Genomic DNA, 72,089 nt, shown 5'->3' with positions numbered 1-72,089 from the left:
TGACAAAAATAGTAGGGGTTTTGCGACAAAAGAAGCACGAGAAGAGACTAGAAGACCTCAATATGTATACTCTGGAGGAGAGGAGGGACAGAGGTGATATGATTCAGTCATATAAATATTTGAAAGTATATTTAAATATTTGAATTTCAAACTCACATTGCTTCAACGTTACCTTCTACTGCCCTGATTTGCTCTGCTGCGTCTCTGATGATGTCATCAGGGACGTGCCAGAGTAAATCAGGGCAGTAGAAGGCCCCAAAGCAGCGGGTGTAGAGTGCTGCAGACGCTGCTGAAATCGACAGATTTGTAGTCGGGACCACGGGAAGGGAGGGGGGGGCAAAGGACTAAGTGAGCCGGTCAGACGTCGGGAAGGGATGGGAGGGTCAGACCGCAAAAAAAAGTTACCAAGTGAATGGGGAGCCGGCAAAGGAATGTTTGTGGTCAGCGCTTCTCTTCCCGGGCAGCTATTTGGGATCTGCTGCCGCGAGCATGGGGTTGTGGACGTGCCAGAGTAAATCAGGGCAGTAGAAGGCCCCGAAGCAGCGTGTGTAGAGTGCTGCAGATGCTGCTGGAATTGGCAGGTTTGTCAGGACCGCGGGAAGGGAAGGGGGGGGGGCGGTAAGGGTCTAAGGGAGCCGCCAGACCGCGGAAAGGGAAAGAGGGGTAGGGGAAACGTTGCTGCTGCACAGGGAAGTGGTGTGGGGGGAGGGAAATGGAGGAGGAGTGAATGCTGCTGCTGTGGCTGCTGATAAAGATTTATGCCAAGATCACAGCAGAGAGACTGAGTGGAACTTTGGGACAGTTGGTACACAAATAACAAGCAGGTTTTATAGATGATATTTAGCAAGATTCAAATGTTGGATTTTATTTGTTAAATAGAGGCCTACAATTCAAATTGTAAATTAAACCCTATATGGACATAATTTTACTTAGAGGAGCTTGGCTAATATAACAAAAGAAGTATGTCTCATACATAGACTTCAGAGTACAGGTTCACATCCTTTATCCAAAACGCTCGGAATCAAAGACATTTTGAATTTTAGAATTTTTTGGTTTTTGGAATGATATGTCACCAATGGCCATAGATTCATATTCGTTACCTACTGCAGCCCTGCAGGCTTCTCTCTGCTGTCTCCTGCCTTGCTGAAATCATTTCCTATTTCCTTCCTGGCTGGATGTGACAGAGAGAAGTGTGCGGAGCCACAGCAGAAAGAAAGACAGACAGCAGGAGGAAGGGAGACAGAAAGAAAAGAAGAAAGACACAGGGGCAGGGAGAGACACAGAAAAACAGACAGACAAAGGGGGTCAGGGAAAGAGACAGACAGAAAGAAAGACAGCGGGAGGGAGAGAGAGACAGAAATAAAGACAGACAGATATATATTCTAGCACCCGTTAATGTAATGGGCTAGTTTAGTATATTTAGTCTATGGGGAGTGTGTGGCGCAGTTGTTAAAGCTACAGCCTTCGCACCCTAGGGTTGTGGGTTCAAACCCATGCTGCTCCTTTTGACTCTGGGCAAGTCACTTAATCCCCCCATTGTCCCAGGTACATTAGAAAGATTGTGAGCCCGCCGGGACAGACAGGGAAAAATGCTTGAGTACCTGAATAAACTCATGTAAACCGTTCTGAGCTCTCCTGGGAGAATGGTATAGAAAATTGAATAAATAAAGTATATATCTGTGGTTGAATATATCTGTCCTAGTTTTCATTGTTAGTCCCTTTGGCTTTTGTATTCTTGCCTGTTATTATTGTTTTGTTTTGTTTTCTTTGCCAATATTCTTGTTGGTTTGCTAGTTTTTTTACTTTGTGATATTAACCCGTGCTTTCCTTTTAATTTACAGGGTTTCACTGTTTTTTTGCTCTCTCTGCCGCCACAAAGCGACAGCAGGTTGTTAACCCCGCCCACAACTCATCAGCTGGTATATGACCTTTAAAGTTCCCCTCCCTGCCGTGCATAAGCAAGTTATGCTCCTTATTGCGCTCCTTTGTGCGCATCCTAAGTGCATGTCCATAATGATTTTTTAGTTTTCAGTTTTCGATCTATTACAACTGTGCTTAATGACCCTCTTTTCCTCAGTTTTCAGTTTATTTTTACTGCTTCATTCCTCTACTTTGCCTTATTGCCATCTAATCACCATTCCTGAGGTGCATCTAAATTCTACAGTCTCAACGGGCACCCATACCGCGAATCCCATGGCCCATGATTCATTCGAGATTCCAGTGAATTGGGGAAGGCATAACATCACACATCACTGCTCTTCCAAAGCTTACCCTTCGGTTCCCAACCATATTCAGGTAAAGACTACTTCCTCACATGACTACCTTCAAACCTAACCTTTTCAACTTTGGTCTAACTAATTCACAATCACTCAAATCCAGATACCATTTACTTAACGATGTAATTGTTCAACATAACCTTGACCTTCTTTGTATAACCAAAACTTGGTTTTCAGATGGAGAGGTGGCATATCTAGCATTCACCTATCCTCCCGGTTTTACTTTTCATTGCTCTGGCAAAAGGGGTGGTGGGGTAGCCATAGTCCATCAAAAAAATCTGGCATTAGACCATAAATTCTCTTCTAATAAAAGTCCTCTAGAATTTATTCAATTTAAACTCAAAACTAAGGTGATCCAAGATTGTCTACTTTTATAACTTCCTCCACCTGTCTTCCAAGACAGGTTTTTACTATTACAATCTACATAATTTGACTTTTGCACTACCACTAACAGTCCCCTTATTCTTGGAGACTTCAATGTTGTCACAAACCTGACTCTCATTACGGCCTTGTGCCAGTTAAGAGCCCCATAAACTGCCAGATAAAAATGGTTAGAGCTGACCATTATGTCCCTGCTGGGCAGAAACACGACCAGGAAGTGCAGGCTGAGTTTAGGTAGGACTCGGTACATAGCCCTGGGAAAAACAGTTTGGCCCCTTTAAATCCTCCATCTTGGAAACTGCTAACCAAGCAGGGTAGAAGGCAGATTCAGGTGGAGAAAGCCCTTCCCCGCATAGGGCTAGGCAAGGCACAGCAGCTCTGGCGCACTTAGAGAGCTGGCTGTCTAGGAGGAGAGGGCAGTCAAAGGAGGCTCTCATGCTGGAAGAGCCTACACCTCGTCCAGAGTCCACTGATGTGGAAATGTTGAACCCAGAGTCAGAAGAAGCAGCCCTGATAAACCAGGAACATGAGGAAATGGACTGGAGTGCTTTGCCAGGATTGGTGATCAGCTTCTTTGACTGGGTGACGGGGAAGCTAGATATTGGGGAGTCCCTGGACATCGTGTACCTGGACTTTAGCAAAGCATTCGATAGCGTACCACACCGCAGGTTGCTGAGCAAGATGAGTTCTATAGGATTAGGTGACACATTGACGAAATGGGTTGGGAACTGGCTTGGAGGTAGGCTTCAAACTAAGTAATGTAGTGGGCAAATGCACAATAGATGATGTTTCAATGCCCGACAACATGATGCACGACCCACTCCTACTGGAGCGCTGGTCTAGGTCCTGGCAACTCAACTTCAATGCCAAAAAATGCAAAGTTATGCACCTGGGCAACCAAAATCCATGCAAGACTTACACCCTAAATGGAGAGATCCTAACAAGAACTGAAGCAGAACGTGACCTAGGGGTGATCGTCAGTGAGGACATGAAGGCTGCCAATCAAGTGGAGCAAGCTTCATCCAAAGCAAGACAAGTCATAGGTTGCATACGCAGGGGTTTCGTCAGCCGAAAGCCGGAAGTCATTATGCCGCTGTATAGATCCATGGTGAGGCCCCATCTGGAATACTGTGTGCAATTCTGGAGGCCGCATTATCGCAAGGATGTGCTGAGACTGGAGTCGGTTCAGAGAATGGCCACCCGGATGGTCTCGGGACTCAAGGATCTCCCATACGAGGAACGGCTAAACAAATTGCAGCTATTCTCACTCGAGGAGCGCAGAGAGAGGGGGGACATGATCGAGACGTTCAAGTATCTCTCGGGCCGCATAGAGACGGAGGAAGATATCTTCCTTTTCAAGGGTCCCACGACAACAAGAGGGCATCCGTGGAAAATTAGGGGAGGGAAACTACGAGCTGACACCAGGAAATTCTTTTTCACAGAAAGGGTGGTTGATCGCTGGAATAGTCTTCCAATGCATGTGATTGAGGCCAGCAGCGTGCCTGATTTTAAGGCCAAATGGGATTGTCACATGGGATCTATTCACAGGGCGAAGGTAGGGGAGGGATCTATTCATAGGGCGAAGGTAGGGGAGGGACATTAAGGTGGGCAGACTAGATGGGCCTTGGCCCTTAGCTGCCGTCTATTTCTATGTTTCTATGTTTCTATGGTACTTGCTGAAGAGATGGCAGTAAGCTGATTGGATTGTGGGCTTGTGCTTTTGAAAAGTTTTCCTTTTGTGAATTTTTGGGGGGTTTTGGATGTTTGACTGCTGGGACAATAATTTAACTACGGTGATGTTTTGAGGGAAGTCACTGCTGTATAAGTGAATTCTCTGTGTATGATAGCAGAGGGAAGTGTGCTGGAAATTTACTCTGCTTGTTTGGAAGTTGTTGTTTTTTTTTTTTTAAAGCCAAAATGGCTACTGCAAGCTGAAGCTTGGCTGCAGTGAGGAGCTACTTGCAGTGTTCTTCCTAGAGTGGGAAAACCCCGAAGGCTGGGGCAGGGTCTGCCCAACATCTGTGTGGAGGGATTTGAGGGTTCATTTTGCTCCTTGTCCTGATAAGGAGCCATTCTTGGCAAATCCGCCAACCTTCTACTCTGGAACTCTAAGGAGAAGGGAAGAACTATGTCATTGCAATATGATAAGTTTTTTTTTTGTTTGCATTGAGGACTATAAGAGACTGAATTAAGTTTTATAGCAGTACTACTATAAGGAAATAAGACTTACCTGGGACATAAGGTGAACTGTTTTGAGTTCTAATCAGATCAGGCTGATGAGCGCAGCTTTATTGAACTGTCAATTAATGTTACTGTTGTTTTGCACTTTTGTTTTTTTCTTGCATTCTTTTGATCCTGACTGGATAACAACTAAACCTAAGTTTATCCTTTTGATACTTAACTGTGAGAGGCCATTCTGTTCAGTGTGCACAGTGTAAGCTATATACCACAGGACTTCCTCCCGTTTGAGGAAGCATGCTGGGGCTGTTTTGTGGTTGTGTGCCGGTCCCTGCCTTACCTTAAGGGACGGCCACGCTACAACGTGCACTTTGAAGATTGCAATAACACTTATGCTTCAGAACTGTTGTCACTATTTCATGATCTAAATCTTCTCCCTCTAATTTCCTCTCCAACTTATAAAGCAGGATATGTACTGGATATGGTCACAGTCTCTAAAACTGCAGCTCCATCCTTTTCAATGAGTTCAAATATTACCGTACGCTGGTCGGACCATTCATTACTTACTTATCTTACTACTAGTCACCAACAACCTGCCACTCAGGCACACATCAAATTAGTTTCTGTGACTATTCAAAATTAGACTCCTCCACCATCTCTTCTTCCTTTAACTATATGTGTGACTCTACTTCTGAAGTAACATTAGACGAACTTGTTGCAAAATAGAACTCTTTAGCTACTCTGTTAGATGAATTAGCACCACTTCAAACTAAATCTGTATCTGCTTGTCGACTAAAAAAACCCGTGGTACTCATCTGAACTCCGTTTGATCAAAAAACAGTTACGCTCTTTGGATAGGAAGTGAAGGCGCAATAAATCCCTACACAACTATCGGTGCTATATAGAACATGTGGCCTACTACAAAACAAAAATAGTACAAGCAAAAACACAAATTTCAAAAACAAGAATACAGCGGCCCTTTATAGAATCGACCGTTCTTTGACTACTAATTGTTTCCAAGTTTATCCAAGTTTATTAAATAGTTTGATTAATCGCCATATCAAAATTCAAGGCGATGTACAAAATAAAATAAAACACATTGTCAAAAACAGTGTGATTCACTACATCTACCTACCACTTAATCTCTTGGCTGATTATTTCACTGATAAAATTAAGAACATTAGAGCTACATTTCAAACTCAATCAAACCTTAACATCACTTCTGTCATAGATCCGCAGAATTCTGACCTGCAGCATTCTGACCTATTTCAATCTAAATGTTCTTATTTTAAAATTCCTCCTCATCTGGAGATTCAAAAGACCATCAATACTCTGAACATAAAGGACTCTAGTTCTGAGGCTATTCCTCCACTCATATTGAAACAGTATTTTTCAATATTCAGTCCACATATACTTGATTTCATATCCACTAGCCTTACATTTAGTTCAGTTCCAAAACTCTGGAAAGAGGCAATAATTTACCCTTCAATTAAATATATCAAAACTACTGCCTCCGAAATATCTAACTACTGTCCCATTTCAAATATTCCGTTCCTAGCCAAAGTCACCGAAAAGAGCGTGTTTTCCCAAATTTCTGACAATGTACTTCACCTTAACCAAACTGGCTTTAGAAAACACCACTCCACTGAATTATCACTCATCGGACTGGTTACCAACATCATATATCACTTGGACCATCATAATTCAGTAGTTCTAGTTTCACTGGACTTGTCCTCAGCATTTGACTGCTTATCAACTGTTTACAAGTAATAGGTATAACAGAACAAGTACTGGATTGGTTTATATCAGTGTTCTTCAACCTTTTTACACCCGTGGACCGGCAGAAATAAAAGAATTATTTTGTGGACCGGCAAACTACTAGGACTAAAATTTAAAAACCCCGTTTACGCCCCATCTCCGCGAGCTCGGTCCCCGCAAACCATCTGATCCCATCTGCACAAGCCGCAATTATGATTTTATATTGAACGTATTTTATTAAAGTATAAAAAGAAACAATATTCTGAACAATTGTGATTTTATAAATGCAAATATACAGAGCACGGACCAATAAAACCCCTGTCTCCCCTCCCCTTCACATATATCCCCTCTACTACCAAGAAAACTGAACAAGCCAAGTTAATATAGAATGCTACATAGAAATATCATGCTAACAGAATACTGCAGTCCCCAGTTATGTCTCTAGCAGGATATATAATTCAAATCTGATATATTCTAATGACAAAATAGAAATAAAATTATTTTTTTCTACCTTTTGTTGTCTTTGGTTTCTGCTTTCATCTTCTTTTCACTCTTTTCCTTCCTGCATCTGCCCATTCCATCCAATGTCTGCCCTCTCCCCCTTCCATATGTATCTGACTTCTTTCTATGCCCCTCTTCCTTGTCCATCCTCCTCTCTCCTTTTTACATCATTCATTCCAGCTTCACTGCCTTCTTCATTTTTATCTCTCCTACACCAGATCTAGCATCTTTATCCCTCTCTCATTTCTCTGCTGACCCCCTTTCCAGCATCAATGTCTCTCTACTTTCTCATTCCTCTCTCTCCCCTTTCTCTCATCTGATCTCTCCATTCCACCCTGACCCCCTTCCCCTCCTGTAATCTCCCTGCCAGCTGTTTCCTTCCTTTTTTCTTTCTCCCTACCCTCCTTCCTTTTTTTTTCCTTCTCCCTTCCCTCCTCCCTCTATCCAACATTAACTCTCTTCCCATCCCTTTCCCTCCTCCCTCCCAGCAGCATCTCTCCTTCTTCTCCCTTCCCTCCTCCCTCTATCCAACATTAACTCTCTTCCCATCCCTTTCCCTCCTCCCTCCCAGCAGCATCTCTCCTTCTTCTCCCTTCCCTCCTCCCTCTATCCAACATTAACTCTCTTCCCATCCCTTTCCCTCCTCCCCTCCCAGCAGCATCTCTCCTTCTTCTCCCTTCCCTCCTCCCTCTATCCAACAGTAACTCTCTTCCCATCCCTTTCCCTCCTCCCCTCCCAGCAGCATCTCTTCTTCTTCTCCCTTCCCTCCTCCCTCTATCCAACATTAACTCTCTTCCCATCCCTTTCCCTCCTCCCCTCCCAGCAGCATCTCTCCTTCTAACTCCCTTCAAGTCCAGTAACAGCTCTCCCTTTTCCAGACCTTCCCAGCCTCCTACAGTGGCTTCCTCCTCTTCCAGAAGCTCTCAGTATTTGCCTGCAGGAAGTTGCCATTAAATCACTTCCCTGGCAAATTGGAGAGCTGGTGGGAGGGGAGACAGCCACTGTGAAGGCTCCCCATGATCTTGTTCGCACACGCTGACCATCTCCCTCCACCTGCACCTGAATCTGCAGCTCTCTCCGGTCTAATCGCAACTTCCCCGCGGCCCTCTTCAGCAACTCGGCAGGGGTGGCGATCAAGACACGCTGCCGATGTCAGGACCTTTACTCTCTGAGTCCTGCCTATTTTGTTTCAACTTCTTGTTTCCGAACAGGCGAGACTCACAGAGGGAAAGCCCCGATGTTGGCAGCCTATCTTGATTGCCTGAGGCTGGGAGGAACATTAATCAGCAGGAACCGCAGTCGGCAGGAAATTTAACTGCCGACTTGATCTCGCCGGCCCTGCGCAGACCGGCAGAAATTTTCTGCGGACCGACACTGGTCTGTGGACCGGCGGTTGAAGAACTGTGGTTTATATCATACTTCAATGATCGCACATCTACTGTACAGTTTCATTCAATGGTTCTTCTTCAGGCAGGTTTCCTAATCATTTTGGTATTCCCCAAGGGTCTATCTTATCTCCTCTACTCTTTAATATCTTCCTTGCTCCTCTGATTACTCTTGGACAATCGATTGGCTTTACTGTCTTTGCCAATGCTGATGATATACAGCTAATACATCCTATTGATTTGAATAACCCCGATGACATATCAGCTATCAACCAAAAGTTGGAAAAAATAAGTAGGTGACTTAATTCCAACATGCTTTCACTTAATATATAAAAAACCCAAATCAAATGGTCTTTCTACTCAAAAAGGGTCAAGCATTGCTTTCATCTATAGAATTTAGATCCACACGCATCCAATCTGTAAGAATTATTAAACTTCTAGGAATTATCCTAGATGATACACTCTCGTTTCATGATCAAATCAGTTCAGTGGTACAAAAACGCTTTTTCCGTCTACAAATGATATGTTTACTCGCTTAATTTCTAGATCAATCATCTCTCAACATCCTTATTCACTCACTAATCATCTCCTGTCTGAACTACGGCAATGCACTTTACATCAGAATTACAAAAAATGAAGTCAGACGCTTACAATTAATACAGAACACAGCCATCAAAATAATCTATAATGCAAAAAAATTTGATCTTGTAACACCTTTACTGATTAATTCCCATTGGCGCCCAATCTCACATCATATCACTTATAAAATATTATTGTTGACATTTAAAACCAGACAAACTGGACAGCCAGAATTAATTAATAGATTTCTTATACCCCACTCCATCCAACGTACACTCCATTCAATCTACCATAATTTACTCGTAATCCCATCATTAAGGGTTATTAATACTATGAGAAATTACATTTTCTCTGTCTCTGCCCCCCCACACTATGGAACTCAGAGCCAGCTTATATTCGAGAAATTAATTCATTAGACAAATTTAAATCCAGTTTAAAAACTATGCTTTTGAAGATGCTTTTACAGTGCAACCGTCCTTTTAAGGATGCTTTCTTTTAACCAAATATTTGAATTTTCTTCTGACCCGCCTTTATGCTCAAGAAAAACTGCAGTGTCCACCCTCCTTTTTGTTTTTTCCATTTTTGTTCTTTCCATACAAAAATATTGTAGTTCTTCCCCCTTCCTTTTTGTGCCAGTATATTCGTCTGTTTTACAGTCTAGTTTTGTGTTGTTGTTGGGTTTTTGTTGTTTGTTTTAAATTTGATGTTTTTAAAATATTTGATGTACTTTTGTCCTTTTGTATTAATTATCTTTACCCTACTCAAATGTATTATGAATGTTAGCTGCTTTGAATCTTTGAAGAGGCGGGATAACAAAATTTAAATAAACTTGAAAGGTATTAATATAGGACCAAATCTTTTCCAGAAAAGTGTAATTGGTAAAGCTAGAGGACATAAATTGAGATTGAAGGGTGATAGACTTAAGAGTAATGTTAGGAAATTCTTTTTAGGCCTCTGAATCCCGCTGTGTGCCCAGAGCTGAAAGGGGCATTTTTGGAGAAGTGGTTAGGGCAGGATGTGGGCCAACCTAGACTTAGGGCTCCTTTTACAAAGGCGCGCTAGCGGTTTAATGAGCGTAATACTGCATCCTAAACCGCCGGCCACGCTAGCCGCTACCGCCTCTTCTTGAGCAGGCGGTAGTTTTTAGGCCAGCGCAGGGATTAGCGCGTGATGAAAAGACATGCGCATTAACCCCGCTAGCGCAGCTTAATAAAAGGAGCCCTTAGTCGTCCAGCAGGGATAATCGAAGGTTTGACGAGACTGACTAGACGGAATTTATACATTGTGATTTAGATCAGTGATTCCCAACCCTGTCCTGGAGGAACACCAGGCCAATCGGGTTTTCAGGCTAGCCCTAATGAATATGCATGAGAGAGATTTGCATATGATGGAAGTGATAGGCATGCAAATTTGCTTCATGCATATTCATTAGGGCTAGCCTGAAAACCCAATTGGCCTGGTGTTCCTCCAGGACAGGGTTGGGAACCACTGATTTAGATGATGTAAAGACACATATAAGTGCCCAAAAGGTATCCAAAGTGACCAGATAACCACTGCAGGGACATAGCAAAGACCCCCCCCCCCTCACACATACACACTTTGTCTGCACTGATTCCGTTGTACCCCCACAAAGTTCAAAATTAAAACTTACATATCTGCCTCCGGATCATCAGCACCTGACATAGGAAAGCCTATTAGAGCTGCACAGAGGTGGCTTAAGTAGTCTGGGGGTGAGGAGAACCCAGGCCTATATGTCAATATAACCACTACATTAATGTATAAAATGTGAGACCACCCAAAAAAAAAACCCCAAACCCTAATCTACTGCCATATAGGTGCCACCTGCAGCCATAAGGGCTATTAGGGTTGTAAGCAATGTTCCCTCTAAGGATTGATGGGGTGTGTGCAAAAAAAAATATGCATGAGCGACAAATTACATACTCCACAAATTTATGAGCAGGTGCGGAGGACGCATTTTTTTTTTTTTTTTTAATTCTTTATTTGGTTATTTGTTACAATACATTAATAACAAATATTCATGAATGACCACAACAAACTCAATATAGAGAACATAAAAAACTTAGGCAATTATCAACCGTGTCTTAGTCCACATTATCATGGTCGCCAGTACCTTTTTTTAAAAAAAAAGGAAAGGAAAGAAAAAAGAATCAATTCCATCAATCTACCATCTAAAGACAGGCAAAATGGCATTTATATTTATATACATCGTCCTCCAAAAATAAAATCAGTAATAGTAACTAAACTTTCAACAAAGGTTTCTGTTTAACAAAGTCTTCTAACTGGACTGGATCATAAAACACATATTTATCACTTTCATACGATATGAGGCATTTGCATGGAAATTTCAAAAAGAAAGTAGCTCCAACTGCCAAAACCTTAGGCTTTAGCTGAAGGAACTGCTTCCTTTTAAACTGAGTTTGTCTAGCGACGTCAGGAAAAATTATCACCCGTTGGCCACAAAACATTTCCTGTTTTTTCGCAAAATACAATTTTAAAATAGCATGTTTTTCCAACTCTGTCTTAAAAGTCACAAGAAGAGTTGCACGTTTATCTATTATATCTTTAGATGATTCTAGAAACTGCGAAACATTCAAACTATCAGGTGACACCATTTTGTCCATTTCACCTTCATTTGCCATAACCTTGGAATCTCTCGAGATGTAGTACAAATTATCAACTTCAAAAGCTTCCACATTATTATATTGTAATATCTCTTTCAAATACATTCTCAAGAGTTCCATTGGAGACAGATAATGTGTGATTGGAAAATTTAAAATACGAAGATTTTTAACCTTGATAGAATTTTCCATTTTTTCTAATTTAGAATGCATCACCATACTATCCTTAATATTAGAAACAGCACTAGCTTGTAAAGTACTTACTACTTGATCCAATTTTTCAAACTTAACAGCTGTTTCACCAATTTTACCTTCTTGCTCTTTAATTTTCATTGTTATATCAGTTGAAAATTGACACAAATCCGAAACAGTTTTTTGCAATGATGTCTCTATTCTATTAATGCTAAGCCAAATATCATTTAGAGTGATCACTTTGTCCTTAGGGATAACAACTGAGCCTAGCCCAGTACTCATCTGTACTGGAATTAGTTCTTTAGCTTGCCCCAAGGATTGTCCTGAAACCTCCAGTTCAGATAATAAAGATAATTGTGGGGAAGAAGTTACTCCCTCTTTAAAAGGGAGAGGAGATACTTCTAACCCTAAGGAATAAGATGGTTGAGGAGGTGGTGATGGTTCCCCTGAGGATAGGGAGACAGCTTGAGTATCTAATGTTACCTGCTCTTCAACATGTGACAAACCAGGAAGCATAAGATGACGATCCATCGGGCCCGTCATTGTAGCAGATTGATTTGCTTTAACCTTCCTCTTGCCCATATTAAGGAATTAGATACCTCTGCTCCCTAGTCCTCTGGACTCCGAAGGGGCTCAAAAGGGGCAAGCCCCTTTAGCCACGCCCCTTCGGCTCGCGACCCGAGGCTCGCGACCGCGGGCCGCGTACCGCGGCTGAACCGGCAATTAAGGCTCCTCCGAAGGACCCCCTCAGCTGGCTGGAGCGGACAGCAGCGGGACTGCCTGTCCCGATGTTGAAGGAGTGCTGGCTGCACTGACGACAGGCTCCCTCCCGGCTGAACCGGCAATTAAGGCTCCTCCGAAGGACCCCCTCAGCTGGCTGGAGCGGACAGCAGCGGGACTGCCTGTCCCGATGTTGAAGGAGTGCTGGCTGCACTGACGACAGGCTCCCTCCCGGCTGAACCGGCAATTAAGGCTCCTCCGAAGGACCCCCTCAGCTGGCTGGAGTGGACAGCAGCGGGACTGCCTGTCCCGATGTTGAAGGAGTGCTGGCTGCACTGACGACAGGCTCCCTCCCGGCTGAACCGGCAATTAAGGCTCCTCCGAAGGACCCCCTCAGCTGGCTGGAGCGGACAGCAGCGGGACTGCCTGTCCCGATGTTGAAGGAGTGCTGGCTGCACTGACGACAGGCTCCCTCCCGGCTGAACCGGCAATTAAGGCTCCTCCGAAGGACCCCCTCAGCTGGCTGGAGCGGACAGCAGCGGGACTGCCTGTCCCGATGTTGAAGGAGTGCTGGCTGCACTGACGACAGGCTCCCTCCCGGCTGAACCGGCAATTAAGGCTCCTCCGAAGGACCCCCTCAGCTGGCTGGAGCGGACAGCAGCGGGACTGCCTGTCCTGATGTTGAAGGAGTGCTGGCTGCACTGACGACAGGCTCCCTCCCGGCTGAACCGGCAATTAAGGCTCCTCCGAAGGACCCCCTCAGCTGGCTGGAGCGGACAGCAGCGGGACTGCCTGTCCCGATGTTGAAGGAGTGCTGGCTGCACTGACAACAGGCTCCCTCCCGGCTGAACCGGCAATTAAGGCTCCTCCGAAGGACCCCCTCAGCTGGCTGGAGCGGACAGCAGCGGGACTGCCTGTCCCGATGTTGAAGGAGTGCTGGCTGCACTGACGACAGGCTCCCTCCCGGCTGAACCGGCAATTAAGGCTCCTCCGAAGGACCCCCTCAGCTGGCTGGAGCGGACAGCAGCGGGACTGCCTGTCCCGATGTTGAAGGAGTGCTGGCTGCACTGACGACCGCGGAGGACGCATTTTTAAACAAATGTAGTTTATCCTTGTACTCCTTATGTATTTTTAATCATCTATGGATATGTTTGTATGTTTATTGTTCAAATGGTTTTATTTATTTCCCCAAATTTATTTTTGTTATACGCATTGAAAATATTTGATATTGCGTGTAAATCAAAATCTCAATAAACTTGAAACTTGAAACGAGTGCCCGTGAGATTGTGGGAGGGTTAAATACTCAAAACTTAGAAGAATAACAATTTACTTAAAGTTTTTGCTTCGCCAGTTTTTGCTTCTGGTATCTTTACATACAGTGGCATACCTAGCATATGTAACACCCGGGGCCCATCATTTTTTGGCACCCCCCCCATCTGTACGAAAAACATGATTTTTAGTAACAAGCCACGTCACACATGAGTACCTAGGAAAAGGCAGCATCTTACATATTGCAGTGAGCAGTACATCAATACACCCATTGTAAAACTAAACAAGCCAGACCAGCACAGATCAATTCTACACCGTCAATCCTAACAGAAAACCATGTATTTTGAACACACAGAACACAGAAAACACCTTCGCCTAGTATGGAATATGTCATCACAAACTAACCCCTCCCCCTTTTACAAAACTGTAGTGTGGATTTTAGCCATGGTGGGAACAGCTTTGACGCTCATAGAATTCTGAGCATCAGAGCTGCTACCACCACGACTGGTGCTAAAAAACTCTCCACAGTTTTGTAAAAGGGGGGATAAAATAGAAATACACAGCTTCAACGCTCTAGCTCAGGGGTGCCCAAACTTTTTGGGCTTGCGAGCTACTTTAAAATGACCAAGTCAAAATGATTTACCAACAATAAAATTAAAAAACACAAAGCACACTATACGCTGAGAAAATGTTAATTATAATTCCTATTCTGGGTTTTTTTCAAAGAGGTCAAAGCAGATGACTCTATGCATTGTCACCTCAGTAACAACCATACAAAAATAGACAAATATACCCCCCTCCCTTTTTATTAAACCACAATAGCAGTTTTTAGCGCAGGGAAATGCGCTAAATGCCCAGCGCTGCTCTCGACGCTCGGAGGCTCCCTGCGCTAAAAAACACTATTGCGGTTTAGTAAAAGGGGGCCATAGTGCAAAATATAGACAGCATATATAAATTCAGCCACATTTTGATCACTTAATTTAAAATAAAATCATTTTTCCTACCTTGTCTGGTGATTTCATGAGTCTCTGGTTGCACTTTCATCTTCTGACTGTGCATCCAATCTTTCTTCCCTTCTTTCAGCCTGTATGCTTCCTCTCCTCCAGACCTCATTCCCTCCCCCAACTTTTTCTTCCTCTCTCCTTGCCCTTTCTTTCTTTTTTTTCCTGTTGATGCCCCCTTTCTTTTTTTCTGTTTCCCTTCTGTCTCCCTGTCTGCCCCCTTTCTTGCTCCCTACCTTCCACAAAGCCACTGCTGCCACCATCGGGGGAAACAGGCCCCAAAGCCACCGCCGCAACCATCGGGGGAAACAGGCCCCAAAGCCACCGCTGCAACCATCGGGGGAAACAGGCCCCAAAACCACCGCCGCAACCATTGGGGGGAAACAGGCCCCAAAGCCACCGCCGCGGCTGCCCCAAGCTCTCTCTGCTTCCCCCGACGTCAATTCTGCCGTCGGAGAGGAAGTTCCGCCCAGCAAGGCAGCAATTGGCTGGCCAGAACTTCCTCTCCGACTGCAGCCTTAGGGGATGTGCACAGCCGGAGTGGACCGCCCCCCCCCCCTTGGTAGCCACTGAAGACGTGGCAGCAGCTCCTCTCACGAAGTCCGATGCAGTCGGGGATCTTGAGAGGAGCCGCCGCTGCATCTTTCAACTTTGGAAAATACAGGCCGCTGCCGTCGCTTCCTCTCACCTCCCTCGAGTGAGCGACAGGGGAAAGCGTATGAGCGACGCCACTGAAAATAGTGAGCGATCGCTCATGCGCTCACCTTAGAGGGAACACTGGAAGGTATAGTGGGTTTTGGGGGTGTTTAGGTGGGCTCACCATGTCCTATAAGGGAGTTGTAGTGAGATGTTTATGTGACACCATTTTTGTGAAGTTCATAGCAGTGCCCTGTAAGGTGGCCCACTGTTCTGTTGCCATGTCTGGATAGCTATTCCATCACAATGCTGGCTCCTCCCACTTCCAAATGGTCTTGTTCTGGACGTTTCAGACTTGGATGAATTTTTGGTCAAGAATGTGGTATAAAGATAGATGTAGTGGCGGTCTGGATGATCAAATAGCTGGACTTGTTTTGGATGTAGTTTTCCGCTGCCGACATTTTGCCGCTGCCGACTTTGGGCGACTAGTGCCCAGCGTTCAAATCAGACTTAGACGTTTCTTTTGATCATGCCCCTCTATGCTAATATGAGAACAATCTATATCAGTTTAAGGTGCTTTATTATGGAATAATCTAACAGGACAGCTAAGGTTGCTTTTTGATATTCCAAAATTTAAGAAACTATTGAAAACAACTTTGGGCTCCTTTTACAAAGCCACGCTAGCAAGTTTAACGCGCACGACTTTTCATCACGTGCTAACATCCGCGCTGGCCGAAAAACTACTGCCTGCTCAAGAGGAGGCGGTAGCGGCTAGCGCGGCCAGCGGTTTAGCGTGGTTTTGAAAAAGAAGCCCTTTGTTTAGGGAGGCATTCTCTTGCTTGAGCTAGGATCCTAATTGAAAAAATATTTCAGATATGTTTATTTACTCATTCGTATTTTGGTTGCATGATGATTATGTTTGTATTTTTGTAAACCGCTTAGGTCTGGGCAGGTTAGAAAAATTTTTAAATAAATAAATATTATAAACAAATTTTATCTTATGCATACTGAAACATGACTGGCTAGGAAAGCCCGAAAAGAAGCACAGCTGTACTATATTTACTGGCTTTCTAGGAGCTATCTGGAGTTGAGTTCTTTCCTTCAGATTTCAGTGCATACACCAGTGCACATCATCTAATTTCTATATATTCAGCAACAACATTCCAAGTAAATGTGTGAATGTTTTACATTTTTGTGTGTAAAATCTGGGCTATACCCTTGAAAGATGAATTTAGGTATTCAATCTTGTCAGTCTTGAAATTCTTTTTTGAAGTAATTGGTAGGTTGGGATTTGGGAATCAAGGTATTCATTAAGTATGGGCATCTTTCACTAGCAGGGTTCATCATGGAGACGGAGCACTGTGGCAGTAAATAAACAGTCATTAAATCATTGTAATGCAACCTGTGATTTGCAACCTGTGTGGCAACTTCATGCATAGACCGATTTATATGGCTAGGAACGTTCTAGAAAGCAAGTTGTAGAAACAGAAAAACTGATAGCTGATTAAAATTCTCTATAGCACAATTGCTTTCAAGGTAATAACTTCTGAAAAACAATTAAAATTATTTTTCTTTCTCCAGGAAAAGTAAGCATAATATTCGTACATGTGAGTGATGTCATCCAGACACTGCCAAGTACACTGTCACTTTAAATCTTTAGTCAGTGCCCATACTGCACACGTGCAGGTGCCTTCCCACCCAATGTCAGCTCGCAGGACCATCATAAGAACATAGAACATAAGAAGTGCCATCTCCGGATCAGACCCTAGGTCCATCAAGTCCAGCGATCCGCACACGCGGAGGCCCCGCCAGGTGTTTCCTGACATAGTTTTAGTTTCCATATCACTCTATGCTTCTCGTAAAGAGAAGTGCATCTAGCTTACCCTTACCCATGTCACTCTATGCCACTCATAAGGAGATGTACATCTAACTTACCCTTAAATCCTAGAACGGTGGATTCCACAATTACCTCTTCTGGGAGAGCATTCCAGGTATCCACCACTCGTTGCGTGAAGCGGAACTTCCTGATATTTGTCCTGAACTTGTCCCCCCTTAGCTTCAGTCCATGTCCTCTTGTCCGTGTCACATTGGACATTGTAAATAATGTTTTATCCTGCTCTATTTTGTCGATTCCTTTCAGTATTTTGAAAGTCTCAATCATATCCCCTCGCAGTCTCCTTTTCTCAAGGGAGAATAACCCCAGTCTCTTAAGTCGTTCCTCGTAATCCAGGTTCTCCATACCTTTCACCAGCTTTGTTGCTCGTCTCTGCACCCTCTCCAGCAGTTTTATATCCTTCTTTAGGTATGGAGACCAATGCTGGACACAGTATTCCAAGTGTGGTCTGACCATTGCTCTATAAAGCGGCATTATAACTTTGACTTGTGTTTCCTCGAATTATAGTCATTATAATCATATACATACATTTAAAAGTCATATTAATAACAAAACCGCTAATAAAGTATAGATATAGCATATGGGGGTCAAAATGACCCCAAAGGGACTCAGTGGTTGCAAAAATTTCTGGGCCTTCCAGGATTAAGGAATAAAGAAGAGATGAACAAGGCAATTTTGTTGATTAATTCATTAAAAAATATTCAATCTATTAGTGGTTAGCCACATTTGATGTTTTGATAGTTATACATGTGGCACATTTACATGTCAAAATTTAGCTATTTATACTTTATAGAAGCCACATAGACTTTTTAAATGCTTCCGTATTAAGCAAGGAATTTTCCCTCAGTTCACTCCATCCACAGGCCATGACTGGCAACTGGAAAGGTTTGACATCAGGTAGACAGTTCTACACATGCTCTGCTTCTTACAAAATTCCTCTAATCGTCTACCCGGCAGCTAGGCTTCAATGCTAAGAAATGTAAGGTCATGCACCTCGGAAGCGGAAATCCATGCTGGACGTACTTCTTGAACGGAGAAACTTTAACTAGGACTTCAGCAGAACGAGATTTAGGAGTAATCATCAGTGCAGACATGAAAACTGCCAATCAAGTGGAGAAGGCTTCATCTAAGGCAAGGCAGATATTGGGTTGTATCAATAGAAGTTTTGTCAGCCGAAAGCCTGAAGTCATAATGCCGTTGTACAGGGCCATGGTGAGACCTCATCTGGAGTACTGTGTGCAATTCTGGAGGCCACATTACAGTAAAGATGTGCGCAGAATTGAATCGGTTCAACGGACGGCCACCAGGATGATCTCGGGGCTCAAGGGTCTCTCGTACGAAGAGAGACTGAACAAATTGCAGCTCTACACTCTTGAGGAACGTAGGGAGAGGGGAGACATGATCGAAACATTTAAGTTCCTCACGGGACGTGTCGAAGTGGAAGATGATATTTTCTTTCTCAAGGGACCCTCGGCCACAAGAAGGCACCCGCTCAAACTCAGGGGCGGAAAATTTCATGGCGACACCAGAAAGTATTTCTTCACAGAGAGAGTGGTTGATCATTGGAACAAGTTTCCAGTGCAGGTGATCGAGGAAGACAGCGTGCCAGACTTTAAGAATAAATGGGATACCCATGTGGGATCCCTACGAGGGTCAAGATAAGGAAACTTGGTCATTAGGGCATAGACAGGGGGTGGGTAAGCAGAGTGGGCAGACTTGATGGGCTGTAGCCCTTTTCTGCCGTCATCTTCTATGTTTCTATGTTACTCGCTGAAGGGACACGTATCATGAACCTTGGTAATTTTCCTTAGGTTATGTTTTGAAGCTGTAAGAAAACCAGACCCTGTTTGTTTTTCCTTCTCTGATGTTTGATAAGATTTGTGTTATCTTGTTGTGAAGTGACTTCAATTGTTTTCATAAAGCCATATTTGCAATCAGCTTTAGATAAGCTCTGCTGACCACAGCACCCTCTGTGGACTTCAGTCTCTAGCTAGTAAAAATGCTTGTTATTTTCTTTTAAGTTTCATGTGACCTGTGTCCATATATGGTTTGTGTTTACATCACATGCTGACAACACTGATTCATTTAGAATGATATAAAAGAGATGTAAGCTGACAATAAAATTGGACATATTTGGAAGATGATTTCTGGTCTTTAAGATATGTCCCCAGGTACCTGACTTCCAAATGACAGAGACAGTGAAAGTATGGGGCAGGAATTGGGACCTAAATCCTTTTCAGTTGGGGGCACGCCCGGGATGGGCAGATGATATCACCAATATTTTGTGAGTATTTCTGAATTTTTTCTGTTCTTTAATACTCACTCATATTGGTGACCTGTACCCACCCTTTATTTTAAGTTCAAGCTTTGGGTTCTATTACAGAGTTTTTGGGGAAAAATCTCGGGGTACTTTCGATAAGCGCCCCTTGTGAATATAAGCAGCTGCCATTCTTTCGGGAAGAATGAAATTATTTATAGAACCCCCCTGCCTACTCTGTTATTTGTGAGGTTAAAAATTTTATAGAGATAAGATTTTATTGTCTCTTATTACTGTACCTCGCTTATAAGGTAAGATAAGCGAATATTTTTGCATTGTTATATTGTTTTTGTAATGAGTCATAATGGCACTTAGGATTCTCCCCCTCCTTGTACAGCTGTGTGTGTATGACATTCTTCCTTCAGCTCACATCTCTCTGTGTCACCAATCCTTTCCCGTATATGTTTGCACTGTTTATATGTTTAACACTGAGGTAGGACATGTTGTTATGTGGAATGAATTGCAAGCGCTGTTTGAATCAGTCTAAGATCTTTCCCTTGTAGTTTGTACATAAGAATTGTTTCTTGTCTCTCTTTTGAATATACAATAGTTTGATCCTGATTTATTCTGTGCGTTTCTTCTACGGCTGCTTCCTTTGTGTTCTGTGCTGGCAAAATTTTGTTTTGTTTTGTTTTTAGAAGATTAGCCGGTTGTGAATTTTCTCTGTGCTTATTTGGCTATCTAGTTACTGACCTTAAGGAATGCGATTCTGGTTTTCTCTTTCTGACTGTAAGCCTCATTTTTTCTATTTTGACAGTTTGAATTATATAATGTACAAATGCACTTTGACTGCCAGACGCTGTTCTTTGCTTTCATTATCAGGGTCCGTGCATGAATGCTTTTGCCCCTCCCCCCAGACTTCCCGGTTTTGGGCTTTCACTGACAATGTTGTATTTCATGTACCCCCTATAGTGTTTCTTTGAAGTTACTCATTCTTGTTTTTATCAAGCAGTATGGTGAGATTCCACTGCTTGTCACTTTTCTTTCCTCCGGCATTATCAAAACCACCATCTCTTCTTACAATACGCCCATCGCTCTTGTTGTCAAAGCTGATGACATCCCCCGCTTTGTCCCTGATGTTTCTTCCTCTCCTCCATTCCATCGGCAGCCATTTTTTTTTTTCTGTCATTGTCCTAAAGAAAGTTTTTTTTTTAGTCCCTGTTGGTGAGGCTTTTCAGCCCCTTTTTACCTTCACCTTTAAGCAACAGTATACCTGATGTTGACTCCCTTGTTCTCCATTGTCCTTCGGGCTATTCTACAGCCATGCTTTGCCCCTCATGGTTCTGTCCTCATTCTGTACCTCTTTTTGTGTTCCATAATTCAGGAGATCTGTCAGGCTGATAGTTTGCACTTTTTACAATGGTTGTCTGTGTGTGGTCACAAGGTGTCACGAAATAAACTGCACTGGTGTAAATCTGAAGTGAAATACCTGGGTTTTGTCCTGTCTCATGGTCAGAGGAAAATCTGCACTTTCCGCATTGCTGCTGTTCTGGGTCTGCCCCGCCCAGCTACCAAGAAAGACATGTTTACTTTTCTTGATATGATTGGTCACTGCCGCCAATGGATCTCTGATTGTTCCTTCTATGACCAGATTCTGAGACAGACCCTGGTTTCTGAAATGACTGCTCTTATCAGATGGACTCATGAAATGTTGGACATTTGAGATGTGCTTTGGTTTCTAGCTCAGGTCTGGGTCTTCCTGCTTATGCCCATATGTTTTATCTCTTTGTTTGGGACCATTGTAACACCATGAAGGGAGAACATGGCGGTAAGTTACGCTCTGTTGCCCCTTTTTTTTTTTATAGTCACTCCTGCTCAAGTTCCCTGGCTGCATGTGCTATGGTAGTAGAGATGGTTACTCCTCTGACCCTTGGTCACCCCATTATCCTTCACACTTTTCACGATGTCCAAGCCCTTCTTTTAAATGGGCTCCTGGGTCTCAAGGGTGAATAGGATTCTCTTCCTCTCTTTTTTCACAGCTTCAGTCCTTTGTTACCCCCCCCCCCCCTCTGAACTTGATGCCTGGCGTTTGGCAGGTGCCCAAAGCCGCCCTTTTGGATGGACTTTGGTGCAAAGAGGGGAAACCCTGGATACCAGCTGCTAGCTCTGCCTTATTCATTGCCCAATATCATGGTATTGGTTATCGTAGTGCTCGCTCGACATTTTAACTTCTTGCTAGTGATATTTTCATTCTTGACCTTTTGCTCCTTGATACAGATATATATAACTCGATAATTACAGCTGGCACGTTTGTGACTTGAAAACAGATTGGAAAACACAATTCCTATCTATTGCTTTAGCTGAAATTAGGATGTTGTTAATTTAAAATGTTTTTTCTTTTTCTTAGCAGAAGTTCGGATATATACATAGCCATCCCAGATCAGTTTTGGCACAGATATTTCTAATGTTTTCCAAGGGTCCTCTTTATCACTGCAGAGATAGAGACGCTCCAAAGAGACATTAGCTTTATGTCTTTTTCCAAATATGAGATGGTTATGCTATACATTATTTGTAGTTTTGGTTTTTTATATCAATGTGTTTATTTGCAGAGTTAAATTCAGCCCTGCACACTTGACAGATGGAATAATAGCTTCACGCTTAAAACTTTATGTTTTGTCTGTGTCATGTCTACTTGTTTTAGTTTAGTGGGTACCCCAGGATATATAACATTGGCCATTTCTAGAGCTCTTTTTCCACTTCTTACTAGCCTAACTGCGCAATGTTCTTTTACTTATAGCTTTTATATTCTGAATATAGTTTAGTTAAGGGTTATATGTTTAAGAAAAAGTTTTACTTTATACAGCGTTTATTTCATGGTGTTCCCTACATATGATCCATTCAATATACATTTCTGAATACATTCAGTACATCAGTATGGTCTCTCTGAAGTGCCATAATAGTTATATGCAGCACGCAAAAACATATCTTTTTGGATTGTTCAATTAAGAACCTTAAGTAACTGAGTATTGTCTCTCTTTTGCCATAGCTATACTAAGTAAATGAATTGGTATTGTCACATGTTGCCACATTCAGTACAGGCAACATGGTTTCTCTCTTGTTTTCTATCTCTTATTTGGATCACATTGGAGTACAGCTGCTGAATGATATTTGGAATGCTTTTCAAGCATCTCTTTTCAAGTATCTTTTTCTGTATGCACAGACATCTGGCTGCTCTCCCTTTGAGATTCTCACGGGATGACCTTTCCCCGCCCCATGGGTAGACAAACCCTCAATAGTTGAGAGTAGTGATCTTCCCTTGATACAGGAGGAATATGTCCAAAAGCTCATTGAAATATTAGGGCTTGTTCAAAGAAACGTGTCTTGCACTTCTCCTTTCCCCTTTGGCCTTCCCACTACTGTGATCGCTGTGACCAGGACCGCTGCACTCACTGAAGAGTTTCCTGTTTGGATCCACGCAAGTCGCTTGAAGAGGGTTAACCTAAAACCCCAGAAGCAAGTCTTCCCTGCACAGATTTCACCTCCTTCAGTGGAACAACATGATGATCTCATTGCAGCATTCTACCAACTTTATCATTCTCTTACTGGCAATGCTGCTGCTAGTTTTTCTTCCTGTATGGATCATTTCTAACTGGGTCTACAGGGATGATGTGTTTTGGGTCCACGACACTTTCTGCCCATACCCATCTGTAAATGACACTCCTGCTGTAAACAGCACCCCCGGCACCTCTTTGCGAACATGACGTCAAGCTGGACTACTCCCTCGCAAAGGCTGTCCTTCAATTGGAATTCAGAAAGACAGACAGTATGCTACCTTTTGGTATAATTCCAGCAATGTGCAAATTGCCACCTTCTCCTTTGAGTATTGTGACATTGTGGACTGTTCATCAATTGATATCCCAAGGCTGTGCCATTGGTCCTCAGAGATTCCTAAAACTAAAGATATATATATATATATATGTGTTACTGACTCAAATTGGGGGGATATGTGTGCATTCTGGGGAGCGGTAGGGTGGAATATTGATACTGACTAGGCTTATAAACCAGAAAGTACTCTGAAAAAAGTGGACCAAAAATGGTAAATCACTGCTTACTTGTATGACCCTTCATAAAGTTAGAAACTGTTATAGGAAAAGTGTTCCTGCACAAATTATTAAGCTTTCTCTTATTATTGACAACCCTAGACCTACTGATGAAGGTATGTACTTTATGGACATGTGGTTTAAGGGTGAGTCTAGCTATCCGACCCATCAGTTTTTCTTACGGGATCTACCTACCTCCTCTAATTTTACCTCTCCCCTTTGTGCACTGTGGTGTTCTAAATACCTTTTGCTGCCTAGACAGCAAAAGCTTAATATTGCCGTTACCATCTATAAGGTAATTACACATGTCATGTTTCTAATCTGACACAGGGTAGTTTTGTAGGTAATTTACCCCCAGGTTATTGTTCTGTCTTGGCTCATAGGTATGCCCCATTGTTGCAGCATCAGATTTTCACCCTAGGTTTCAAATTCAAATTTCAAGTTTATTAGGATTTTATATACCGCCTATCAAGGTTATCTAAGCGGTTTTACAATCAGATACTCAAGCATTTTCCCTCTCTGTCCCGGTGGGTTCACAATCTAGCTAACGTACCTGGGGCTATGGAGGACTGAGTGACTTGCCCAGGGTCACAAGGAGCAGCGCAGGGTTTGAACCCACAACCCCAGGGTGCTGAGGCTGTAGCTCCAACCACTGCGCCACACACTCCTCCTAGGTGATATTTACTGGCTCTATGGAGACTTTTGGCTCCCTGTTAAGCTACCCAGCCAGTGGATAGGCCAGTGCACTTTAGCCAAGGTTATCATGCTCCTGCATATTTTTCTGAAAGGCATCCTTCCTATTCACATGGTTTTTCCTCTTTTCTGTCTCGATATAAATCTGATCGCATGTATACATAGATGCTATAGGGGTCCCAAGAGGGGTCCCAGATGAATTTAAGGCCTGAGCTCAGGTTAAGGCTGGGTTTGAGTCCCTTATTCCCTTTTGCTACTATTAATAAGAATGTTGATCAGATTAGTTAAATTTATTATAATCAGCAACGCTTTGTGAACTACTCTAGGGACGCCTTGCAAGGTATTGCTGATCAATTAGGCTCCACTTCTCAGATGGTTTTCACAATCGTATGGCCCTAGATATGATTCTAGCTGAGAAATTCTTCCCAGTACTTTATGCTGTTGCACTTTTATTTCTGACAATATAGGTCCTACTATGGCCATTCAGAAATTAGCAGACCTCTTTGCTGAGCTCAAATGTAACTCTGATTTATCTAATTCTTGGGATCAGCACTTTAGTTGAATGCAGGGTTGGGTAAACGACCTTTTTATTGTTATAATCTCTATTATTATCTGCACTCTTGTCTTTGACTGCTCATGTACTGTGTTATTCGTATTACAGCTCCTAAAACCCCTCCTCGAGAGACATAGCTAGAGTATCTCTCCCTCCAAGCTCATGCTGTGCATTTATGATGTCATTTTCATGACGTAAGAGGGGATTGAAGGGACACGTATCATGAACCTTTGTAATTTTCCTTAGGTTATGTTTTGAAGCTGTAAGAAAACCAGACCCTGTTTGTTTTTCCTTCTCTGATGTTTGATAAGATGTGTGTTATCTTGTTGTGAAGTGACTTCAATTGTTTTTATAAAGCCATATTTGCAATCAGCTTTAGATAAGCTCTGCTGACCACAGCACCCTCTGTGGACTTCAGTCTCTAGCTAGTAAAAATGCTTGTTATTTTCTTTTAAGTTTCATGTGACCTGTGTCCATATATGGTTTGTGTTTACATCACATGCTGACACATGCTGACAACACTGATTCATTTAGAATGATATAAAAGAGATGTAAGCTGACAATAAAATTGGACATATTTGGAAGATGATTTCTGGTCTTTAAGATATGTCCCCAGGTACCTGACTTCCAAATGACAGAGACAGTGAAAGTATGGGGCAGGAATTGGGACCTAAATCCTTTTCACTCGCCACTGTTAATGAGCCAGATCAGGAGTGTCAAAGTCCCTCCTCAAGGGCCACAATCCAGTCGGGGTTTCAGGATTTCCCCAATGAATATGCATGAGATCTATTTGCGTGCACTGCTTTCATTGTATGCTAAAAGATCTCATGTATATTCATTGGGGAAATCCTGAAAACCCGACTGGATTGCGGCCCTCGAGGAGGGACTTTGACAACCCTGAGCTAGATGGATATATAGCTGACTCCTTTTGGAAGGTTTATGTATATCCTCAAAACATCTGAGTCAAAAATATCAGCACAACGGAGTGAATGTTCAATTGCTGTTTATTGGAAATATACCACAAAGTAATGATGCTTCAGGCATGAACACAAAGAAAAAGCAACAGAAATAGAGGTTTCATTCATCATGGCAAAATAGCAATGAACCTCTGCTTTCAGTACATTAGGGAAAAATACAAGTATGTTTACAATTACAAATATAATATTCACACCAATTTGTATCCTGGGCAAAAGACTTCTAATTTTGTACTATACCAAATATACATGTTATTCAATATGCAACTCAATATCCAGGGGGGAATTGTGATTTTTCAGTCCTGAAGAGACAGAAATGTTTCTTCTAGACCAGTTCTCAATCCAGTCCTTGGGACTCACCTAGCCAGTCAGATTTTCGGGACAGCCACAATGAATATGCATGAGACAGATTTGAATGGAATGGGCGTAGTGTATGCAAATCTATCTCATGCATATTCATTGTGGGTGTCCCGAAAACCTGACTGGCTAGGTGAGTCCCGAGGACTATTGAGAACCCTTGTTCTAGACTTTTTCTCCATATGGAAGAATTCAGTTGGTTGCTCTGTGATACTTTACACACTGAACATTCAAGGGATACAAATGCAAATTAGATAAAGCTTTTCATGAAAAGGCATCAGTAGCCTAAGAATGGACTCAAGAGTAAACAGTGGTAGTCAGGATTGGGCTTCCTAAGAAATATCTCATGTTTTGGATTTGTAGATGAAACATCTTAGCAAGCCAGTTGCTTACAGACTAGTTACAGCCTGGGGGGTGGGAGTGAGGGCGCAAAAGGGTAAATTGAAAAGTTTGATGCAAATACCCAGATTTGCAAGAGTTGCTTCAATTTTGTATTTGCAAGTAAAGTTCCTTAGTCAATTTGGCCCTAAGTATAACTTCAATAACAGTTACTACAGCAAAAAGAAGGTACCCATGTTTGGCACTTAGAATGATGGAGTCAAAGTTGTAAGAGACCACATCTGTCTAGGATCTGAAAGTAACAACTTAGAAGAGGGAAATGGTGACTATTGTTTAGAAATGTACACAAATGCTTCACTGTCATTTCAAATTAATATAAAGGCCATCAAGACTCTAAGTGAGGCAGACATAGGTATGGTAAGATGTTGCTTCAAAGAGCTAGAAATTAAGATATTGTTCATATGATATAGACTGCAGGGAGGCAGATAAGAAGTGCTGCTCCTGTTAATAGATGGCCAAACATTTCTTGAAAACAAGTGGTAAAAACTTAGACATTTGGTCTAAAATATTTTCCTGCTTGAAGAACCCGACGATGTTGTTGATACAATTGCCAGCCCTGAACTTCTACCTCCTCCGCCTCCTTTGCTTGAAGAACTGAAACTGCTTCCTCCAGAAACAAATCCACCTCCACTTCTACTTCCAGCGCTGAATGCACCACCACCACCAGCAGCACCATATCCACTGCCACCACCTCCGCCACCACCAATAAATCCACCTGCACCACTGCCAGCACCAAATCCACCTCCACCACCAGCGCCGAATCCACCTCCACCACCAGCGCCGAATCCACCTCCACCACCAGCGCCGAATCCACCTCCACCACCAGCACCGAATCCACCTCCACTAACAGATCCAAATGAAGTCTGGCCACTGATCACAGCTGAAAGAGAAAATACATTGCAAGTTTTATTCCAACCCAAATGCTTCGCTTGACTTTAAAAGCTTTGATCACTTTAAGGGAAATGATGAAATAGTCTGGATACTTACATATGCTAACCTCATTAACAATCTCTCCAGTCATCCTGTAAAAGGAAAACAAACAGTGCAGGTAAATTAGAATGTGGGTTTAGTTGCTCAGACATGAAGTAGTGTGGGACCTAAATAAGCTCTTCATGGTCACTGAATTTTGCCTAGTTAAAAAATCATCAAAATGGGAAATTAATAAGTTGTCATATTTATTTATTGGGATTTATTAACTGCCTTTTTTGAAGAAATTCACCCAAGTTGGCTTACAATGAATAGTAATCAGGTACCGTAAGCATTTTCTCTTTCTGTCTCAGTAAGCTCACAATCTAACTATGGTACCTTGGGCAAAGGAAGATTAAGGCCCAAATTCTGTAACTGGCGCCTAATGTTAGGCGTCATCTAAGCTCAATTAAGTTTTTTAATCAGCAATCACTGAAACTTAGGCGCCTATCAAGAAAGAGCGATTCTGCAACAAGGCACCTCTATAAATTTAGGCGGCTTTCAGAAAAATAGGTGCTATGAACGTTAGGCGTGGTTACGTTTAGGTGCCTTGTTGCAGAATCTCTGCTCTTGAGCATGCTTAAGCACTCAGCTAGGCGCCTAACTTTAAGCTGTGCCTAGAGCTGGCCTATTTACTGGGCGCCTCCAAAATAGGTGCCACTCAGTGTGATTTATTAAACAGCACCCAATTTTACTTGAATCGCACTGAACAGTGCCTAATTTGGTGCCCAACTTTTGGGCGCTTCTTATAGAATTTGCTCTTAAGTGACTTGCCCAGGATCACATTAAAAAATTGCCCAAACTAGAAGGAGAAAAAGTGTAACTTCTCTGAAAGCTTTAATGCAGGATATCACAGAATTTCATTGTAGGAGTAAACTAGTTGTACTTGCTGCTCAATTAGGTTTGTCAGCTCCATTTGATATTTTAAATCATGATTGATTATTATTCTGATTTAAATAATAGAGGAATACAGTGTATGGTACTGTTTTTAGACTGGACTAGCTTACCTATTGATATAAGGAGAAATAATTCTTATAAACTGATTTATTTTGGAAGTTGTTTTTACAGTTTTTGTATATTCTTGGGTTGTTGTTTTTTACATTTAGTGCTTAGGATTAATAATAATGATTATCATTACGATCTTATCATAAGAATAACCATACTGGCTCTAGTCCAGTATTCTGTTTCCAACAGTAGCCAATCTAGGTGACAAATACCTGACAGAAACCTAAATAATAGCAACATTCCATGCTACCAATTCTAGGGCAAGCAGTGGCATCCCACATATCTGTCTCTTTATTTTTTTTTTTTTTTTTAACTTTATTGATTTTTAATCTAAAACAGTGTCATATAAATGAAAGAACAGTACATTGCACTAATATCTGTACAGGTAACATATATATCATTCAAGATTTTCAGTTTCCCTACATATATTAGTAATAAAATATAACATAATATAATATATAGTATAATTGAAGAATAAAGTTACCCAAATGTCTCCATTGATATTTATTCCTCCCCCTCCAACCTCCCACCCCCCATGGATGTGTAAAGGTAACTGAACAAAAGGAAAAATAGGATAAATATATTATTATAATTTTACAAATTTAGTCAATGGGCTCCAAACTTTATTAAAAACACCACTAAGTCCCCTATATTCTGCATTAATTCTTTCATATCTATAGGTAGTGCATACGTTCACCCACCAAAAAGTGTAGCTTATCCTATCATGGTTCTTCCAGTTACTCGTGATTAATTGAATGGCTACATCTGTCATAATCATAAATAGACGACTCTTATATTTATCTAGAGTGGGTTTCACATGTAAAATTGTTCCACAAATTATAGCCTCATATGATAGTGGAATATTTGAATCCAAAACTAAATTTATTTGTCCCCAGATTGACTTCCAGAATATAAATATAAACGGACAAAAATATAGCAGATGATCCATAGTCCCTATATCAATATGACAATGCCAGCATCTATTAGACTTAGAACTATCTATTTTATTTAATCGAACTGGGGTCCAAAAAAATCCTATGTAACAAAAATAACCATGTTTGCCTCATAGATGCTGACGCTGTACATTTCAATCTCCAAGTCCAAATTCGTGGCCAACGAGACACAGAAATATACTGTTTTATCTCGATGCTCCAGATGTCTCTAAGACTATTTTTTGGCTTTTTATTCAAAAATCCAGAAATCAATTTATACCACTGGGCAGCCTGATGTCCTACTAGATCAGTTTGGTAGCAAAGGATCTGCAGGCTGAAATAAGTTTTAAAATTTTTCCATTCAGGGAACCCACTCTGAATAGCCTGCTTCAACTGCAACCACCTCGTCTAAACCTTTTTTAAACCCAGCTACACTAACTGCTATTATTACATCCTCTAGCAACAAATTCCAGAGCTCAACTATTCGTTGAGTGAAAAAATATTTGCTATTTGTTTTTAAGGTATTTTCATGTAACTTCATTGAGTGTTCCTTAGTCTTTGTAATTTTTTTGAAAGAATAAAAATATCATTTCATTTTTACCCATTCTACACTACTCAGGATTTTGTAGACCTCAATCATATCCCCCCTCAGCCGACTCTTTTCCAAACTGAAGAGCCCTAACTTCTTTAGCCTTTCCTTATATAAGAGGAGTTCCATTCCCCTTAATCATTTTGGTTGCTGTTCTTTGAAACTTTTCTGTATCTTTTTTGAGATACGATGACCAGAACTGAACATAATACTCAAGGTGAGCGATACCAAAGCATTATAATATTCTTGGCCTTATTTACCATCGCTTTCCTAATAATTCCTAGCATCCTGTTTGCTTTTTTTGGCTGCCACCACCCACTGGGCAGAAGATTTCAGCAGGTTTTACCATCTTCCTTATTTGTACCCCTATTTATATATGTATTTTAGTAACATTTCCATGTTTTAATTATCTGCTCCTAGAAAAGAGGTGATTTACAATATTCTCAAAATAAAATTATTACACAACTATAAAATCCTAAAAAAAAAACTTTTCTAATCATATTAACTGAGTAGCCTACCATACAGTTTACTGTATGAATAAATAGTTTTTACCCCAAACGCTAGCATGAATGTTGAATGTACCCCAACTATGTAATCATTCTCATAGAAACATAGAAACATGGAAAATGACGGCAGAAAAGGGCCATAGCCCATCAAGTCTGCCACTCTAATAACCCACCCCCTCGACTTTACCCCCCTAGAGATCCCACATGTGTATCCCATTTACTTTTAAAATCTGGCACACTGCTGGCCACAATCACCTGCAGTGGAAGTTCGTTCCAATGATCAACCACCCTTTCGGTGAAGAAATACTTCCTGGTGTCGCCATGAAATTTCCCTCCTCTAATTTTTAGTGGATGCCCTCTTGTGGCCGAGAGCCCTTTAAGAAAGAAGATATCATCTTCCACCTCGATACGGCCTGTGATATATTTAAATGTTTCAATCATGTCTCCTCTTTCTCTACGTTCCTTGAGTGAGTACAGCTGCAATTATTCAGCCTTTCCTCATACAGGAGATCCCTAAGCCCCGAGACCATCCTGGTGGCCATTCTTTGAACCGATTCGACTCTCAGCACATCTTTTTGGTAATGTGGCCTCCAGAATTGTACACAGTATTCCAGGTGAGGTCTCATCATGGATCTGTACAATGGCATGATGACTTCGGGCTTCCGGCTGACTACCATTTCTTCAGTGAACACCGAACAAACGTGTTTGTGTGGCATTTGTACTTTTTTCATATTCTCCTGTAGGCACTCCTCCTGTCTTCTCTCACTTTTATAATACCCCCTCTACATGTCCTTTTTCACTTATAACATCTTGTCACTTGCCTTGCTTTTTCACTGCTTTCTTTTCTGCATCTTTGTCATGTTAGATTTAACTTTGATTACTTACTTTTCCTAATCCAAGTGCAATACGCTTCACACTACTCTCTCAAGTATTTTCCTAAGAACTCTTGTACGTTTTGAATGCTAATTTTTAGCCACCTCCCTTGAAAACTATACAATTTCATCGTTGTATTTAGTCCCTAATGAAAATGACTCAGTACAACACATTTTAGTTTAGCTACATTCCATTGCCTTCAACTTTCCAGCAATAGTATTAAAATAAGTCAGCAGCACAATAGTATTATGGGGATGAATGGAGAGCCATTTCCGCTATACAGTACATTCCAGATGCACTAATTCAACTTAAGAGAATATGGGACTAGAGTTCCCATCGTTCCATGTGCAAAGTATTATTTAGTAAACTGTTAATTAGTATTTATTTTACAGTACTTTTTTAAGTTATTAATTTATATTTGCTTTTCATAATTTTGGTATTGATTATTATCCGCTGTGAACTATGTGGGATAAGGTGGGCTATTAATCCCTCTATTAAATTAAATGAAGTTAACATAAAATGTGTGTGCATTTTCAATGGGGTCATTTTGGAAATGGGTGAAAATTATATATACCTGCTGCACAGATTAGTGGTCAATTATAAAATTAATCTCTAAATTCATCTTAATTAAGGATATACCAGAACATACAGCTGGTGGTTGGGGGATGAAAAGATAGTTGAGAGCCAGCAAACTCATGATAAGAGCTCAGAATATGTGAGCACCATGATAATAATATGAATTTTGGATGCTCCTCAATGTTTAATTGTGGCTTCTCAATTTCATATCATTCGGTGCTCGAGCAGGAAATTACAATAAGCATATTAATTGTCATGTATTGCTTCCTAAAATATCTGAAGCCCAGTTAACGTGATTATTTGCTCACTTTTAGTTGATCTCTGCTGATATTACTGAACATGGGCTCCTTTTACTAAGGTGCGCTAGTGTTTTTAGCGTGCGCTATAGCTTAGCGTGCGTTAACCATGTGCTAAACAAAAAATACTAATGCAAGCTCTATGGAGGCGTTAGCATTTAGCGCGTGCGATATTGTAGCGTGTGCTAAGCGCGCACTAAAACCGCTAGCGTGCCTTTGTAAAAGGAGCCCCCTGTGCCATACAATGGGATGGAATTTGCTCATATTTTTAAAATCATATATCACATGACGCACTGCTATACCAACCTGCATTCCTCTCCTTCCAGCAGGGCTCTGTAGGTGGCAATCTCGCAATCTTGGGACAGCTTGATATTCATCAGGTCCTGGTATTGCTTCATTTGGAGAGCCATTTCCTCCCTGGCTTTCAGTAAGGCGGCCTCCAGTTCGGCGAGTTTAGCTCTGGCATCTTTCAATGCGAGCTCACCACGTTCTTCAGCCTTAACGATGGCGTCCTTTAGACTGGCAATCTACAAAACCAAATTCAAAAAGTCTAGCTGGTGCACTGATTCCATGGGTTAGACATGAGTACTTATGCCTGTCATTGCATTGATTCTACAGATATGCACTCAACTTATAGTGTTACTTAAATTATGCATTTAACTGTGCATCCCACCCATGTGTATATATACCTTCAAACTATACACCATTGCATTTAGGTGCCATCTTATAGGATTGCATAGAGCTGTAATATTTGCCCTCTATATGCATATGTGCACATATACGTAACATAGTAAATGTCAAGAGATAAAGTCCTGCATGGTCCATCCAGTCTGCTCAACAAGGTAGTCAGAGTTGAATCTAGCACTCTGCACAGGTTTAACGTCTTCATGATTTAATACTGGTATACTTTATCTCCATCTCTCCCTGCCAATTTTGGTGCACAGACTGTAGAAGTTTGCCCAGTATCGGTCCTATTTCCCAATTCCTGAAGTTGCTGTCGAAGCCCACTCCAGGCTCTTGAATAATATGCTACTATTCTGGTCATTTACACGAATTCTTGGGGCTGAATGTAGCCACCCTCTTAATAGAATTACTTCCTCTGCTCACAGTGAAGCATCCTACTCATACCTGCTTTTTCACATTTTCTATTTCACTATGTAGTCTCTTGATGTTGCGATTGAGCTCAGAAATCACAGTCTTGGAGTTCTTCAAGTTGTCCCCATAATGGCCAGCAGCCTGCTGGAGCTGTTGGTACTATAATAATCACAACATTAATAAGTAAACTCAGGTTATGACATGTAAAGACCAATTTTTACATAGATCGTTTTCGTATGAGAAGGGGTGATGAAAATGTCCCCTGTATTTTATAAAAGACTTGCTGAATACGAAGCCTTTTGTACAACATATAGAAGAATACAAAAAATATACTTGAAGGGCTTGATTTTGGTACAGGAAATTTGTGTGAGAAGTCCATAAAGGTGCATGTTTTGTAAAGGCATCATAGATGCCCATACACATCCACAGCAGTGTGCAAGCAGGGATAAATATGTGTGTGGGTGTACTCCACATGTGTAAATGTATTCTATAAAATATACAGACACACTGCAAATCCATCCCTGCCATACATAAACTATGCCTCCTGGAATGCCTGTTAGTGATACACAAATTAGTACATACTGTCTTGTCAGCACACATATATGCATACAGTGGTATAATAAGGGGGGAGCAGAGATGGTATCTCTCCTCTCCCCTTCCCTCTGATGTCACTTCCGTTTTTTTAGAACCAGGAAGTCACATCAGAAGGCAGGCTCAGCCACCTTGAGCAGCAGGTAGGAGATACTGCTTGCTGTTGGTGACTAGAAGAGGTATGGGAGGAGGGAGAATACATTACAGAGACCCCCTCCAACACGGGGGTGATGCCAAGCACCTCCTTCCTGGATGCCAGCCTCCCTCATTATGCCACTATATGCATGTATATCTCAGGGCAATTTTATAAAAAAGCCTTTTTCGCATGAAAAACAGGCTCTACTTGAAGAAAATCCCTTTTAAAATTACCCTCCACATGTGAAACAGGAACACATTTAAAAAAATGACATTGCTGGTACCGATGGCAATAATAGTACTAAGCAGAATATAAGGGGTGGGGGCATACCCCCAATATGTGTGAGCACACTTGCCTGGGGTACCTGAAGGAAGATACCAATACATAGATAATAAAAGATGAAGCTGAATGATATAGAAATGCTTTAGAGCAGTATATCGTAAACTGTGGCCTGCGTGTGCTGTGAGATACCGGTGAGGAAGAGAGGCACCAGCGCTGGCTGCCTACAGGACAAGACTCCCGCTGTGAGAGGCACGTCCTGCAAACAGTCAGCCAGCGCTGGCATCTCTCTTCACTGGCACCTCTTCTCTTCTCCTTCTCCAGCACCCCCTCGATGGTAATTGGAGGGCCATGGCTGGAGGGCTTCCGTACATGCGTGGACATAAAATATGATGAGGTCACACATGCACGTGACATCATCACGTCAACATCCGCACATTTCTGGATACCCTTCAGCCATGGCCCCACATTTAGTGTAAAAACAGCACAAAAATATGTAACCCTTTGGATAATAGCCATACTATCCAAGAAATAATAATGATGAAATCAAATTGACAATTGGCTAACACGCTTAGTTCCTTGTTTGTTGTACGCTGTGGAACCTTGGATCAACAGGCCCAAGTAGCTGATGTTGGTTTCTCCACATTTTTGCAAGCAATCTCCGCTCCTGACGAAGAGGTGAAACGGAGCTCTGTGGAGTGGTGATATTCATTGATTGGTGACATTGATCCCATGTGTGATTTTGGTATTTGAGTGATGATATTCATCGACTAGTAATATTCACCTTATGTGTGATTCTGGCATTCATGCCGAGTATTATTTTCAGGTTCCTTTACTGCGAATGAATTTTTCTATGAAGTGAGCAGTGCTTTTGATTGCAAGGCGCCATGAAATAAACGGCGCTAGGGACTATATCTACTTTTGTAGCGCTACGGACATGTATTTTCTCTATTTATTTATTTATTTATTTATTTATTTATTTTCTTAACTTTTCTGGACTTATGAATTACGTCCTTAGGATTTGAACAGTTGTAATTTAACCATCTGAAGAGTGTTTTTTCATATTTTGCTCTCGTTTAAGTAATTTTTTGAATTATTGACTGGATAGTGTTTTCTATATAGAAAGTGTTCTCATGGACTATTGTAATAACGTATGGTTTGTTCACAGAATTAGTAATCTTTCCTGGCCTATTTTATGAATTAGGATTGCGTTCATTTATTTATTATCTCACTGTTAGTTATTTATTATCTCACTGTTAGTTAGTGGGTCTTTTCAGAATAACATGAATTGTTAGTGAGCACTTGCACTTTGCACTTTACATCATATTTCAATTCATTCTCATTTTTTACTATTTTGAATTGCACATTAGATTCAATTTTTATTACATTGTTATTCATCACTCTGCACTTTATATTATTATATTGTATTAATTATTGGGTTGGTTTCTAGGGAGTGTATATATTTATTATGCCTTTCCTACCTTTCTCCCTTGCTGTATAAGTCTGAAAATTTTTTTTCCTGGGAGTGTGATTTCATTCACATGTTTGACAACTTTACAATGAACTAAATGATGTATGGGGCAGTTCTCATTTAGACTGTGGTCTGGTGCTGGTCACCTATGAGACAGGCCCGAGCCATAATTTCCCGTTTATCCAGCAAGGGCTCATACTGATGTCCATTATTTAAATAATCTTTTTTCAGTTTATTTATTTCTTCCCAGTTCAGACTTCCCATCCAAGGGACTAAGCTCGTTAGCCAATTGTCAATTGGATCCTACATTTAGTGTGCCACAGCCTCAAAAAGTTTGTGGAACAATGCTTTAGAGTTACAGTACAAAGAGAATATTGCTTGGTTAGCCCACATATAGACTCATCTCCGGTGTTCATCATTGCACAGTCTATAGTTTGGTTGCGGTTTCATTTGATCCCTTTTCAACCTGGGACCCCTGATGAAGGCATGTTTACCAAAACACGGACCATGTCGGGTCCCCTGGTTTGTTTTAAGGTGTTGTTTTTAACCGCATTTAATTTGATATAATAAATTTAGCCTGCATCATTGTACGTGTGTCTGCAGTTTTCTTTGTTTTGCCTTTGTATCCTTCACTGCAGACCTCGTTGGTTCTTCCTTGTTTTTGTTTGCTTTGGTTAGCCTTACTTGCAAGCTGTTATTTAAAGATTTTAAAATAGATGTTTTATACCAGCTGCTACATCCTGTAAGATTGGGTAATAGATGGTCCTAGAACACAGAACTTGTCGCTGTGCCCTAAGCTAACAAGTTGTTACAAGATGTCCATTGCATTGAAATAAATAATGATCTCAGCTAGTCTAAATGTAAGTGCTGACAGGAGCGATGCTAATAGTACATGATTGTAACTGTAAGGGAAAAATTATTAATGAAATATAATTGATAAGAAATCATGTGATTGAAACTAACAAAGATACATTGCTGAAGTATGCAATTTATGATTGGATGATATTAAACCTGATTAGAAATTGTACTAACTAGGTATAATAATGAATCAAGTGATGTCATTAAACTAATAAAAAGGGTTTTCACCCATGGTTCAGGAAGAGATTCTTACTTGGAATTCTACCAGTTAGGAGTTCATCAAGCTCTCCCAAGGCCTTGATATTTTAAATTAATATTTGTGTCTGATTGTTATTCCTTGGTCTCCTCAGAGAAATCAGTACTTACATATGTACTTGGCAATTTTTTAGCCCATCCATGTAAGTGTTGGCACTTACTGATTCAACTACAGAATTTTAGAAAACTAAGCATCCTAAGGGCCTCAGTTAAAGATCCACCCTCAAAATCTCTTATTTTTAGATAGCACAACACTCTTACAAACTCCAAGCCAAAATGAGCATTTAGCTGACATATGTGCCTCAGACCAGGCATAAATGCTAACTTCTAGATCAATGGGCTCTCAACCCGTCCTGAGGATGCACCCAACAGATTTACAGGATAGCTACATGGAATATGCAATATAATATTAAATTCACAGCTGTCAGCCGGTCAGATGTTTCTAAAAACGCTAGCTGCCATTTGTCTTACAATACCTGGGTGTTTAGTGCTGGGTTGTGTCTAAATAGCAACATTGACTATCCCTGTATAAAGCAGCCACTGGAAGGTATTGAGAGTCAGTGCTGGTACACAGAGCTACCAATCAAGTTAGGACAGCTAACTTGCCTAGATACTTATCCAAGTACTGCTGCTGATTATTGGCAGTACCCAGATAACTCCAGGACAACCACAGCACTACCTATGTAATTCCGAGGCAGTCAGACACAATTTTCAATGTCATTAGGAAAGGAATTCAGTAAATAGTGTTCAAAATTCTGCACCCCAAAAGAACAGTGCTAAAAAGCATGATTATATAAAAGATGTGCACACTTTAGTGAATCTCACTTATGTGTAGGACGTATGCCTGCTAAAAGCAGGTGGAAATACCAGTACCTAACTGAGGCACAGATTGACCTAATTCTAGAATTCCATGCACAACTCTGACACAGCCCCTGGCCATGCCACCCTTTCAGATATGCACTATAAAAGTTATGTGTGTATCTTTATATTGTAGAATTGTGCACAGCAAGATGTATACACAATTGCTAATCAAAGCCCATTAAGTGTAATAATTTTCCATTAGTGCCCAGTTATTCCCTGATAATCAATTCATTTGGGTTTGCGCCCAAAGTTCACTATTCAACTTTTGGCGCAATATATAGAATCTGGGATTATGTGGATAATGTCTCTGATTATCGTTGTCTGGGTCAGGCCTGACTTTGTTCACGAATCTTATGACTTGATCATCACTCACCTTGCTGTCATATAGAGCTTTAGCTTCAGCTTTGCTCCTGAGGGCGATTTCCTCGTACTGAGCTTTCACATCCCTGATGATACACCCCAGGTCCAGGTCTCGGTTGTTGTCCATAGACAGGATGACGGAGGTATCTGACATCTGTCCATGGAACTCTTGCATCTTCTGTAAATCATTCATATATCAGTTAAGAGTGCTTTATGCGTAAAGGAGTTTCTCTAATACCCTCTAGTTCCCTATTCAAAATCTCTGGTGTTTTCAGCATAAATAAGCTAGTTCCGCTAAGATCTAGAAAACAAGAACTTATAATTTTTCACTTTTGCTTATGTGACCCCCACCCCCAAAAAATGTCTGTGCTACAGAGGAGGGTGCGGGATTTCTCAGGGAGTCACTGAGTTGTGTGACAGTGTGGATAGTAAAGAACAGTGGATGAAGTGGGAGGCCCCTTTGCCTGAGTGGGAAGGAATGAGGTATAAAAGGGGAGGAAGGAGTGAATTCAAGGCTTCTGGTTAACCTGATCTCTGCCAGAGCCCTAGTACAGAGGGAGACTCCTGAAGTGCTAATAGCTTGTAAGGAGAGAATCTAAACATTCGTTTGCAAGGGAGCAGACCCCAGAGAGAAGAAAAAAGGAGGAAGAAAAAGATTTTATTTTTAGAAGTGATTACTAGGAGAGGTCATAGAGTGTGAAAGGACTGTATAATCTGTCTATGCAGCTCTGGTGGAATATGAATCATGCAGCAGAATTTTGAACAGATTGAAGGGGGAGAGATGGTTGAACGGAAGACCTGAGAGAAGCAAATTGCAGTAGTGTAAGCAAGAGGTAATAAGAGTGTGGATCAGGGTTTTGGTTGTGTGCTTAGAATGGAGAGGTCAGATTTTGGTAATATTATAGAGAAAGGACTGACAAACTTTAGCGGTTTGTTGGATCTGAGCAGAGAAGGAAGATTTGAAGATGTCCCCAATATTGCAAGCTGACAGGAGAGGGAGGAGGAGAGTGTTGTCTACAGAACAGAACAGAACATTATACTTATAGACCGCGTTACCAAAAAGTTCTACGCGGTTTACAAAAGATTATAAACATTAAACATAATTGTATATTTGAATGAGTCAGCTAATCAGGTATTAGCAGAAAAGATAGGTTTTTAGCTGTGTTCTAAAATGGCTGTAAGAAACAGCTGTGAGCAACAATGATCAAAATTCTTTTTCATGAGAAACTGCCTGAGATGCTAAAGAGTGATTTAGGAATTTCTTGCTTTTACAGCCTTGTACAGAAGGGAAATTAAACAGAGCATGAGTTTTTCTACTGCATTTGTGCATAGTTATGGAAAAACTATTAGCCAGATAAGTAGGGGCTACACCATATAAAACCTCGTAACAAAAACAGCCCAGCTTGAACAAAACCTGAGCTTCCACAGGAAACCAATGCAATTTGCAATAAAATAATATAGCATGATCATATTTCTTCAATCCGTAAATCAATCTAACTGCTGTGTTCTGTATCAATGATAATCTCAATAATTCCATCTTAGTAATTGATAAATAAGCAATATTGCAATGGTCAAGGAGACTCAACAGTAATGACTGGACCAATAATTTAAAGGGGGGATTAGGGAGGTGGATTTAGGTAGAAAGATAACAAGCTCAGTCTTAGCCATTTTGAGTTTTACGTAGTGGTGAGACATCTAGGTGGCAATGTCAGACAAGCAGGCTGAGATTCGAGCTTGGATTTCTGTAGAGATTTCTGGTGTGAAGAGGTAGATTGGGTGTCATCAGCATAAAGATGATATTGAAAGCCATGGGAGGAGGTCAATGAGAGGGCCCTGGACAGAGCCTTGAGGTACACCAATTGAGAGTGGGATATCAGTGGAAAAGGATCCACCTATGGAAACACTGAAAGTGCGATGGGAGAGATAGGAAGAAAACCAGGAGAGAATAGAGCCCTGGAATCCCAGCGAGGACAGCATATCAAGGAGTAAGTGGTGATCAACAGTATCAAAGGCAGTAGATAGATCATGAAGAATGTGGATAGAGTAAAGTCCATTGGATCTGGCCAGGAACAGGTCATTAGAGACTTTAGCAATGGCAGTTTCCATGTAATGGAGTGGGCAAAAGCCTGATTAAGATGGGTCAAGAATAGCTTGAGATTAAAGGAAGTCCAGGTAACAGTTGTGAACAGCACATTCAAGTAGCTTGGATAAGAAGGGGAGGAGGGAGAAAAAAGTTAGGCATTGAATTCCAGAGAGAGGGAGCAACAACCCAAAAAAATGGAATTCCTCCTTGTATTGATGTGTCTAAGTGATGGGACAAATAATAGGTTTTGATCGGAGGGTACGTGATGAAGAATATGGGATCAGAAGTTTGTTAATAAATTCCGGCTGTCCTGATTATCTTGTTTTAAATGCCAGCAGTAATGTTTTATAAGTAATACGGTGATCAATAGGGAGCCAATGGGAGAGTGACATGGTCAAATTTTTTGGCCTCTGATTCTGGTATGCAGATGAGATCATTAATATTAAAACCAGGTATCTGATCGATGCCCTAAACTTGCATGCCAGAATCAGGTCGGTAGGACCAACCTGCCGGTAATGGGGGATTTTTCATCTTTTTTCTATAGGCACAGCTGTTGTGCCAATAAAAAAAATGGCATGTTCTGCCCCCCAAGACGATCCCAGTACCAAAAAATTGGCAGGAGAGATGCTCACTCCCTCCTGCCGCTGCCATGAACCCCCCTCCGCCAGCCAAATTTTGCTGGAGGATATTCTCACTCTTTGCTGCTGAACTGATATCCCCCTCACCAAACTGATACCCCCCCCCCACTGAGCTGACATCTTCCCATCTGGATCCCCCCAAACTGACCCCTCTCCTTCCCCACTCTTCTTCCTAAAGAAAAAAAAAATCAGCAGGAGGGATACCCATTGCCTCCTGCCACCCTGAACCTCCCCGTACCAGTTGACAAAGTAAACAGTAGGAGGGATGCCCAGTCCCTCCTGTTCTCAGGCCCACCACTCCAAAATGATGGACCTTTCCCTTCCCTGTGCATCTTGGGATGCAAAGGGAGGGGCCTAAGACTCTGATTGGCTCGGATGTCTAAGGCCCCTTCCCTGCAGCTCAGTTCTCTACGCATGTGTTGAGTCGGTTTTTCAACAACTGGTGGGGCAGGATTAGGGCAGACATCCGACTCAACTCATTTCCATGGGAAGCCTTTTGAGTATGCATCACAGTTTGGAAATTGGCCAAAAATCAGCCAACAGTGACCTTCACAGTCCTAACGACTGCTTTGTGCATCTAGCCCTCAGAGGGGTAGAGGAACAAATAGATGGATGGAAAGGAATTCAGAGGAGGGAGAGATTGAGTCAGAAGAAAAGGGTTGATATCTACAAGATGGTGAGAGTAACAGCCCAACACCACCTCCATGACCTCCATGGGCAAGGTGTATGTTAGAAAAGGTAGCCTCCATGACACAGGTCAGCAGTTGAAGCAGATTCTGGGCAGATCCTAGTCTCAGTTAGTGCTAGCAGGTGGAGGGTTTGAGAGATGAAGAGATCTTAGACAAAGGTAAGTTTGTTGGAAACAGACCAGGCATTCCTTAGGGCACTTGAGAAAGGCAGAGATGAGGTGGAAGTAGAGGAACAGAGATAAAATTTGTTATATTGCAGTGTGACCCACATGAGTAGAGTGAGGGCTGATTGGGAGGACCAGGATTGGAATTAATGACCCCAGCAAAGAGCAAGAGAAAGAGTAAGAGAATAAGGATGATTGTGGGAGAGGAATGGGGAAGAGTAAGATACGTACAGTGTGGAGATGACTGAATGAGAAGGAGAAAGTGTTGAATCTCTAGAGCTGAGAAAAGGTTAGAGGACAAAAGGGAGGGTGAGGTGGTGAAATAAAAATAATGAGTGGCGTGGTAGATGGGGATTAAGTGGTTTGGTGTAGGGTTATCAGACATCCAGATTTATCCAGACACATCCTTCTTTTTTATAGGACTTTCCGGGTGTCTGGACGTCTTTCTAACCTGTAAGGAGTTTGTCCTGGCTTTCAGCTCGGGGCTGAGTCTGGAAGCGCCTCCAAGCTCGTGCGGATGTGACGCGATGATGTCACACGCATACATGCATGCGTGTGACATCATTGTGTTGCATCCACACATGCTCAGAGGCCCTCCCAGACATAGCCATGAGCTTAAGAGGTTTGTATGGGGGTGGGGCTGGAGTGGAACATGGTGGAGCTGGGGCAGGGCTGGGGCAGAACAGGGCAGGGCTGGGGCAGAACGAGTCATTGCTGGGAATGGGGCCACATGTCCGGATTTTTACTTTGTGAAATCTGGTAACCTTAGTTTGGGATGAAGAGAGAGATTGGGGAAAGACAGTAGTAGTAGTAGTAGTAGTAGGAGTTAGTGCACATGGGTCATGGTGGAAGGGAAAGTATTAGGCACTAGGCACTTCTTTAGTGGACAAAGAGATTTATCCTGGATATGGGAGAGTTTTCTAGGCCAAGGTTGGTGATATAAATCAGATTGGTGAGATAGTGATGTCTAGTCTCATAGAATGAAGGTAGATTGGTAATATAAACTTATCAGGGAGGGTTCACATGTGAGAGATATAGCTGTGTGTGATACATGTAAGGTAGAGTAAAGGTAAGTAAGAAAGAGTAAAGATAGATAAAGAGAAAAGACTGAAATCAGTGCAGAGTTTAAATACTGGGGTGTTGCGTTCATTGTTCTCTTCTACTGGTTATCTAAATGCTGTAGCAGTTATCATTCCCTTATAAGTATTTGGAATTCTTCGAATGTTGCTTTCCTTCCTTGAAAAGACAAAGCAAATTTCTCTTGGATTGACACAGTGAAAAGGGTAATTACCGCATCATGCAAGGCTCTGCAGAAGTTGATCTCTTCATTCAAAGTATCCACCTTTGCCTCCAACTCCACCTTATTCATGTAGGCTATGTCTACATCCTGCAAAATAACAATATCATGAGTTAAGATTTTTTTTTTTTTTTTTTAAAGCCTACTACAGACAGCAGCATTGATTCAGTTTACTAAAATATCAAACCAATAGTTTTATAACTGGATGTCTAATAGGAGCTTGTTTTGTTTAGGAAAGTAGGCACCTACAGTATATTCCTTTATATAATATTAGTCTAACAGATGAGACGTGTTTATAACATAAAAAAACATGAAAATTCAATTTTAAAAGTATAATGATAAAAAATACAGTGATAAAAATCCAACCAGACCTTAGGCACACCCAAAGCCTGCCCATAACACACTTCCACCATGCACTTCTCGTGCTCTGCACACACAAAGGCTGGTACACCTCACTAGACATCCAGAAAGGCGGTTTCGATTATTGTCAGTTGGACGTCCTGGTGATTAGGACGTCCAAGTTCCAATTTAGGATTCTTTTTAGATGTCTATGTTTTTTTTATTATGAGTTCAATACTGTATGTACACATATAGGTGACTTCATTACAGAATGCCAGTGACTTTGTTATAGAATAACCCCACTGAGGCTATTCTAGATTTCTTCATTAGCACAGAAAAGGAATCCCTACCCAAAGGAATCCCTACCCGAGATATCATAAACATGACTCCTCCTTGTGTTGAAGATGAAGGTGAAGTGACGTGAGTGAGTGAGATTTGACTTTATTGTTAAAAACTTCAAATGTTTGTTTTTCTTGGCATTGTGGGCTGTATCTATATCACTCACCTTCTTGAGCACTACAAAATCATTTTCTGCAGTGGTACGCTTGTTGATTTCATCTTCATATCTGTTAAGTTAAAAAGGCAAGAGAATAACTCATGATTGTCAGCTTCAGTAACTGGTGTAATATCAAAGGCTACATTAATGCTGAATTATCCCAGCGCAGAACAGCAAATATGTCTATAAATTTCCATGAAAACATTGGGGCTTTTCTAGTCTATTTTTTTTCAGTTAATCTCCTAATGTAAGATTAATTTTCAACTGGACACTTACGCTCACAATTTTAAGTGCCTACATGTAGGTGCCCATTTATTGAATTGCTATCCACATATATACATTTATCTGCACCTGAGGGAGACATTCCTGGAGGCAAGATTTGAAGCGGGGGTTTCTAAAGTATGTCACTTGAGCTTAGTTGAAGAAAGTACTTTCCCCAATAGCTGGTGAGGATTCTGTGCAGACTTTTCCTGATTCATTATTATCAAAGGGAAATGTTATCATTTGAAATCTGATGTGAAGCTTGTGGGTAAAAAGTACTGGCAGATATTATATTTAGGCGTGTTTTTTTGTTCTGTTTTTATTACGTTGCCCTCATGCGACACCTATTTTGAAAGGCCAATAAGGCGACTATTTGTATACTTAAGAAAAAAATACAACATAGGTACTGAAATTGGTATAAATGTGTGTGTTCTCTATAGGATTAATTTGGTAAAGGCATTTTCATGCACATATGACAGTATACAGTACATGTGTACAATGCAGCTTGCCCCACGCATACAAACATGAATGATGACAAGTGTGTGTACTTGTACACAATGGTTGTAGTAGCCACTTTTAGTAGTGAGTTTTGGGTGGAGCATTGGTGAAGTTGCAATTACACGGGCACTTTAAAAAAATAGGTGAGCACTTTATGCCCGAATATTTATGTCTGCTTCTAAGCAGGCGTAAATGTCTGTGTTTTCATTTTAAAGGCAATTTGAGGCTTTTCTGGGGCTATTTTACATAAACATAGAGGTTACAAATCAGCATCTACTTGGCTTCTCCACTTAGATATGCTTATATAATTACATTCTGTATCTACCCCTTTTATTGTATAAAATGCATTTGTATGTTGCAGCTCCTCACTTCTTCTGTCCAAATTCCGCCTCCGAGAACTCCACCAAGTAAGTGTCTTATCAATACATGTTTAAATACGCACATAAACAGCCACACAGTGTGGTAAAATGCAATTTCTCTTTGTAAATTCAGCTCTAAAGTGCAGAAAAACCTGTGTATAAAATGATCCCTGTAGAGGGCAGTTGCGAAGAAGATCTTGGGGAAAAATTCAAGAAATGGCGCTGAAATTTAAATGCTGGGATGATGCACGCTGAATGTGAATTTTACGCAAGCAGTTCCACGCAGAGCTGCTGCTCTCAGGGCAGGATTAACCAATAGGTCAAGTAGGCACGTGCCTAGGGCCCGAAATGGTTAGGGGGGCCCAATGAAGGAGGACATCAACATTGTTTTTTCCAAACGGCGATGGGCCCCTCCAGCATCGATCGGCAACGCGCCTCCCCCCCCCCCACCCATCGACGGAAAGTAAGACAAGCAAGCAACGCGGGTAAGAAAGGCAACGGGAACTGTAATTGTACAAGCGGTGCTGCTTGCCCTAAGCTTCCCTCTGACGCAGCTTCCTGTTTCCGCCTGGGCGCATGGTGGGGTGGAGCGGGGCAGGGGGCCCAGTGTACTTGTGTGCCTAGGGGCCCTCGACGAATTAATCCTGCCCTGGCTGCTCTACGTACCTAACATCAGGTGTGAATACTTACACCATTTCAAAGGCTGGCGTAAGTACTTGTGCCAAACTCTAGACAGGCATATAGAAGATCGCAGCCTATAATCTGCATGCCTATCTAACTGCCTGACAGGCCCCTGACATGGTTCTGACACATCCATGCTCCTCCCATGTTCATGCCCCCTTGAAGTTGTATGCTCTGGAATTTGTGTGCATGACTTATAGATTGATGACTGTGGGCAGCTGCACTTGTAACCACTAATCGGTGCCAATTACTTGGTGGAGTTCTCGGAGGCGGAATTTGGACAGAAGAAGTGAGGCGCTGCAACATACAAATGCATTTTATACAATAAAAGGGGTAGATACAGAGTGTAATTATATAAGCATTTCTAAGTGGAGAAGCCAAGTAGATGCTGATTTGTAACCTCTATGTTTACTGCTTTAGCTTTCTTTCAACCCCTGACGAAGCTAGCATTGGCGAAACGGCTGGGCTCCCGTCCGTCGGGTGAAAGCTAAGTAGTTTTTATAGAGCAGCCTCAGTATATATGAAAACCAGCACATATTTTAAATAAGCAAATAGGAATGAGAGCCATACCCCAGTAAACACCGGAAGGTGGAGGGTGTTTGGGTGTTTGAAACTCGCTGTCATATTAGAGTTATCGGGTAACTGTTTCTCTTAACTTGTGTCAGTATTTTGTGTCTTGAGTTTATATTTGAGCAAGAAGTGTTCTGATACATTTACACTTGGATTACATTCAGCTACACTAGCTATTTTCCTGTCTTCAGAGGGCTTACAGTCTAAGAAGCCCTTTTTACCAAAATCCGTTCAAATCTGGACTTCACTCATTTTAACATGGATTTTTCTTTCCCACTAAGCCCAGATTGAAAGCAGCAGATTTTTCAAGGGTTTCTCAATATTTCCATTTTCAGATCACTTGCTTTTGTCTTCACCCCTCCGCCAGGAGGCCATTCGATGGATTCACCGCCCTTTCCTTGAAGATATATTTCTATAGGTTACTCTTGTTCCCTTTCACCTTCATTCTATGCCCCCTCATTACAGAGCTTCCTTTCAGAGACTTGCCTCCTGTGCATTTATGCCAGGGAGGTATTTAAATGTCACTATCATATCTCCCCTTTCCCATGTTTTATCCCATGGTATATATATTTAGATCTTTAAGTCTGTCCCCTTAAACGTTATGACAAAGACCACTGACCATTTTGGAGTCACTCCCTGGACTGACTTCTTTATGTTTATATCTTTTTCAAGGTTCGTTCTCCAGAATTGTACACAGTATTCTAAATGGGATCTCACCAGACACTTATACAAGGGGGCCGATGAAAAGTTCTCAGCCCAGCCAAGAAGAGAGTGATGTGGAGCCATGAAACTTACAAGTTATTCCACACATTTCATTTCATTTCATTTCATATCATTGAAATGAAGTGTCAAGAAAAGTGTGGAATAGCTTGTAAGTTTCATGGCTCCGCATCATTCTCTTCTTGGTTGGACTGAGAACTTTTCAGCAGCCCCACATACAGAGGCATTATCACCTCCTTTTTTCTGCTGGCCATTCCTCTCCCTATGTATCCAAATATCCTTCTGGCTTTTGCTGCTGCCTCTTGGACCTTAACATCATCACATAATGATTACTCCCAAGTCCTGTTCCTCTTTCATAGACAGAAGTATTTCTCACCTAAACTGTACTGTGCCCTCAGATCTTTTTACTTCTAGCAGAAAATCATAGCTGCCTCATTTTAGCCCACTGCTGTAACCATAAGACCACTCCTTCACATTTCAAGGAGAGATGTTAAGGGCAAGGTTGGAGTACAGGAGCATCACAAGCTGGAAATGCATCTTGTGCAAATGTGCTCCTGGCATGCCCACTGAATTTTGACCATGCAGATGAAGCAATGGATGGGGCACAATTTTGGCACTTCCATGTCTCTTCCACCCTTTGCTGCCCCCCCCCCCCAGCTTGCTAAAGTTCTATTGGACAGTACATTGTTATGCAAACATTTGAATTTCAAAAGTCAATGTGTGTGCTTTGCAAGAGATGTATTGCTTAGACACTTTCTAAATGTTAAAAGAGTCAAATGTGGAATTAGACACTCTCCATTATTTTTCTTTAGTGAGTGAAGCTATCAATGGATTTCTCAATATGTTCACGTGTATACTTTTTCATTCTTATGTTTTCTGAAATTATACAGTTTTCTTTATATTTGTAGTCTAGTTTCTAGTGAGCCAAGTATTGTCAGGATTTATGTTCCTATGTTTCAGAGTTATGCTCCTAAATTGGCCTCTTTAAAGATTCACTTGTGCTGAGTTCCCAAATTTATCTCAAAATTTCACTAAACTTCCACATTTAAGAGCATAAAAAGTGGGTGGCAACAGAGGTGGATTAAGGGCAGAGTAAAACAAGGTAGATGCATAGCCCTAATTTTCAGCACTGGCTTCATAAATTAGGCTCATAAATCTAGCCAAATGAATGACAGACCTAAAATTATAAACATAATTTTAAACTGCTAAATTTATCTGAATTTTCAGTTGGAAAGAGCTGAAAATAGGGCACAAAGTGGAGCCTAACAAAGATGTGAAATTTAGGATCTCAGCTTGTTTTGAGTATCAGGCCCAGTATTTATAGATGCACTGAAAAGTGCTCTCTGATTTACAACTTCCAGAATTTGTCACCCAGTCCCCAAACATCTTATATTTGCACTGTAGTGCATTTCTAGTTGACTTGGGTAAGAAGCATTTGTTCTATGGTACAATTTAGCATACTTGTGCTTATTGTCCTCCACAAGGTCCTGCATGTTCTTCAGTTCCCCCTCCAGACGTTGTCTATCATTCTTTAATCCATCCAGTTGCCTTTTGAGGTTGTTGATAAAAGCAACAAAGAGGGGTTCAATGTTGTCTTTTATAGTACCAGTTTTTGTGGTATGTTCCCTCAACAAGTTCCATTTGGTCTCCAATACCTTGTTCTGTTGCTCTAAGAACCGGACCTAAAAATCCAATAGAAGAAAATGATGTCATTGCTTAATTTTTTTTAAACAAACACTGACTATGAAATGATATTCCTTCTGAATTCAGCTTTATAAATGACCTTCGGTAAAACCAAAATTTGTGATATAAGCTTTTATTTTTATTACTACAGAAACAAAGGTTGAAGGACACATAATCCTTCTGCTGTTGTCAAGGGTCTTACACAGGATATTGTGTACTTCTGCAGATCTTTTTTCATTTCTTAACTTTTTGGGGGTCGTGTCATAACCAGTAAGTGATGATTTCTTTGAGGTCATTTGTCACACAAGCAAATGCCTCATACTGTATATTTTGAAAACTACCTGACTCATCAATATATACATATAAAGGGTCAATTTTAAAAGTATTGTCCTCATGTAAAGCAACTTTAAAACCTATAAAATGACTCTTATAAAGGCACTTGGATGAATACACTGGTATAATACTTGTGCCAACAAGATGGCACTTGCCTATAAACACTGCCTGTGTTCCCAGCGGTTTAGTATGGGCAAAGCTGGACAACTTTGCTTCATTTTCTCTAGATATTTAGGCCTGTCTAAATTAGCCAGACAAATTTGGTAACTTCAAGTTGGTCAAGTTTGACCAACCAGAGAGAACAACTGGATAGCATCTCTTGACAGGCCAAGTTTAACTATAACATCAGGAATGCATGTAGCACAGTCTTTTTGTCTAGATACATTTTGTGCAGGCTATGATTTATCTGGACAAAAACTGAACTGGTCAATGAGAGGGAATCTGCAGACTGCATGATTCTCCAGCTAACTCCAAAAATTACTCTTGCAAAACCTGTGAATAATGACCCTAATATATATGTATGACTGAGGTATCTATGCTTACTGACAACTTAACATAAGAATATATGTCTTGCCACACTACTGGGACAGACGAAAGATCTATTAAGTCCAGTATCCTGTTTCCAACAATGGCCAATCCAGGTCAGAAGTACCTGGCAAAATAACAAAAGAGTAAAACAAGTTTTATGTTGCTTTTACTAGATAAAAGCAGTGTATTTTCCCAAGTCAATCTTAATAATGGCTTGGGGACTTTTAAGAATTTATCCAAATCTTTTTTATAACTTGCTAAGCTAACTACTTTTACCGCATTTTCTGGTAATTAGTTCCAAGAGTTTAATTACATGTTTAGTGAAGAAATATTTTCTCCAATTTATTCTAAATTTACTGCTTAGTAGCTTCATTGCATGCCCCCTAATTCTTGTATTTCTGAGAAGAGTAAACAAGTGATTTATGTCTACCATTTCTACCTACTCAGTATTTTAAAAACCTCTACTCAGTATTTTAAAAACATTTATCATATCTCCTCTCAGCCTTCTCTTTTCCAAGCTGAAGTGCCATGGAGGGGCATAATCAAAAGAAACGTCTAAGTCCGTTTTGGGCCTAAGTCGCTAGTCGCCCAAAGTTGGCAGTGCCAGAAGTCCATTCCCGAAAAATACATCGAAAATATTTTATTTTTTCAAAAGTCATCTAATTATACGTCCAGCAGTTTGATCGTCCAGACCACTAAGTCGTCTATCTGTATACCCCATTCTCGTCCAAAAATTTGTCCAAGTCAAAAACGCCTAGAACAAGACCTTTTGGACATGGAAGGGGTCAGCAAAGTGATGGACTGGACACCCAAACATAGCAAAACAGTAGTGGGCCACCTTACAGGGCACTGCTGTGAACTTCACAAAAAGGGTGCCACATAAATATCTCACCACAACTACCTTATAGGTCATGGTGAGACCCTCCACCCAAAAACCCCAAAACCCACTAATACCCACCTGTCTACCACCCCAATAGCCCTTATGGCTGCAGGTGACACCTACATGGCAGTACAAAAGGGTTTTTGGGGGGTGCACGTTTCACTAGAATGGCTTATGGGCCTGGGTCCTCCTCTCTATGGTTCACTAGCCCACCCTCCAGACCACATAAGCCACCTGTGTGCAGCTCTACTAGGCTTTCCTATGCCAGGTGCTGATGTTCTGGAGGCAGATGTGTATGTTTTTATTCCGATTTTTATGGCAGTGTAGTGGGCGGAGGAGTCAGTGATCACTGGGGGAGTGTGTGGGGGTCTGTACTTTATGGCTGCAGTTGTTATCTGGTCACTTTGGATACCTTTTTGCCACTTATTGTTAGATGGCCTAAGTCACTACGTATAAGTTCCGTCTTGGCAGTCTTGTTAAACCTTTGGTTATATTTGCAGTACAACTAAGTCTAGGTCAGTCCACATCCCGCCTAAATCCCGCCCTCACCACTCCTTCTAACACGCCCCTTTTAGCTCTGGGCATACAAGGCCTAAGTCGTTTTTAAATATGTCTAAAACCCGGTTCGATTATCTGCACTTGGACGACTTGCCTTACTGATCGTGCAAGTGCTGATTTAGGCCGGTTTATAGACGTATTTCCATTTTGATTATGAGCTCCATAGCCTCTTTAACCATTCCTCATGGGGAAGTCATCCCATCCCAGTTATCATTTTTGTCACCTTTCTCTGTACCTTTTCTAATTAAATCAACGCTTCCATGGATTCCCAAAATCACAATGACAACACCGAAGGAGAATGTAGAAAAGTGACAAGAGAAGGGGTTTGCCCCATTTTCTCTCATCAAGTTGACTTTCTAAGACAGTGACTTAGAAATTATGATCAGCTGGAATCCATTTCTTTATTCTAAATCAGGGGTAGGCAATTCCGGTCCTCGAGAGCCAGAGCCAGGTCAGATTTTCAGGATATCCACAATAAATATGCATGAGATAGATTTGCATCTCAAGGAGGCAGTGCATGCAAATCCATCTCATACATATTCATGGTGGATATCCTGAAAACCTGACCTCCTGAAAACCTGGCTCTGGCTCTCGAGGACCAGAATTGCCTACCCCTGTTCTAAACTAACACCCTTGAGATTTTCTTTTTAGAGCTATACTTCCATCATGAGGCCAACACAAAATAATAAGATGATGTTTCTCAAGTACATAAGTCAATTTTCAGTTATAACATCAACCTAACCCAATGAATGATTCTGTTGCATATTCAGTCAGCATCTTTTCCCAGGCATTCATCATTACCCTGAGCAGGGGAGCAAGACACTCAAAAGCAAATCATAAATATAATTGTCAGTTCAATAAAAATGCATCACCCATCACAATATGGTGTTATTTTCTCAAAATATTTATCTGGACTAGCATCATGACTATTGGAATTAAATTACCCATCATAAGAAAATTGACCTCCCCAAGTGTGACTAAAAATATAAGAAGTACCCCACAATATGCAAACCTTTCACTGCATTATGAGGGTACATTCCAAGTTCACTTTTAGGTTAGGTATGGAAACAGACATATTGCATTTTCAAATCTAGACATATTCTAAACCATACAAAACACCACATATGAGGGGCCGCTGAAAAGTCCTCAGACCAACCTAGAAGAGAATGATGTAGAGTCATGAAACTTACAAGTTATTCCACACTTTTTGTTTCATTTCCTATCATTGAAATGAAAAATGTCAAGGAAAGTGTGGAATAGCTTGTAAGTTTCATGGCTCAATATCATTCTCTTGTTGGTTGAGCTGAGAAATTTTCAGCGGCCCCTCATATACAGTTGGAACCAGTACAAGTAAATATGCATTTTCCCTTCAAGAACCAATACAAAGTGATGATTATCTCATTGCAAACAGTTGTAAAATTGCCCCTCTGGTACACTGAGCAATTGGGTTTTTAAATTCTTAGTCTATACTTATAGAAAAGTGAGAAACAGATCTCAAGTGAACAATGGTAAGAATTCATATGCATGACTTTGTAGTAATATTACCCAATCAGAAAGCTTTCTCGGTTACCAGTTCAATAAAGAGTAACTAAACAAGCTAGAACAGCTACAACCAACACTTACCTTGTCAATTAATGTGACAAATTTGTTGTTGAGGACCTTGATCTGTTCCTTCTCTTCTTGCCGTAATATTGGGATATTTGGATCAAGTTCTAAGTGTAATGGTGTCAGGAGACTTTGGTTGATAGATACAGGTTGAATTCCACCAGGAGGGCAGATAGGAAATCCCGGGCCACCTGCCATGCCCATACCGCCCGCTCCACCAGCAAAACCTCCGCCACCAAATCCTCCACCTCCTCCACCACCACCAAATCCTCCACCTCCTCCACCACCACCAAATCCTCCACCTATTCCACCACCACCAAATCCTCCACCTCCTACACCACCACCAAAACCAAATCCACCTGCATGTCTACCACCAAAACTTCCACCCACTCCTCCATGAGAACTCGTTGAGCAAATGGAAGTTCTCTTGGTTCCCCCTAAATTATATAAACTTCTGCTACCCAGAGAGGATCCAACACGTCCCGAACCTCCACCACTTCTTCCAACTTGAGACACAGAGGCTGAACTGAAACTGACTCTGGTCCCACCACCCCCCATACCCCCACCACCACTCATGCCCCCTCCCCATCCCATGCCCCCGCCACCTCCCATGCCCCCTACAGAGGCACTGCTAAAGCTTTTGCCTCCCATTGATACTCCTCCAGATGTACTGAATGATTGCTGACTGCGACGCATTGTGTTTGGCTGAAAAACGACTGGAAAGGCGAAATGTTGCTACCAAAACTGGTGCAGAGGAGAGGCTAGACCGAAATGATCCCCTCTGATAATTCTAGGCAGATTTTCTCCTTTTATCTGTTTCAACAGATGGGCTTGGCCATATGGGAGTGGGGAGACCAATTTAGTATAATCATTGACTTGGCAACTTTGACATGCCTGGCAGCAATTATTTCTTTCTAACTTGTTACATGGAGTGTTAATTGAAACACACCTATTAAACTGAATACATTAAAAATTGTTGGCTTGCAGGCTCTTGTCTTGTGAAACACTTTTATCTAGTTTCTAGAATACAGCAGCATCTTCAAATATCCCACTGATGATATTCAGGTATTTGCCTTAAGTAATGTTTCATTTAAGTTGTTCTCTCTTTTCACTTGATTGCACTACTTGAAATGAATACTTTAACTATTGCTTCACACTTACATCCCTGAGGCAGTTAATATGAAATGCTGGCCACCATCGGACTTGAATGTTCATGAAGCAAGAGCACTGAATGCAACATAAGTTTTTGTTTTCTTTATTTGAGATTTATCATATGGAAGCACAATATAACGGTGAGAAGGAAATTTTTTTAGCCTATGATTATAGAGACTAATATGAAGATTTGTTACACCAAACTCCTCTGAGGCTTTTATCTCCTTTTAAGATTTTGCTGGTTTTCTTTATTAATAACAATAATACATTTTCTTTCTTTTTTTGTAATTCTTTATGCAGAGAATGGCCACCCGGATGGTCTCGGGACTCAAGGATCTCCCATACGAAGAACGGCTTGACAAATTACAGCTATACTCGCTCGAGGAGCGCAGAGAGAGGGGGGACATGATCGAGACGTTCAAGTATCTTACGGGCCGCATCAAGGCGGAGGAAGATATCTTCTTTTTCAAGGGTCCCACGACAACAAGAGGGCATCCGTGGAAAATCAGGGGCGGGAAACTACGAGGTGACACCAGGAAATTTTTTTTCACTGAAAGGGTGGTTGATCGCTGGAATAGTCTTCCACTGCAGGTGATTGAGGCCAGCAGCGTGCCTGGTTTTAAGGCCAAATGGGATCGGCACATGGGATCTATTCATAGGGCAAAGGTAGGGGAGGGACATTAGGGTGGGCAGACTAGATGGGCCGTGGCCCTTATCTGCCGTCTATTTCTATGTTTCTATGTTTATTGATTTTCAATTCAAATACAAAGTGCAAATATTTTACAAACAAATAATACAATGAACAACACTTACATCCAATCAAAAAATACAATATAAAATATATTTCCCCCCTCCTCCCTCCCACCCTCCCTGGATGTGTGTGAAAAACAAATAGGAATTAAAATCTTATACAATTAATCAGATTTAACAAATTCCGTTAATGGACCCCATGCTGTTTTAAATATTTGATTATGTCCCAATATTTCCGAATTCATTTTTTCATATTTATAATATTGACACAAAGTTTCTCACCATAAGGAAAAAATTAGCCTGTCCCAGTTCTTCCAATTAGAAGCTTCCTCTTATCTTGATTTTAGAAAACAGATAAACTCAATTATTCAATAGACTCGCAACCTAATGTATCTTATTTACTTACTTAGAATTTTTATCTCATTTTAAATTGTTTGTATCTTCCCACTGTAAGCTTTTAACTTTGCCAAAATTTTAGATGATTTCAATTTTAAATATCTATTTGTACTGGATGTTTAATGATTGATTGATGTGAACCGCCTAGAACTCCCGGGTATGACGGTACTATATGGTTTGGCCCCTAAATATATATACTGACCTTTTCTCTTTCACAACAAACAAACATAAAAGAAGCTCACATCTGAATTTTGTTTCCCCACCGGTTAGAGGATGTAAATTTAAAAGTCATCATTAACATCTTTTCTCACATCAAGTAGGATTATGGGGTAAAGATCTGGAACAACTGCTTAGGCATACTACTTATGGGGAATTTAGGAAACACCTAAAGTATTTAGGTATCTGACCTATACAGTCATAGTCCACAACTACTGATCCCCAGAACTGTTAATCACTAACCCTTAACTTTGTTAAGTCTACTCAATCTGTAACATCTTTTAATCATTGTAAACCACATAGAACTTCACGGTCCTGTGGTATATAAACTGTTATTATTTTTATTATTATAAAAATAAACTATTATTATTATTATTTGGTGATCATTTGCATGGCAACTCCTGTCATAATTATAAGAAGTCTGCTTTTATAACTGTCTAATGGATTTTTTAGCTTTCAACAATGTCCCACATTTAACAACATCATAGAACAATGGAATCGATGTTTCCAGTATCATATTAATTTGTTCCCATATTAATTTCCTAAAATTGAGTATCAAGGGACAATAAAACAACAAATGATCCAGTGTCCCTACTTCAAGATGACAGTGGCAGCATCTATTAGATTTTGAACAATCCGACTTTTGCAAACGAACTGGGGGTCCAAAAAATTCTATGTAACAAAAAGAACTAGGTTTGTCTCATAGATGCTGACGCTGTACATCTCATCCTCCAAGTCCACATCCGTGGCCATTGAGTAGCAGAAATCTGCTGCTTTATCTCAATGCTCCAAATGTCTTTTAGGCTTGTGTACAATATTATATTTTCTGTGTGAAATGGTTTTCTATTTGATGTTTGGTTGTACTTCACTAGCCTCTTCCTTTTACAGAATTGTTCTCTAAATTTCATTTGCCATTTGGATACGCATTATTCCACTCTCACAGGGTCCTCCCGCAATTTCTCACAGTCTGCATGTGATTTAGTAACTCTGAATAATTTTGGGTCAACTTTGTACACCTTTTAATTCCCATTTCAAGATCATTTATAAATATGTTGAAAAGCGCTAGTCCACTTTTTACCCTGTTCCATTGAGAGAACTGGCCATTTCAGCCCTACTCTCTGTTTTCTTTTAACCAGTTTCCAATTTGCAACAGAACATTACCTCTTATCCCATTGCTTTTTAATTTTTGGGGGACTCTTTCATGAGGGACTAGATATGCCACATCAATTGGCTTAACTTTATCTACATGTTTATTTATGCCTTCAGAAAATGTAGCAGATTGATGAGGAAAGACTTCCCTTGGCTAAATCCATATTGATGCCTGTCTATGTGTTCAGTATTTTGTAACAGTTGATACAATTTTCCTTGGCACTGACATCATGTTCACCAGTCTGTAGTTTTCCGGATCACCCTGAAATCCTTTTTAAACAATGGCTCTAATGTTTAGGTACCATAGCTGATTGTAATAGTGGGTTATAGATCTGAAGTTTCATTTTTGAGTTCTTTCACTATCCTGTGGAGTATATGGTTCAGGTGATCTGCTGCTGTATAGATTATTGATTTGGTCTATTTCTTCCTCCAGATTCACTGAGATTTGTTTCACTTTTAAATACCATTTCTGTCACTGGTGCTTCTTTCATCTTCCTCACTGATACTGAAAAGGATTAATGCAGTGAACTTAAGAGTTAACTCCATAAGGGACTATTATTCAAAGCAATTTAAGTGGACAGGAGCCTCTCTTGCCCCCTTACATCACTTCCTGCCACCTAAGTGGGGATATTCAACAGCAGTTAACTGGTGAGTGCTGCTGAATATCCCCACAGGCTGCCCAACTAAAAAGTGGGTGAGGGGCAGCAATGGGGAGGAGCCCCAAGTTATGTAGGGTAGGCAATACAGTAGCCTCTCAGTTAGCCGGCATCCAAAGGGATTAATAGATGCTGGATAAATGTAGTTTCTGGTTGCTTGAGAGTTACTATTAAAATTAGGCCTAATACTAACCCCCATACTATGCCATACCATAAACTGTTCCAGACAAACTACTGGACATGTGGTAGGTAAAGCGTGGGCATACTCAAGTGTGGAATGCCAAATTTACACTTGAAATTGTATTTATTTTCATTTGATTTTTTTTTGTTGTTGATTGCTTGAGTTCCAGTTAACAGAGAGTCTACTTTTCTCTTGATGTCCAGCCAAGAGTTATAGGTTTCATAGCAGACAGGATTAGAAGCATTCCAAGGGCAGGACCAAAAGTAATCTAGTCAATATTCAGCTGGCAGCAGTCTGCATTTTTTCTCATGGTTACACCAGTTAAGTTAGAACTGGATAATCAAGCCTGGACCATGTCTGGGCACCAGAATTGAATATCTAGGTTTGACTGGACTGCTGTCCAAACTTGTGCGGATCCTGGCCGATATTCAGCTGAGACTTTACTTACAAATGTCATCCAGGATCTGCATAAATGGATTTATGAATATCCTTACCAGACACCCACCCCAATCCCCTTGCCAACATCAGACTCTTCTCCTGACTTGCCTGTTGACATCGGATCCCCCTCCTGACCTCCCAGTGCAGACAACAGTGCCCATTCCCAACCCCCCAATATCAGTGTCCCCTTATGTCTCCCCCTAATAGCAGTGCCTCCCCTCCAGAATCCTGCTTTCTAGAACCTACTATATCAGCCATGGTGGTACAGTGGGATAGGCCAGGCAGAAGTGATTCCCACTTCTTCCTGCTTCTACTGACTTCATGGGAAAAAAATGGCTGCCATGAAATCTATCAGTAGTTTCACAGTACTACTGCTAGAGGTCAGGCTCCCATATATGGTCACCTTACCTCTAGAGGGAGTACCATGACTACTGCTAGATTTCTTGGCAGCCATTTTGTATGGCATAACTAAGGGCAGGTGCAAGTGGGGATCCCACTTGCCCACCCTATCCTACTGGCCCGCCGAGGCTGATATGGTAGGCTCTTTGGGAAAATATTAAGGAGGGGGAGCACTGATGTTGGGAGGGGATGTCAGTCAGTAAAGAGAAGAAGTTTCTTAGTGCATCATTTGGAGCAGAAAACTCAACAGGTTGTTTACCTACTTTTTGTTATCACTTAATGTAACCCCCTCCTTCTCAGACTGAGGTAAAAGGTATCCCTCTTGAAATAAGATTTGTTTAGTAGTCGTGCACACCGAGGGTTAAACTGATACCTTTCTCCAGGAAAAGGAGTGAATTACATAAACAAAATAATAATATCAGTTTAGTTGCTCTTCTCTGTACTCCCTCAAGTACTACCATGTCCTTCTTGAGGTACGGCGACCAGTACTGGACAGTATTGATGCTGTATCGTGCAATGGTGCGGCCGCATCTGGAGTACTGTGTCCAGTACTGGTCGCCGTACCTCAAGAAGGACATGGCAGTACTTGAGGGAGTACAGAGAAGAGCAACTAAACTGATAAAGGGAATGGAAAATCTCCCATATACCGACAGATTGAAGCAGTTGGGATTTTTCTCCCTGGAAAAGCGGAGACTTAGAGGAGACATGATAGAAACCTTCAAGATCCTGAAGGGCATAGAAAAAGTAGACAGGGACAGATTTTTCAAATTATGGGGCACCACAAGTACAAGGGGGTACTCGGAGAAATTGAAAGGGGACAGGTTTAGAACAAACTCTAGGAAGTTCTTTTTCACTCAGAGGGTGGTGGATACATGGAACGCGCTTCCAGAGGCTGTTGTAGACAAGAAAACATTAAATGGTTTCAAAGAAGGTTTGGATAGATTCCTAGAAGAAAAAGGGATTGAAGGGTATAGATAGGTAAAGACCACTACTCAGGCAATGGGCCTGATGGGCCGCAGCAGGAGCGGACCGCTGGGCAGGATGGACCTATGGTCTGCCTCAGCGGAGGCAACTTCTTATGTTCTTATATAATAATATGGTATAATCTTGGAATAAAAATAGTTATTAAATGTATAATAAAATAAATATAAAGAAGCACTAAGGATTCAAAATTGAATATAGAAATAAAATTTAATAAACAAATGCTGTATATCAAATTTACTTCCCCTCTGTAAAGTTCTTCTTTTTCCTCAGATTTGGGTATTTGAGGCTTTATGTTCTTGCTATGTAGGGGTACCACGTAGGCGTGCTGTTGCTAGCAGACTCTCTCTTGCTGGAACCAACCTACTACTCTGACTTAAACAAACCTAATCTAATAATCCCAAATTGCCTAAATATACTTTCTAAGATAGGAAAAAAATAGATAATTAATGTTCCCTATACTTTTTCCCTCCCCAGAATTTTCTATTTCTAAAATCATTCAAATTTCCTATATCTCAAAACACAAATAAAACCCAAAGTCTCAATAAATTTTACAGAAGACATTAAAAAAATCTTCCAAAACAGTTTATCAAATTTTCTTCACCAATTCCCTCATGACATTACACAGAAATCTCACAGACTATTTCTAACACCCAATAGTCTCACAGATAAAACAATTCTTCATATCCGCCAGAAAGAAATATTTCAACCTTGGAAATTACCAGAATCTATGAATCCAAACCTCAACTTCAACCACAACTTACAATTCTTATTCAAAATTCAATAAAATCAACTATAATTACCTTCACAAGAGCCACACAAGCCAAAACACCTCCTCATAGAACCAAGTCACCCTCCCAACTGTCAAATCTGACAGTTAGAATGTTCAAGCAGCTGATGCTGATCTCTGCATGAGGACAGCAGACCTATGCAAGAGATCAGCAACAGAAAACCTCAAAACTGCACCAATACAAACAATACACAAACCATACTTCTCAAAAATAAAAAAACACAGATATTTCATTCCAGACTTTCTTTACTTTAAAAACCTTTTAAAATCCCCTTCAAACCCTGTTTTTTCTCACTCAAGTAACTTTTTAATCCTGGTTACATTAACACTGTTAAAGAGAGGTTGTGTTTCACAAATTGTACTTTAAAAGGAACATTGGTGGAATTATTATTGGGAAATAATATCTCCCCATAAATTGAACTGTGAAATTATATGGCATACAAATTTTGATCAAAGAGCATAATGGTCTGCAAATTTTTAGATGCTAAATCCAATAATATCTTGCCATTTCTGGTTTAGACCTGATGAGAATCTCATGTGATTTGGACTTTTAGGTCCTTTTTTACTAAGCAGCGTTAGCAAGTGCCATGTGGCAACTGCACTGAAGCTCATAGGGATTTAAAGGGCTTCGGTGTGGTTACCATGCCGACCCATGCTAATAACCATAGTAAAAGGGGGCCTTAATTTTGATTGGTTCAATTTTTACTCTTAAGACATGGTATTTTTCTTAGTTCCATATGTTTATGTTTATTTGTATTTATAGACCCCTCTTCGCTATAACATCAAAGCAGTTTACAAGAATTAAAAACAAAAAAGAAAAGAACTCCATTATCACAAGAGAAGATAAAAATATAAGATTTTTAAAAAGTAAAATATAAAAGCTGCATCCAGGAATCCCTCCCTAGGTACCAGTCCAGAGAGGTGTAGATTTTCCTCAAAATAAAATTTTTAATCTAAGAAAATTCTAAACCAAAAAGATAATTTTTTTGTAGGCCTTAAAGCTCCCAATACATGTGCCGCTATATTGCATTATTATATATATATAGTTTCATAGTTTCAAATATTGCCTGGTTAAATTGTTCTGAACAGGTCAGCAGGGTATATTCCGTGGCACTTAACCAGGCAGTGCTGCTGAATATCTCCTCTGAGCATTGTCCAGGTAGTGCCAGGGTGGTCTGGAGCAGGGACAGGATGGAGCTGGGAGATATGTTGGCATCAGCAATATTTAGTGCTGGTGCCTGCCTAGCTAACTGAGCAAGTAGGATTGTTTAACTAGCAGTGCTATCTTTGACTGGTTAGCTATGCAGATATGGCACTGAATATGGGCTGTACCAACGCAAATTTTAGGTAACACTGCCAACCCGAAAATTCAATGCTAGTGCCTGGATAAAGACTGGGTCTAAATTAGCTGGTGGCAATCATTATTTATAAATATACTAACAGCTGCTGAAACAATATTGCCCCACAGTTCCTGACATAAGTACATTTAAAAACAATTGAAAAAGAAATTGTTCTGTAGAATGGATGTGAAATGTAGTCTGCCATTTTTGAATCTATAAAATATCCCTGAGGAAGCCATTGGTTGGCAAAACATGGAGCCATATTGGACTGACTGAACAACTATATGATTTCATCTACTAGCATGGTTTAAGTGATTCATATCATTGACGTTTTGATATTTGCCAATTGGATAAAACATCATGAAACTGTGCAAATTCAGTTACGCACTTCTACAGGATGTAATGGATAAAGTTAAGGGGAATGGTTACTCTGCTGGCTGGGTTGGAGGGCAGTGAGGAGTAAGGTTATGGATTGAAGGCTATATCAAAAAGGTGGGTTTTCAGTCTGCTTTTAAACAAGGGAAGGGAATGGGCTTGGTGGAAAACTCAGGTAATTTATTCCAGGCATAGGGAAAAGCTGGTGACGGGATAATCACGCGCCAGACGCCAGCACACCGACAATTCGGCAGAAGACAGAAGCGCGCGGGGGAAAAAATAATTTTAAAGAGCTCTGACTGGGGGTTTGGGGTGGCAACCCCCCTATTTTATTGGTTAGTGTTTGCGCTGCCGTTGCGTGGGGTGTGGGGGGTGAAACCCCCCCATTATAGAGAAAACGGAACTTTTCCTGAAAAAAATCAGAAAAAGTTCCGTTTTCCCTATAATGGAGGTTTCCAACCCCCCCCCGAACCTCCCTCTAACAGCAGTGCAAACACTAATCAATAAAGTGTGGGGGGGGGTTGCCACCCCAAACCCCCCCGTCGGAGCTCTTTAAAAATTACTTTTTCCCCCACGCGCTTCTGTCTTGCGCCGAATTGTCGGCGCTGGATTGTTAGCGCACTGACGTCTTGCGCTCCACTGTCTATGAACCGGAAAAGCTAGATGAAAGGAACAAAGTCTGGAATTGGCAGTGGAGGAGAAGGGTACAGCTAAAAGCAACTTATACAAGGAATGGAGTTCTCTGGGAAGTGTATAAGGAGAGAGAAAAGAGGAAAGATATTGAGGGGCAGCAATAGGAGGAACTGTATGCAAAGGCGGATAGGGAGCCAGTGAAGTGATTTAAGGAGAGGGGTGACATTAGTGAGATTGGTAGAAGATGGTGAATACCATCAGCTGCATTTGATTCCTAAAGAGAAAAAGCCATTCCGTGGGAAGTGCTTTGCTAACAAACAAGTCATTTTAACTGCATTTCGGCAAGAGGTAGCACACATTAGCAAACCAAATGCAATTGATGGTATTCACTGCCTTCCCCGTCAATGGCAATGAACTGTGGACTACCTGGGAGACTACTTTGAAGGATGTTAACAGTTACATCGTTTGTACTTGTTCAAAATGGTGTGAAATGAACACCGAAGATCTCTAATCAAAAATAATGGTTTATATTGAAGAACTAAGGCCAGTACTGGGCAGACGTGCATGGTCTGTGTTACATATATGGCCATTCAGTTGAGGATGGGCTGGAATGGTTTAGATGAGCTGGAGTAAGCTTCTACGGAGACTTCAGTAGATGCACAATACCTGGCAGAGCTCTGGGTTTCTGGCTCAGAAATATCTAAGAAAAAGAACAATTTGAATTAAATCATTAAATTATAGAGAGTGTATGTTTGGGAAGACTAGATAGACCATTCAGGTCTTTATCTGCCATCATTTACTATGTTACTATATAGCGCTGAAAGGTGTACGTAGTGCTGTACATTTTGACATTTATAGACGGTCCCTGCTTGGAAGAGCTTACTATCCAACTTGGACAAGCAGACATGACATAGAGGATAGGGGATTCAGAACACAAGGTGAGAGGAGTTAGGAGTCAAAAGCACTCTCAAACGGGCCTTGAACACTGCCAGAGACAGAGCCCGCCATAGGGATTCAGGCAGCTTGTTCCAAGCATATGGTGCAGCAAGGCAGAAGTGACGGAGTCTAGAGTTGGCAGTTGAAGAGAAGGTCTCCTTCCCTCTTAGGGGCCTAATGAGTATATGTGTGCAGTCTGTGAGCCCCAGGACAAATGGGAGCTGGTTCATTTCAGAGAACTGAGTCATTGTTTGATAATTCTGCTTCACAATGTGAGGGAAGGATATATAGTCAGAGATGTTGGTGAGAAAGGCCATGAGGAACTGGGTGTTCACCAGATTAGGTGCAGCCCACAGAGACAGCTGGTATACACTTGATATTGCCAGTGGCAAAAAAGATTAGAGCTAAGGTATCTTTTAGGTATTGCTCTCTCTGTGTGGTAGAGCTAAAGAGAGATGAATGTCAGCCTTACTGAAGTAGAATCTGGTGAGACACTGTTCATTTGTGAGGTCTAGGAGCTGGTTCCTGAGTCTATATACAATATACTCTGATGGGAATGCATCCTGTTGGCTGCCCTCTCATGCAGTATGCCTGCATAGCCCGTTATTTCAGGTCAGTCTTGATTTAGTTTTTACCACCAACACCCAAATATTCCCACACTAGCATTCTATCTTGTGGGTTGGAAATGGGGCAGGGAACACATTTGCACAAGGTGGTAAACAGAGATAATAGTGCACAGGAAACATGGGCAATGACACACTTATGCGGGCAGATTTGATAATCAGGCAACATAACATAAGAACTGCCATCACCGGATCAGACCCTGGGTCCATCAAGTCCGGTTATCCGCTCACGCGGAGGCCCAGCCAGGTGCGACCTGGCGAAAACTTAGTCACCAGTATCCCTCTATTTGTTTTCCGAGGAGATGTGCATCTAACTAGCCCTTAAATCCTTGAATGGTGGATTCCGCAGCAATCTCCACCGGGAGAGCGTTCCAGGTGTCCACCACCCGCTGTGTGAAGCAGAACTTCCTGGCATTTGTCCTGGGCTTATCACCCTTCAGTTTCAGTCCATGACCTCTTGTCCTAGTCACATTTGACATCGTAAATAACTTTTTGTCCTGCTCTATCTTGTCAATTCCTTTTATTATTTTAAAAGTCTCAATCATATCCCCTCGCAGTCTCCTCTTCTCAAGGGAGAACAGTCCCAATTTTCCAAGCCGTTCTTCGTAGCTCAAGTTCTCCATACCTTTTACCAGCTTTGTTGCTCGTCTCTGCACCCTCTCGAGCAGTTTTATATCCTTCTTTAGATAGGGAGACCAGTGTTGGACACAGTATTCCAAGTGTGGCCTGACCAATGCTCTATAAAGCGGCATTATAACACCCTCCGATCTACTCGTGATTCCCTTCTTTATCATGCCCAACATTCTATTTGCCTTCTTTGCCGCCGCTGCACATTGTACTGATGGTTTCAGGGTCCTATCTATCAGTACCCCCAGGTCCTTTTCTCGCTCACTCTTACTCAGAGTTGCACCTGACATGGTGTACTCATGCTCCTTGTTCTTTCTGCCCAAATGCATCACTTTGTACTTTTCCACATTAAATTTCATCTGCCATTTCTCTGCCCATCTCTCCAAATGGCTCAAGTCTCTCTGTAGTTCCTCGCTGTCCTTTTGTGATCTGATTGTCCGACAACACACAACCAGCTCTCCTCCAGCCATTACCAATGCAAGAAGTCTCAAAAAGTCACGTACATGTTTTATAGCAGCTATAAATGCCAGTGTATATCGATGTGTTATACAGAACTGGTTCTATGAATACATGAGCTAAATTTTTTTTTAAAAAGTGGTACATGAATTTACCAAAATTATGCTTTTCACATATGTGACTGAATGCTGCTGGGCAAGTCAAGACAGGCTTAAGTCTGGTTCAAGCCAAAGGTCCAGCACTAGCTTGTTTAAGATACTCATCGATGAGTCAAGCAGCAGCTAAGCTCTGGAAATTGGTCCAACTCATTAGCAAATGAAAACACTATCTGAGATTTTTTTTTAACCTCCTGCTTTGGAAAAGTAAGGAACAGACTCCCCACAAACTTCACCTTATCCCAAGTCAAACAGATAAGCTGATCCAGTGGCAGTGTGATAGTTCCTGAAGATCTTAAAAGACTCAATGTGATCCCCAGACCATGGGAAGCCTAGCCCTTGCAGACTGATACACATGCAGAACAGAAACATTTGACAGACAGGAAGAAGATGAATGAGAAGAGAAGCAGCAAGACTACAAGAGACAGAATAAATTGGAAATGGATGTAAAGAGGAAGGAAAAGACAAAGACATGAAAGAAACAGGAAAGGAAAACGGATAGAAGGCATGGCAAAATGAAAGAGAAGGGAAAACGGGAGAGAGGTGAAAGACAAACACATGAAGAGCCATTTTTAATAGCAGGCTTTGTCTGAATTTGGATGTTTACCGCAAAACATCTAAAGTCAGAGGTGGAGAACATCCATTTTCAAAAGGGACGTCCAAATATATATATATATATATATTTTTTTTTTTTTTTTTTATCGCCCATTTGGATGTCTTGGCCGCCAGAATATCTAGACCGCCAAGATGTCCATCCTGGTTTGCTATTTTTGACTACAAAAATGTCCAAGTTAGAAACATTCCGATTGGCACCATTTAGATGTGGAAAGAGCCACCATGATAATGGACTGGCCACATAGACATAGCAACAGAGCAATGGGGCACTGCTGTGAACTTCACATAAAGTGCATTAGATGTATATCTCACCATAACCCCCTCCAAAACCTACTCTACCTACCTATCTACTACCTCAATAGCTCTTATAGCTATAGGTTGCACATATATGGCAGTGTAGTAGGATTTTGGGGGGCTCATACTTTCCACCATAAATGTAGCTTATGGGCCTGGGTCCTCCTCTCTATGGCTCACTAGCCTACCCATCTGACTACTTGACACCTGTAAAAAGTTCTACTAGGCTTTCCCATACCAGGTGCTGCTGTTCTAGGGACAGTTATGTACTGTTTCATTCAGATATTTTTTTTTTGGGGGGGGGGGGCGAACATCCTGCAAAATGTCTAAGTTTTTCTTTCTAAAACCGGTACTTGGACGTTTGCTGAGCAAAACATCCAAGTGCCAATGCAGATGGTTTTTTGGACATTTTTGTGTTTTAAGAATGCCCCTAATATAGATTAATGTACCCCTTTCTTTCATTGTCTTCATTTCTGCTTTTTATAGTGTTCTGTCATTAGGATATATATATATATATATATATATATATATTTTTTTTTAAGACTGACTTTTCCCATTCTCTGTCTAGAGAAATATATTTCCTTGAATAAGAATTGCCTTTCACCAATTTCGCCTGAAGGAGTGCATTTTGGGCACTGTTCACCAGAGCTCACTTGACCATGTTACAGAGTGAAAGAATGAACACATGTGACATTGGGCCTTGCTGTGGATACTAATGCCTGGATTCTGTAAACGGTGCCCAAATCGGCCAGTGCCTAGAAAAATGGTGCCGGCCACATGTCAGTCATGCTTAGGCACCATTTACAGAATCACGCTGGAAATGTAGGTGAGGGTTTTAAAGGCCTACATTTCAGTTGCTAAGTTTTTGGAGAATCATGCTTAATGGTGCCTGTCATGCTCCAGCCATAGATATACCTACTTAGCCATTGGGTGCCTCTAAGTGCCATGCGATAGGCACCTATCTTTTATAGAATCGGATAGGTGCCTATCTCCCAATTAAATTTTTTTTTTTCAATTATTGAGATTATTAAGGGTATTTTGCCAATTAACCCCTAACTCCTTTTATGAAGCTGCATTAGGGGATTTTATATCAGGCCACAGCAGAAAAGCTCCAACGCTCATAGGAATTCTATGAGCCTCAGAACTTTTACTGCCACGGCCGGCAATTAAAAACCCCTAATGCAGCTTCATAAAAGGAGGGCGGGGTTAATTGGCAAAATTGGCTTCTTAAAAAGGGGGGAGGGGGGTAAGTTAGACACCTAAGAGACGCCTAACTTTAGTTGCTGTTTATAGAATTTGGCCCTAAGTGTTCCAGGACTACATTTTGAAGGAATAATGCATGTAGAATTGAAAATGCAACCTGTGTGTCTTATCTTCCGCTCACCATCAAAACAGTCCTTTGGAGGCACCTTCCAGGAAGGGCAGTAGCAAAACTCTGTAGAGATCTTGCAGGCTCATCAATACTGGATCTGCAAGCTAATTTTCAAAAGGAAACGCCCTGAAAGGTTTTCAGTGCACATAATTTTATTGGATTTATAATATGTGTATACAGTATATATATATATGAAAACTATAACAATTGAAAATTCATATCAGGCTTTTAGCTGCCAGTACTTGATTATAAGAATGCATGCTGAGGACCTTTGAGCTGCAGTGAGGAAAAACAATGCTCAGGTCACTTTAATTGGATAAATCGATTTCAAAATGGCTTTGAAAATTGCTCTCTATGTCTCCACACTAATAATAATTTCTTTTGTTTTGCATTTCCAATCCCTATTGCTGCTCCAACACTCTGTCTATTTTTACCAATAATTATAATCTCCTGCCATGAGTAGATTGGAATTCTTAAACATTTTTTATTTGAATGTACATGTTTAAATAAGTTCTGGAAGCAAGTTTGGATTACAATGTGTATTATTTTCTATTTATATATGCCTATTTGCTTCAAATTTATAATTTTAAAATCCTTATGTTTTCAGACTACACTTTCAAAAAATGATTATTTGCTTGATACCCTATTGACTATAGGAGTTAAAAAAGTTTTAAGATATTGGAAAACTTTACATTTTGTTACCTATACAAATTGGTAGAATACTGTATGTAATACTTATAGGACTAAATTATATTTAGCAAAGAAAAAAAGTTATCGTCCTTATATGTTACAAAATGGTTTTCTCTTGTACAATATCTTCGTAACCGATCTTGTTTATCCATAAGTTCCTGTTTAACATATTTCATGCAGGTTTTGGAGTTTTATTTTTGTAATTATTGCTATTATTATGGTTCTTTAAAGATTTGTTTTGTGTAGTCTGTGAAATAATAAAATTTCCTTGACTTAAAAAAATAACTATAATCTTAAGCTTGGTTGGGTGGCATTGCTGAGACAGGCAAGGATTGCAGCCCCTGCATGAATGTGAAACACCCCTGGGAGAAAGGTACTTTATTATCTCACTTCCCTCTGGCAATTACAGCCTCAGCATTTTCTTTGGTTCTCATGTTTGTGCATATAAATCGTTGAATCATGCTGTTGTCATCCTTTGAGCGTTGCTATAACTTGTTGTCCATTGTTGTTGCTATGCTTCTTCTTTTCATTATTTTTCTGCTTGATCACTTAAATTCTTTTCTTATTGGGTGTTTCGTTTCTTTCCTGAAGCATTTCTGACACTCTCTTAATGTGCAAATTTTCAATCAATGCCCGTGAAGTTTCTGTCCTAGGACACTAGGAAACACTTGATGAAGCTAGAGTAATACTTTTAAAACCAAGAAGAGGAAGTATATTTTCACTCAGACAATAGTTAAGCTCTGGAATACGTTGCCAGAGGATGTAGTAAGAGCAGTTAATGTAGCTGGTTTAAAAAAAAAGGTTTGGACAAGTTCCTGGAGGAAAAGTCCATAAACTGCTTTTGAGGCAGATATGGAAGAAGCCACTGCTTGCCCTGGATCAGTGGCATGGAATGTCACTACTATTTGTTTTTTTGTAGGTACTTGTGACTTGTGAAGACAGGATACTGGGCTAGATGGACCTTTGGTCTGATCCAGTAAGGCTATTCTTATGTTCTTATGACATATACTTTGAACTATGTCCTAAAAAAGTTACTTTGATAAATGAGACAAAAAGGGCGCTCTAAGGCCAATTGTTATCGCAGTTTTATAAAAGGACCCCTGGAAAAACGGAGACTGAGAGGGGACATGATAGAGACTTATAAAATCATGAAAGGCATAGAGAAGGTGGAGAGGGACAGATTCTTTAGACTAGCAGGGACAACTAAAACAAGAGGTCATTCAGAAAAACCGAGAGGAGACAGATTCATAACGAATGCAAGGAAGTTCTTCTTCACTCAACGGGTGGTAGACACCTGGAACGCGCTTCCCGGAGAGGTGATAAGACAGAGTACAATTCTGGGGTTCAAAAAGGGACTGGATGACTTCCTGGAAGCGAAGGGGATAACAGGGTACAGATAGAGGTTTGGGTATGGATAGAGGATAGGGTATGGACATTTTAGGTTAGGTAGGGAAAACTTTCAGGTCATGGACCTGGAGGGCCACTGCGGGAGCGGACTACCGGGCACGATGGACCCCTGGTCTGACCCGGCAGAGGCAATGCTTATGTTCTTATGTTCTTATGTTCTTATAATATGCTATACAGAAGGTGCCAAAATTAGCACCGGCAAAACACATAAATGATCAGAATACCAGCACACATGCAAAGTGTGCACAGATAAGTGTAAATAGTAATATTATGGCTACACACTCTTCTATATCCTTCGCTGCTCGCGCCAAAGTTAAAAAGGTATGGGGAAGGGGCGTGGGGCATGCGCACGTGTGGCGGGGAAGGGGGGGGGGCCGGGAAGAAGGCAGGAGAGGAGCACCACTGCCCCAGCCACTGGTCACCCTCGCTACGCCACTGGGCAAGCAAATGAGCAGAATCTGAGCAGATCATGGGTGGGGTGCACAGTTAGGTGAATAAATTTTAAAATGCTATAATTTGCATGTTTCCTGGTAATATAGGTGAGCATTTACACCAGCTGTATGTGCCTAATATATACAGTTCTCCCTCCATATTCACGGGTTTGGCATTCATGACTTAAGACGACACAGAGAATTTGCAGAGTTGAAAATGTAAATAAAATTAAAATAAGCTTTTTTAAGTCATAAATGTATCAAATATATGACATCGACCAGCCCATGGTACGTGCCTTGAAGGTGAAGGAGTTAGTAGAAACAACAGTGTCTACAGACATGAATATAAAGAAATGAAGAAGCAGAAGATCCAGACTAAAATCACAATATATTTTCAGAAGATACTGAGAATCCATGCCTCCCCATCCACCCCTTCTACATCAGCCACCCATGAGGAGGCATCCCCTTCATATCTTCCTCCTCCTGCACCGCATATGGAACATGTTCAGTATACGATGATGAGGATGAAAACCCTGATGATCTACTTCTACTGCTTGAATAATTAACAAGAGGGCGCTGAAAAGTTCTCAGGCTCAACCAAGTAGAGAATGACGTTGATATGGTTCAATCAATGATCTGAAACAATGTCAAAACACAGAATTTCATTTCTGCAAATTGGCACTTAATGAAATAAGATAACACTCTTTTCAGCTACAGTGGCAAAATATCACTCAGAATTTAAGAAGTTAGTTGGTTGGGCTGAGAACTTATCAGCATCCTTTCATATATGTTGTGTTTCAACATTATTAAGACTTAAGGTTAAGGTTTGGGGGGCCCTAAAGTTAATTGCAAATTTATGGTATTCATGAAGGGGCCCATAACCCAGAGGTTGATGGATCGGAACCATCCTCTGCTACCAATGCTCAGCCCCTAACCCCCGCGAATTTGGAGGGAGAACTGTAGATAGAGCAACTGTGTTTGTATTCTGTAAAGGAAAATAAACACCTATTTCCATTATAACAGGGGTTCTAGTCCACGAGATAAGCCTAGGCCAGGCTTCTGAGCCACATGCGGTTCTTCTTGCGTGTGGCTGAAGCGCTCCAGGCCACGACCCTTTAATCTCCCTCCCAACCCCACAATTCTGCCCCGCCCTCGGGCCTACCGAGGTACCTGGTGGTCCAGCAGAAGTCTTTGTAGCAGGAGTGTAGGCCAAGCCTGCCACAAAGACTCCCACTGGGCCACCAGATACCTTGGTAGGTTGGGGGGGGGGAAACATGGGGTTGGGAGGTAGATTAAAGGGTCGAGGCCTAAAGAGGGGAGAGAACCTTGGCTATGGGTTGGGAGAGAGGCAGGGGAGGGAAGGATGAAGGGTGCAAAGACCAGCAAGGGGTTGGAGGGGAGAGATGCTACACCTTGTGGCTTTTTGTAAATCTTGGGTCAAACATTTTGGCTTTTTGCTGTAAAAGGTTGCCAACCCCTGGCCTAGGCAGTCAGGTTCTTAGGCTATCCACAATGAATAAGCATTAAAGATTTGCATAGAGAATCTTGGCTATGGGTTAAGGGGAGGGGCGAGGGAGAGAGAGAGGGATGAAAGGTGCAGCGACCTGCAAGGGATTGAAGGGGAGAGAAGCCACACCTTGTGGCCGTTTGCCAATCTTGAGTCAAACATTTTGGATAAATTGGCGCTTGATGTTAAAAGGTTGCTGACCCCTACCCTAGACAAACATACATTTGGGGGACCACCTACCACGCAGTCCCATTTCTTCTTTCTTCAGTTCCTCACCTAGATTTGCCAGAAGTCTGGGGAAACCCGGACATGTCCTCTGTGTAGAGGACTGTCTGGGTGCCCGGAGAGTTTTCCAAAACCCAACAGTTTGTCTGGATTTTGGAAGTTCCTGAACTCAGTGCCCGCGTCTGGAGGTCCTCTTTGCATGATGATGATGTTTGTGTGATGATATCATACGAGCGTGCGCGCCTGCATGTGATGTCATCGCATCGACATCCACACATGTGCAGAGGCCCTCCAGACCTCGGGGAAGGAGACAGGAGGTTCAACTGTGGGCAGGACAGGGGGGAGCAGAATGGGGTGGGGCTGGGGCAGAGTGGGGGGGGGCAGGAAATCTGGCAACCCTATCCTCACTGCTTCCCCAAATCACATTCACTTTTCCTGCCCCCTCGATCTCCTTTCATGGTCTCTACCCTCCCCCCCCCAACACACACAAACTTTTCATCTCTCCAGAAGTAGCAAGAATAA

The 72,089-nt window shown here is 41.3% G+C and overlaps 1 protein-coding gene across 1 annotated transcript; it reads right to left on the bottom strand.

Moving 5' to 3' along the window:
* Nucleotides 1–25,998: 25,998 nt before the first annotated feature.
* On the bottom strand, nt 25,999–53,484 carry LOC117357468 (keratin, type II cytoskeletal 4-like). The gene is made up of 9 exons (XM_033938125.1): nt 52,792–53,484; nt 48,648–48,868; nt 44,107–44,167; nt 43,257–43,352; nt 38,405–38,569; nt 33,614–33,739; nt 32,792–33,012; nt 27,730–27,764; nt 25,999–27,622 (listed from the first exon to the last, which is right to left on the bottom strand). The coding sequence occupies exons 1-9, from the start codon at nt 53,467–53,469 to the stop codon at nt 27,243–27,245; spliced, it is 1,983 nt and encodes a 660-aa protein (XP_033794016.1). The 5' UTR covers nt 53,470–53,484; the 3' UTR covers nt 25,999–27,242.
* Between the last annotated feature and the right edge of the window lie 18,605 nt (nt 53,485–72,089).

Source organism: Geotrypetes seraphini, chromosome 3 (assembly GCF_902459505.1).
Source record: "Geotrypetes seraphini chromosome 3, aGeoSer1.1, whole genome shotgun sequence".
Taxonomy (NCBI): Eukaryota; Metazoa; Chordata; class Amphibia; order Gymnophiona; family Dermophiidae; genus Geotrypetes; species Geotrypetes seraphini.
This window is presented reverse-complemented; position numbering and strand designations above follow the sequence as displayed.

What these genes read in the sequence shown, in the direction of transcription:
- LOC117357468 (XM_033938125.1), bottom strand. Translation starts at nt 53,469, where the DNA reads ATGCGTCGCAGTCAGCAATCATTCAGTACATCTGGAGGAGTATCAATG. An exon ending in CTGGAAGGAGAGGAATGCAG is followed by an intron (nt 27,765 to 32,791) that starts GTTGGTATAGCA and finishes TTCCTTTTACAG; the next exon opens with GATGACTGGAGAGATTGTTA. An exon ending in TGTTAATGAGGTTAGCATAT is followed by an intron (nt 27,623 to 27,729) that starts GTAAGTATCCAG and finishes TTTCTCTTTCAG; the next exon opens with CTGTGATCAGTGGCCAGACT.